The sequence below is a fragment of the Primulina huaijiensis genome, chromosome 10, assembly GCF_012295235.1.
Source record: "Primulina huaijiensis isolate GDHJ02 chromosome 10, ASM1229523v2, whole genome shotgun sequence".
NCBI classification, from domain to species: Eukaryota; Viridiplantae; Streptophyta; class Magnoliopsida; order Lamiales; family Gesneriaceae; genus Primulina; species Primulina huaijiensis.
In genome coordinates this window covers 14,281,510-14,353,598 of record NC_133315.1, presented here as the reverse complement: position 1 = coordinate 14,353,598, position 72,089 = coordinate 14,281,510, and the positions used below count along the sequence as shown (strand labels likewise).

General features: G+C 35.0%; 4 protein-coding genes, 1 long non-coding RNA gene and 1 pseudogene across 7 annotated transcripts; 2 read left to right on the top strand and 4 right to left on the bottom strand.

Annotated features, from left to right (window-relative positions):
• Window positions 1–19,953: 19,953 nt before the first annotated feature.
• LOC140985548 (uncharacterized) lies at window positions 19,954–25,555 on the top strand (annotated as a pseudogene).
• A 1,026-nt stretch (window positions 25,556–26,581) lies between these two features.
• Window positions 26,582–29,471, top strand: LOC140986676 (uncharacterized). 3 transcript variants are annotated; one of them, XR_012176959.1, is made up of 5 exons: window positions 26,582–27,382; window positions 27,461–28,345; window positions 28,442–28,540; window positions 28,611–28,946; window positions 29,025–29,471. XR_012176959.1 is itself a non-coding variant. In XM_073454990.1 (2 exons), exons 1-2 carry the CDS (start codon window positions 27,122–27,124, stop codon window positions 27,647–27,649), a joined length of 450 nt encoding a protein of 149 aa, XP_073311091.1. In that variant the 5' UTR covers window positions 26,582–27,121; the 3' UTR covers window positions 27,650–28,557. The 3 variants fall into 3 exon arrangements, 1 of the variants encoding a protein (XP_073311091.1); XR_012176958.1 differs by having other exon boundaries at window positions 27,461–28,540; XM_073454990.1 differs by lacking the exons at window positions 28,611–28,946; window positions 29,025–29,471 and having other exon boundaries at window positions 27,461–28,557.
• Window positions 29,472–31,127: 1,656 nt separating this feature from the next.
• Window positions 31,128–31,850, bottom strand: LOC140985910 (uncharacterized). The gene has a single exon (XM_073453854.1). It carries the CDS (start codon window positions 31,848–31,850, stop codon window positions 31,128–31,130), a length of 723 nt encoding a protein of 240 aa, XP_073309955.1.
• A 187-nt stretch (window positions 31,851–32,037) lies between these two features.
• LOC140985909 (uncharacterized) lies at window positions 32,038–32,424 on the bottom strand. Its single transcript, XM_073453853.1, has one exon. It carries the CDS (start codon window positions 32,422–32,424, stop codon window positions 32,038–32,040), a length of 387 nt encoding a protein of 128 aa, XP_073309954.1.
• Window positions 32,425–33,023: 599 nt separating this feature from the next.
• Window positions 33,024–33,894, bottom strand: LOC140985599 (uncharacterized). The gene is made up of 2 exons (XR_012176800.1): window positions 33,717–33,894; window positions 33,024–33,342 (listed from the first exon to the last, which is right to left on the bottom strand). It is a non-coding gene; the product is annotated as an uncharacterized lncRNA (long non-coding RNA).
• Window positions 33,895–48,242: 14,348 nt separating this feature from the next.
• LOC140985546 (malonyl-coenzyme:anthocyanin 5-O-glucoside-6'''-O-malonyltransferase-like) lies at window positions 48,243–49,788 on the bottom strand. Its single transcript, XM_073453385.1, has one exon. The coding sequence runs from the start codon at window positions 49,702–49,704 to the stop codon at window positions 48,316–48,318; it is 1,389 nt and encodes a 462-aa protein (XP_073309486.1). The 5' UTR covers window positions 49,705–49,788; the 3' UTR covers window positions 48,243–48,315.
• Between the last annotated feature and the right edge of the window lie 22,301 nt (window positions 49,789–72,089).

Below are 72,089 nucleotides of genomic sequence, written 5' to 3'. Positions count from 1 at the left end.
CACTTGACCCAACTCACTTCAATAGCTTCGAGCAAAACCATAAGTTGGCTTAAAACTCTCCGCTCGCCATTATCTCCTCCCCTGATTCCCTATTGAAACAAAATGAATCCAATATGATAAAAGTGGCCTACTGGCCAACTTTAATTGATCGCTTTCGTTTTTGAATCATAACCAACAAATATTTACATTAGTGGCCCTAAGGCCTACTTCAAATAAACTCATGGCTGGTTAGCCTATTTTTCTTCCAGAGTCAACTTCTGGGTCCTCTTGGGGTTCGCATAACGCCCTTGTTCTCTTGTGTTCTTCCTTTATTACTCGTTATTTCACTCGGTGAGGTCAACTCCCCGCTCGGGGTATTTCTCTCTTGCCATATTCCAAGTGGCCGGAAGGCCTACTTCATGGTTGTCGCTGCACATGCAAACAACCAATTAATATAATGGGGTTCGGTCTACTTCACCATGATTTCTCGTACAATAAGAACATTAGAAATATCGACCGAATGCATATATAATAAGTGGCCATAAGGCCGACTCCGTACTGAAACAAAGGGCCTTCAAAATAATGAAAGTGGCTTATTGTCCCACTTTCTCCAATCAATCTTATTGTTGAATAATAAAAAACAGATATTTATTTCAGTGGCCCTAATGCCTATATCACATGACATCTTGAAATAAAGAACTAAACCCATACAAAAGTGGCCCCAAAGGCCAACTCTCCGCTGGATATCAGCCTTTCTGTTCGCCTCACTCGCTAGCTTTTTCTACTTCTTCTTTCACTTTCAACTCGACTTCTTTTGACATACGACGAGATGGTTGTTGAAATGGTCTGAAACCTTTTTTTGGTGGAAGTCGATGTTCGACCAATTTCTGGTCCAACCCTGGCATGCCATCATAAGTCCATGCAAAACAATCTTTGTATTCTTTCAGCACACTGATCAGATCTTGCTTCAACTACTCTTCCAGTAGCTTACTCACATATACTACTTTTGGATTCTCAGGCTCCCCCAAGTTAATATCTTCCAACGGGTCTTGCACTTCATGTTGGCCATCTTCCATTTGAGATGGCGCCATCAACAATTCATCAACTTGGAGTTCATCTTCTTCGTACTCTTCTTCTTGGACAATCTCAGTTCCATAGTTGTCCCATGCTTCATCTTCCTCTAATTTGTTCAGTAATTGCTGCACATGCGCCTTCCATATAGAGGTGGCAGCTACCTCCTTTCCCTTTTGATTCAACTCAATCTTCAACCTCCTCAATCAGTGGTTGAATTATCGGCCTAGACGGCACGATAATTGTAGGTTTGAGGATTCTTTCCAACACCGAGCTTGGAGTTGGCGTTTGCATGTACACTGGGCTTTCTTTCCTACTATTGCTACGAATTCTGATGGGCCCAAAATCCCCATTGTAAGACCTGGCCTCAACTGCACTCGCACTTGCCTGGAGGGGCTGTCCATCTGCTTCCACAACCTCCACATCGTCCCCTTTCTAGAATAACAAAATTTGGTGCATTGAGGATGGGATACACTGGTTTGCATGGATCCAATCCCTGCCCAACAACGCTTGGAAGTTGGCGGACGAGTTTACCACAAAAAATGCACACAAAGATGACATACTCCACACTGTAACATCAGCGGGGAATATTCCAACGGTTTTGGTGGTTTCCCCTGTAAATGCAGCAACCGAAACTTCTGAGAGAATCAAGTCCTCCTCGGTTTCGCCCAGACTTTTTAACATTCTTAGTGGAAGAACATTCATAGCTGAACCATTGTCAATAAAATTCTAGACACTGGTTTCCCATTCACGTGGGCTTTGATGTACAACGGCCTTATGTGCTTGGTCATGGCCGGTGTAGGTTTCTCAAGTATCATTTGTTTAGGTTTACTTGGGTGATCTTCCTTTATAATCACTCTTGAACTCTCTTCAGGGAGTTTATCTGAACGATATTCCTCTTGCATTGATTCCTTAGACATCAACTCCCCATTCTCTTCTTCCATCATTTTGAATCTCTCTGGTAGTATCACCACGCCCGTGGCACAATCCACAGTGATGTGAAACTCCCCAATGCAAAAATTGATTGTTTTTCCTCTTTGATCATCCTCTTCACTTAACAGATCATCATCATCGTCTACAACCTTATCCTCAGTAGCCGATCTTCCAAACTTAGACTTACTCCCCACCTGATCCCTGGTGATTGGAACATCAATTGTGGGTTCTCTTCTCAATTTAGCTGACTCTTCTCTCCTTGCAACAGCTCTTTTTCTAAACAGTCGTCTCTTCTGAGTCCTAGTCGGTGGCCTAAGGAACTTTTTGTGTTGGGCCACTCTCCAAGACTCACTGATCTCGCACCTAGCCGGCCGAACGTACCTGGGCCTTGTTCCCTTGCTCTCAATCATTTTTCCTTTTGAGATTTCATATGCACGCCGCCCCCTATCTTGATCAGCTGACTTTTTCTTGACTTCCATCCTTCGCGACTCAACTTCATACGCATTTCTCCTGTACGAGTACTTTTGGTGCTGATTGCGAGATGACTCCCCTCTGAACCATTGATTCTCAGGCACTGACTTCTCGAAGAAACGTTGGCTCCTCGGCCTATAGGCCGCGGATTCACCAACATCTCTGGGGAAACGTTGTTGAACTGTTCTTACTTGATCAGTAGTATGCCTTCCATTAGCCTCGAACAATTGACCGTTAGGGATCCAGTATTTCTTAATTACTCGGTCTTTCACTGCAAAGGATCGGTTTCTTTTCTTGTTGAGAAGATCTCTCAAATCTGTCACATTCACATTAACCGAAGCTGCTGGGAGAAAAGGGTCATCATCCACTGCCATGGACTCTTGTTTGTTAGGGAATTTCACGACTCCCTTGTTAATTCTGTCTTGCAAAATGTTCTTGAACGCCCAACAAGATTTAGTAGCATGATTGTAGGAATTGTGGTACTTACAATACTCTCGACCCTTCAGCTCTTCTGTTGGTGGCATCCTGTGGTCAGGTGGAAAGGTGATGAATTTTTCCTTTACCAAGCAATCGAAAACTTCCTCGGTCTTTGACACATCAAATGTATACTGCATATCCTTGGGGAGTTGGGAGCTACTTTTTTTCTCGACTTCTGCCGGTTTCTTTTTTAACAGAGGAACTGTGCAAGAACCAGCTGATCGAATTGCTGCTAACACAACTTCTTCCACATCTTGATAATATGACCCCATAGCGGTTCTCTTCTTGTACGACTCCTCTCGCAACAATTCTTCGTATTCAGCAACTTTGGCGGCCAGCTCAAAGAAATCCCTGAATTCCATACCTTGGAATTTCTTCCTTAATTCAAAGTCCAGCCCTTTTTGTGCCATCTTCACGACCTCGGTCTCAGGCAGGAACACCTTGCACCTGTTCTTCATCTTTTTTAACCTGTCAATAAAAGACTCCACATATTCCCCTTTCTTTTGGGTGACCCTGGATAAATCGACAATACACACTTCTGGATCTATTCTATAGAATTGGATGTGAAAGTGTCTTTCCATCTCTTGCCAACTCATCACGGAATTTCTGGGGAGCGAGGCATACCACGCAAATGTAGTCCCTCTGAGAGAATTTGAGAATAGCCGCAACTTCAGATTGTTGAAGTTCTCCAAGTTGGCCAATTCCCCGCACTGGATGGTAAACCTGGCTATGTGTTCGATGCTGGACTGGCCATCCTCTCCAGAGAATAGGCTGAAATCATGAACTCTATAACTCCTTGGATATGGGTTATTCACGTCTATGTATTCTGGATAGGGCTTGTGGACTTCTGGGCGGCCGATCTGTCTCAAAGCCAGCCCATACAGCTCTTGAACAGTTTCCCTCACCATATCAGGATCGATCATTGCTGCATTTCTGTTGGGGAATGGATGGTGATAATAGTTTGCCCCCCGAGTCTGAGCTCCTGTAATGTAACCAGCATTCCATCCTGGGAAACTTCCATCAGCTCCCTGATGATCTATGTGTGACATATCTTCATAGGCTCCTGGTTGATACAGAGGATTTGTCACGCTGTAGACTTGGGCAGTTGGTTGTTTTGAGCTCTCCACTTCATGAACACGTGAATATGGCTGAGCTCTTCCTCCTAAGGTTTCTTCTCTCTTGTGAGGTGGTGTATACCTTCTTTCTGGCTGATTTGGGAGAGTGTACTCCGGGCGACGAGGATCGCCAGCCTTTGAGTTTCCAATTCCCTGGTCGAATTCATGGACTTGGTTGCTTCCCTGACCAGTCTCTTTGACAGTTGTATTTTGCTCTCCTCGAAGAGACTGACTCGGTTTACACAACATGGTCTTCAAACAGTCAGCCATTGCCTTAGACAAGGCTAGTGAGATTTCCTCAATCTTTATAGCAGTCAATTCTTCCATCACCTTGTTTGAGACTTGATCGTATGTAGTAGGAATCTGCAGATCTACTTCTTCAGCCTGTGGTTCAACAGTAGGTTGCTCTGGCTGTGGAGCTTGAGTTCCCTCTTGATTAGCCAGAGACTCCACGCTCTCCTGACTGACGTTTTCTTTTCTTCTTGGCGGCATAGTGAGGTCCCACCGGGCGTGCCAAAAATATGTTTGCACAATATTTGGTATTTGCGGGCGTGCCAGGTGCGAAGATGCACCGATTTGTGTGAAAATGATAAAATCTAACTTCTAAATATTCAAGCGACGTGAATTCTAAATTCGACCGTCAGTTCTAATCTCCTAAAATAACTATAACGCCAAAATGAAGAAAACTAATGGAATTTGAATAATAAACCCCTGACATGATTTTGAATTTACAAAACTGTAGGAATTCATCAAAACTTGAAAAATATAATAATTTGTTGCTGAAATCTGAAATGACAAATCCTAGAATGCTAGAAATATACTGGAATGCTTAAAAAAAACTAGTGCTTGAATATTGAAAATTCTGCAGAGAGTATTTTGCAGATTTGTCTGTGTGTAGAGAGTTGAGTTCTGTGTCTCTGTTTTAGCCGATCTCCTCTATTTCTGTACTGTAAAGTGCGGTTCTTCTCCACTCCCCCATAACCCATGTTCCCCGCTTTTCATGCCACGATCTCCACCTCTCTCCCATGATCTTCTATCTTTTCAGCGCTTCGTGATCAGTTTTTTTTTTTAAAATTAATTCGTTGTACTTGATGGACTTCTAATTGAATTGGGCTTCTAATTAAATAATTAAATTAGGCTTCTAATTTAATTATTTTGGCCCAAACAAGATAATTTTATTCCCTACGTATGTGCAGTCAACATCTTCTTCATTTTGTATGACAAAATAAAGAAAATTTAAAACATTTTGGATCAAACTCATGGAAATAGAAGTTACCAAAAGAATTATCTATTTGTTCTGTCATTATTGTACATTTATGTTTAAAAACACTTTTAAAAATACTATAAAATTTCATTTCGAAAAAAAAATTTAAATCATAGCAAATATGTCCGAACATCTCACATTGCTTCTATCTTTCTGTTGTCTGAGTATGGTTTTATTTTTAATTTTTTACAAATATTCGATTAATATACGTTTGCCAATTTATTGTTTAGTAAAAATATACCCATCGATTAAAAAAATAAAATAAAAAAAAGGAAAAAATATTAAGGATCTATATTGATAACTTTTAATTTTAAAAGTTGATCACGTATGATTTGAAAATCTTCTTAAAAAAAAATTTCAATGTTTCATTCCCTATGTATGTGCAACCATCTTCTTCTAGGTTTTCAAATCTTCTTTAAAAAAAACTTCAATGTTTCATTCTCTATGTATGTGCATCCATCTTCTTCCTAAAAAAAAAATTCACTGTTTCATACAACTACATGGAAGTGTTGGAAACATCTTTTTATAAAACAATCATGTAATCCAAGGGGGTATTCATTCTATATTTTTAAAGATTTTTAATGACTTTTTTTTTAAATGATGGACTTTTGTGTAGTTGATGGATTTTTATTGAATTTTATAGAATCTCATAGAATTGTAAAACAAATTTCATAGACTCTTATATACTTTTTTTTTCAAGATTTTTGTAGACTTTTGTAAACTTTTTCATAGAATTATGTGAATTTTATAAATTATAATTGTGATTTATTTTTTATTAATTTTTTTAAAATAATTATTGGACATAGATAACCTATTCAATTTTAAATTATTTTTTATTTATGAATGTAAATGAATTTTACTTACTTAAATGTTAAATCAATTTAATTTGTGAAAAACGACAAATGAACTATCCAATTTATTGAAATCAAAATTTCGATTCTTTATGTCAATTCAACATATTAATGAACAATATTTTTATAAGTTCATAATAAAATTTTATTAAAGGAACAATCAAAATAATGAGTAGTATTTTATAAAAAAAAATCTAATCATTATTGACAATTTCCGGTCCACATTCTATTGGTTATGATATCCCTCCATGTATTAGCATTTGCTCGTTGTTGTTCTTGAGTATTAAATAACTTATCAAAGTTGTTACATTCATAAACTTGTGTATATGAAGACAATTGAGCTTCATTATTTGGTTCAATTTGAAATTCATCAAATCGACACTTTTTTTGAAGAAAATTGTGTAATCCAGTACAAGCCAACACAAGCTCTGTTTGGGTCGTATATGGAAATGAAGGAGTCGTCTTGAACATTTTGAACCGTGATTTAAATATACCAAATGTCCACTCAATAGCATTCCTCAAAGAAGCATGACGAAGATTGAACAACTCTTTAGCATCTTCAAAGTGACGACATTTAACTGTGAATTCTTGAAGATGATAATGTACATCTCGAAAAGAAGCCAAGAATTGGCGTCGATTTGAATATCCACTATCCAATTAAAAATATATACCCATCAAATCATATTTGTAGAGTTAATTAACTAATTAATAATATACATAATCTTTGAAAACTACAAAAATATAAATAGTCATGTAATATACGAACAATATTTCAAATAAAAAATAAAAAAACAATTATTTTACTTGAAAATAAATAATAAGTATGACAAAATATTTGTAATTAGGGTAACTNATTATTTTTAATTTTTATGTTAATAAAATATTATAAATTTTTAATTATGCAGTTTAATATTTTTTTTAAAATTTTAATAAATATAATTTTAAATTTTATGAAGTTTTGTGACTGGAACTCCAAAAATAAAATGAACGATATTAATAATTTTGATTTTAAACTTCATTAGCTATAAAAAAAAATATGTTTTTAAAAAGTACAAATAAAAGGAAAAATAAATAGATGAGAAAAGAATGAAAATTTTAGTGTTTGTATTGAGTATGTGAGTTTGAGAGATTTTTCAATTAAATGTACCTCCAAATCTTTAGGTTGAATCAAAGACTTTTTTTGACATTTTATTGTTGTACCTTAGACTATAATTCTTGTATTTAATAGAATTTCATAGAGTCATTTATAGTTTATGGACATTTTGAATACCTATAGACTTTTGTAGAATTTTTAAAAGTCAAGTTTGAATACCACATGAATTTTTAAAATTTTACAAAAGTTTACATTGAATATCACTAAACTTTTATAGAGTATATAAAGTCTAGTTTGAATATATCTAGGCTTTAAAACTCTATAAAAGTCATTAAAAGTCTAAAATCAATACATACAACATTTTTCTTATTCAATGAATTCCTTGTGTTAACTAAAACTAATTATCATCAACAACAAAAATGGGTCAACGTGATTACCTTTTCAGCCGATGGTGACTGGCGAGAGAAGACAGCCGATGTGGTGGTGAGGGCAAATTAGAGGCTGCGCTTTTGAGCAAGGGATTATGATTTGTGAGTTCAAAGTTGAGACCTAATTAGAATTTTAAATTTTAGCTTTGGATTTGCTCAAACAGTCAATACTAAATCAAATATCTTAATAATTTTTTTAAGTAATTGGGCGCCCCGCCCCGCCAAAACCCACAGCCCAAATGGGCCAACCTGTTTAGACCCACCTCAAAACGGGCTGCCAAAATGGCAACTTGCCTTGTTTATTTTCGTGTCGGGGCGGGTTGGCCCGACGGGTCTGACCCGTTTTGACAGCTCTAATTTTAAGTTTTAATGATTGAACAATGCTGTTGATCCAACGGATAATTAAAGAGTTTAACCGAACTGAATTCAAGAAAGAAAATTGAATTTTCATAAGAAGAAATTTTCTAAAAAACCTAACTGATTATAAAGCCAAACTAATAAAGCATCATAAAAGATACTGATAGCCAAACTGATTCAAGGTTGATTGATGAATCCCAATTGACAATCTATCTAAGTTGATAAGTTAGTCCAAATCCATACATTCCCTAAAGAATTAGTATAACCAGTGATTAAGGATCAGAGACCAGCTGAAATAGCGATAAAACTTTCCGTACCAACAGTCACTGAATCTTAACAAATATCATGTTTCGACGCACTGTCAAAACATGTCAGAAAGGACGATGACACAACAACAACAACATCTATATTTGGAAACGAATATATTTTTTTTGAAAAGATTACCGTTTCAGATTAAACTATAAATAGATAAGTCAAACAAGCACTGAAGATTACACATTTACACCATCTATCTCTGAATTGTTGAAAACCAAATGATCTTCTCCGAAGAAGTTCTCTGCGAGCCAAACTAAAATAACCAACACACGCTAATAAATCATTATTTGATCATTTAAGGATCAAATTTGTGATTACAAATTCCTTGTGAAATCCGTGTTATAGAGAGTAAAAAATCTTACTATCAAATCAGTTTATATTGAAGTTTACTAAGAGTTTCAGTTAGATATTGTTAAATTCTACTGAAGTTCGTGATTTCAAACTGCTTGTAATTAACGTCTTCTAGTGTAAACATTTTGTGAAGAAAAAGAGGTGACGTAAGAGTATTGAAATCTCCAAACAATCTAAAAACAACTATATGCTTATTTACTTTTAAGTCCAGCTACCTTACTACGATTCAACAGACCCAAACTGATTTTCTTGTTAAGTCATTTGTTCATCGAGTTTCAATAAGCCTACTTCCGCATACTGAATACTGATTGACTTAATAAGAACTCAACTGATTAAAATAAAATTTCAGTGTGATGTGAGATCTGTATACTATAATTACAATTAATTATCAAACGTATTGATTTAATTTAAATTTACAGTGGAAAATTGATTTAAAATACTTAAAAATAAACCTCAGGATCTGGAGACCTCCGCGTAAATATGAATACCAAAAATTTAAAATACTTATAAAAGAAAAAATGACTCAAAGACGAAGTTACGGTAATCATAAACAATCCACAGAAGTGTCAACTAGGCATAATTCAACAAATCACAAGCAGCAGTTCAAATATAGCTGACGAGGCTCAAATCAATATAAACTAAATCCGAACACACTATGGCAACTCCAAATACCCATACAAATATACTGGACATCTTTTCAGTCAATAGATTCTGATATAAAACTAATCAGACTCCAAAATAACAAAAATGGACTAACTGGGAGACTTTAACTTTGACCACTGAGAAATCTTATCCCAATCACGAGTTCAACCGGTAGAACCTCTGCCCGGTGCTGCAAAACTACTCGGGTGACCAACCATGGTGCCCATCAGCAGTCATAGTAGCCCCCCAATATAAAAGACTAATGTTAAAATTCTGGTATGAAAAAATTCAACAATAATTATAAATGATGCACAAACATATATACAATAAAATATGCAATGCATGAAACAGAGCTCAATAACAACATGATAATAAACACCAAGAAATGGTACAATAAAAACATAAGTAATTCTCGAGCAATAAAATACATGAGAACTATATCGTCATACAGCTAAACCGCCCTACAAAGTACGTGATATATGTCGAGCTGCGTCTAACATACGCCCACGACTCGTCCTCCATACAGCTGATAAAGATACAACAAGAAGGCACAATAACGAATAACATATGGTGTCAATATTTCAAGTTCATATCACATGGAAAATGCATCAAGAAATATACAATCATAATTTCAGTATCAGGGATAATTCGACTCGAAAGTCGCCAGCTGATTCCGAAATAATCACCTCATGTGTCAGAAATACAATACAATAAGAGAAACAGTTAACAAGAATGATAGGATTCAACGTGAATGTCATAATATCATGCCTTAAACTAAATGCCGCAAAATATGTCATATACTTGAACATATAAAACAACGAGACATTTAAATCACATAAATCATATAATTCACATAAACAACTTAAATATGAGTAAAATATAATTTATAATTTACCGTCCTATATTACCAAACTGTAACATACCTAAATTGATTTTGAACCACAATAAGCCCAACTTTGATCTCCCCGGTCTAACAAATAATAAAATAAGTCGAATAATTCCGCAATTAAATTCTCATATTCAACTAAAACTTTCGATTATTCAAGAATTTGTTTATGTTTCCAATTTATCAAACTATGTGATATATTTAACTAATTATAACTCAACAATTCCAACAACTCCAATAATCAACATTTTAATGATAATTCTCAATTAATTGCATAAATCAATCCGACTAAATTTATAGACATCGTCGCATTATACATCGAATCTTTCCAATGATCGAACCTATCACATAAACCTGATATATATGTCAATATAACGTATTATAATCGGCGAAACAAATTTAAATCGGAGCGGTTGAAAATCTCACAATCGGAAGCTATCTAATCGAACAAATGCTGACATTTTCAGATTCGAATACACCAAGGTTGAAGCTTAAACTACTAACCGACGATCACGCGGTGGTGCAAATGTCTTCCGAAAAAGTCACTGGAATGCTCAGAACTCGGCTGGAAATGGCTGAAATAAAGGGGAAACAAAACGCTTCAATACACAACAACATGATATCAAGAGATCAAGACAATGAGGCCAAGATCTCACCTAGAAATTGAACACAAGCTCGCGCAGAACCGGAGCTAGAAGAGGCTTTCTTCTGATTTAGTGCAGAAAAACAAAGTTCCAGTGTCACGCCCCGAGACCGGGGTTAGTCGACACCGGAGTTATTCAACAATCACATAATTGCTAAACAACAAGCCTCTTAGTACAGTATAAGCCAAAACCAGTTTATATCATAAATACCATAAAAATAGAATCGTCTTTACAATAGTAACACTGAAAACGATAAAAATTCCGCGGAAGCGTTTATAACTTGAATTAAAAACTCACAATAACATATTCTTAATTAAAATCCTTCATGCGTCCACTATCAGTCCAAAAACTGATGTCTGATTCTTCTTTCTCTATTTCTTCTTCTGATTTATCTGGGAAATGGTTGTAAGGGGGGGTGAGTATTTTGGGAAATACTCAGCAAGAAGGCGCCGTTCGAGCACAATATAACAACATGCATAATTTCGAAAATCACATGACTTACATAACATCATTCATAACCGATGCATAACATTGACCAAGCACTGAGATTCATCTACTTTCTATGGTTTACTGATATCAGTCCTTAATTTTTACTTCTCTAAGAGGCAAGACCGTATAGCGGCTATATCCCCCAGTGCGTAAGGGTACGTCATGGTTGGGATTCCCACCCATATACAGTCGACTCCTCACAGTGCTTAAAACCGTATGACAACCAACACAAGAATGAAGTCCAAGAAGAACGTGTACTCGATCACATTTTCAAAAAAACGAAATAAATATGCATAAAGAAAGTTTAACTTTAAAACAAGTCCATTTACCTTGGACTAGAAGAAAACATGAACAATTCGAAAATTATAAAAGAATCATGCAACCGACACTTCGAAAACGCAGCAGCACCATCGTCTGAAAAATCAGCTATCTTGAAAAATTCATTGTGCCTTATTGATCCGTTTGATCGGGTGCAAAATTTCACAGTACGTTCATAAGTACGTCAACTAAATTATGAACGGTGGAGATCGGGTTTGAAAGTGATTTTCACCTGCTATGGACGAAAAACCGTAGGTATGCTGTTCTCGCATAAAATCTGAGCAGTTTTCTTACGAAGGCTATAAACGAAAAACTAATAGTTGGAGTTTGTTGAAATTTGGATATATTATGCGCAACATACCGAAGCATATTCTGAATGGTGAAGATCGGATTTCGAGTACTCGAGAGAGAGAAACAAATTTCTGAACTTAGAAAGAATTTTGATGACTCGTGCAGAATTTTGGAGAGAATTTCGAAAATTCTATGGAGAAACTCGAAAATTTGAGGTGTAAATTATGAATTAGAGCTTCTCCTATTTATAGGGGTGATGTGAAAATCTTACCATAATTCGATTGATATTCTTCCATAATTTCGAGATAATTATTCCATAATTATCAAGATACTTCTTCCTTAAATATTGCATTGTTGAGAAAATCTACCTTGTATGTAATATTTCTTTCCAAATAAGTTGATATCCAACCTTATTTCAAAATTAATACATGATTTGCACTGGATTTTGAATTTCATGTATTTATTGGCTTGGAATTTCTAATATCATGTATTATTTAATATTTTCGAATTTATTATAACTCGAAAATAAATTCTTATACATGTCTATATTAAATAATTATATGTCCAAAAATTTGAGTTCTCACATACCTCCCTCCTTATTGGAAGTTTCGTCCTCGAAACTTGAGTCGGCTTGACCTTCGAAAAGGTATGGATATTCCTTTCGTATTTTCTATTCAAACTCCCATGTAGTTTTCTCATTCTGTGTGTTTTGACCATTGCACATTGACGTAAGGAATGATACGTCATCTCAGTAGTTGGTCCTTCGTGTCCACAATATGAGTATAGATATCTTCATATTTCAGCTCTACCTCAAAGTTACCTTTGATCATGAGTGATTAAATTTCTAAAACATGGCCTGGGTTCGAGGTGTATTTCCTTAGTTTGGACTTGTGTAATACATTGTGGATTCTAGACATATCTGGTGGCAATGCTATTCTGTAAGCCAATGTGTCAATCTCTCCAGATTTTGGATGGTCCTACGTACCGTGGATTCACTTTTTCAGCTTTACTGAATCTAATGATTCTTTTCATTGGTGAGACCCTTATATAAGTTTTTTTCACCCAATATGAATTCCATTGGTCTATTTTTAAGATCGGACTAACTCTTTTGCTGGTCTTATGCAGCCTTGAGTCTGTCTCTGATGATGGCCACTTTTCCATTATCTCTTGGATTAGTTCTAGCCCAATTATGACTGTCTCATCTATTTTGTCCTAGTACAGTGGTGATCGATACTTTCGTCCGTAAAAGGCTTCAAATGGAGTCATTCCAATACTGTTGTGAACTGTTATTGTAGGCAAACTCTATCAGGGATAGATGTTCACTTCAATTACTACTGAAATCTATGGCACATGTGAAATCCATGGAAATATGTTCTCATTTCCATTCTAGGATTCTAACGGTTGCAGTAGTCCTTTTGGGTCATTGGTGATCGGCTTCTACTTGTTGGCATATTTGTCACTTGGATAAAAACTCGGCGACATCTCTTTTTTTTTCTGCTTCGCCAGAAACTTTCTTTCAAGTCCCTATACATCCTTGTACTGACGGGATGAATTGGGAATGTTGACTTATACGCCTCTTACATAACTTATTATCGAAGATTGTTGATGTCTAGCACACATAATCGTCCTCTCATCCATAAGATTCTGTTTGGGTCCACTTGAAAATCTGTCGATTTTATTTTCTTGGCTTGTTCTTTGAACTTCTCTAGTGTCATATCTCGACTCTGATTTAACTTGACTGCTTCTCGAAGGCATAGTTGCGGGGAGAGTGATGCTAGGGTTATCTTCCCCATGTTTTTCCGACTTAAAGCATCAACAACCTTATTTGCCTTGGCGAGGTAGTAGTTTATTGTCAAGTCATAGTCCTTGAGTAACTCTATCCACCGTCTTTGCCTCATTTTTAATTTTTTTTGAATGAGAAAAAATACTTGAGGCTTTGGTGGTCGGTGAAGATTTCACACTTCGCATCGTAGAGATAGTATCTCCAAATTTTCAAAGCAAAGATCACTGCTGCCAACTCGAGATCGTGAGTATGGTAGTTTTTCTCATCTGGCTTTAGTTGACTAGCCTGTCTTCCATGAGTACACCTCTGAGATCTTCCTTTGATGATTCACGGTAGATGGTAAAATCATTGTCCTCAATTGATAACACCAACATTGGTGTAGATGCTAGCTTCTCCTTTAATGTTTGAAAGCTCTTTCACATCTTTTTATTCAGATGAATTCATAGTTCTTTTGTGTGCGTTTCGTCAGTAATACGACTACTGAAGAGAAGCCCTTGATGAATTTCCACTAATAGCCTAGTAATCCAAAGAAGTTTCTAATTTCGGTTGTGTTCTTTTGTCTCGGATAATCTAGATTTTTCTCTAATTTCTTTGGGCCTACTGATACTCCTGATTTCGATCTTACATGACCTTATTCTGAATGCTGACATTGAGGTGTCTTCTGCTCTGTCCTTTAGCTGATGATAGCATGTCCTCAGGTCAAGCTTGGAGAAGACTGTAACTCCTTTAAGTTGATCAAAAATATCTTTTATCATTGGAAGAAGATATTTATTCTTTATTGTGACCTTATATAGTTCTCTATAATCAATATACAATCTCATACTTTCAAAATTCTTCCTTACAAATAAGACTTGAGATCTCTGATCAGATGCACTTGACATAATATGTTTTTTTGTCTAACAAATCTTAGAATTGTTCTTTTAGCTCATTGAGTTCATCTGAAGCCATTTGGTACAGTGTATTGGAGATTAGTGCATCACCTATACCAAATTTATCTCGAACTCTCCTTCTTAGTCCGAGAACATTAAGCCTTTCTGGAAAAACGTCCTAAAATTTTCGTATTACTGGAATATCTTCCAACTTCAGTTCATCTACTTCTTGCACTTTGTTTACCATTGCTAGGTAAATTTCTTCGTCCGATATTATGGCTTTCACATTATGGGAAACAGACAAATGTATTTTTGTTCCTTGGCATCGCCATGGTACTTGATTTCTTCTTGGTTCGGGGTTCAGAGTTTGATATTCTTACTTTGACAATTTACTATTGCTCTTAGATAATCAGTTCATCCCTAGGATGGCGTCGAAATCTACCGAAGTGAGTTGAATCAAGTCGACACTGAATATATGCGAATTGATACTAATTTATTCTAACTTGAAATTATCCCGATTACTATCAAAAAAAATTAAAACTCGTATAAAATATTAAAACTTAACTCAATATCGATCTATAGCTTATTGACTTAAATTCCGAAAATTATAACCTAGTCGTTACCTCAAATAATTATTATTTTACTAAATCTTACTTTCATCAAGACCATGAGCCTATCACGCTCTAACACAAAGGAGTTCATTGAATATCATTCTCTTTGAATCATTCTTAGTACCATAAAAAGTCAAAACTTATTGTACTATACTTTCCTCAATATCCAGCAATATCTCGTAACTTATTTTATTTACATAAGGTCGTAGCCTACTAGTTATCCCAAAATAATATAAATTTCTTACCCTGGATATATTATTTCTCGCAAGATATTTCAAGTTCCTACATATTTAAAGTTAGCGCTTAACATTCTTAATAACCCAAACTTAATGTCCACACAACTAACTATTGACACGAAATCAACTTCTATAGTGGAATACCCAAAATTTATGATATAATTCTTATATCAATTTTCTCATATTAGTTTTCATAAATAACTTATCATTCTCGAGTCAAAATTTTTTTTTCTTAATTCAGAAGCTTAAGTCAACTTATCTCTGATAGGTATATTCCCAAAAATAAATACAAATACTAATTATCCTCATAATAAAATTCCAAAAAAATCCTCTAAGTAGTACAAAAAAACGCGTTGAACGAGATTTTTTTCAAAAATTTTCCAAAAATTTTTGGGTATTGACCCATGGATAGAAAGAATACGTCGAGAGAATTCCAGAAAAGCTGATGGAATTAAATTCGGAGTTTTTTATGAAAAGTTATGAGTTCTACGAAACTTTCTTTAAATGGCACAAACGCGATTTCGGAGGTCTAAATGAAGAAATTTCTCGTTTTCGGACCACGTATCACAACAAAGTTGTAATATTACTCGTTGGTCGTTCCGAAGGGGACTGCGTCAGCCTTTTGCCATAATGGAACAAATTTTTTTCTTCCCAACTGGATTATGAACCTGTCGGCTCTGATACAACTTAAATGTCACGCTCCGAGATCGGGGTTAGTCGACGCCGACGTTATTCAACAATCCCATAATTGCTAAACAACAAGCCTCGTAGTACAGTATAAACCAAAACCAGTTTATATCATAAATACCATAAAAATATAATCGTCTTTACAATAGTAACTCTGAAAACGATAAAAATTCTGCGGAAGAGTTTATAACTTGAATTAAAAACTCACAATAACATATTCTTAATTAAAATTATTCATGCGTCCACTATCAGTACAAAAACTGATGTCTGATTCTTCTTTCTCTATTTTTTCTTCTGATTTATCTGGGAAATGGTTGTAAGAGGGGTGAGTATTTTGGGAAATACTCAGCAAGTGGGGGCCGTTCGAGCACAATATAACAACATGCATAATTTCGAAAATTACATGACATACATAACATCATTCATAACCCATGCATAACATTGACCAATCACTGAGATTTACATACTTTCTATGGTTTACTGATATCAGTCCCTAATTTTTACTCCTTTAAGGGAGCGAGGCCGTATAACGGTTATATCCCCTACCGCGTAAGGGTATGTCATGGTTGGGATTCCCACCCATATACAGTTGACTCCTCACAGTGCTTAAAACCGTATGACAACCGACACAAGAATGAAGTAGAAGAAGAACGTGTACTCGACCGCATTTTCAAAAAAAAACGCAATAAATATGCATAACGAAAGTTTAACTTTAAAATAAGCCCACTTACCTTAGACTAGAAGAAAACATGAAGAATTCGAAAATTATAGAAGAATCATGCAACCGACACTACGAAAACGCAGCAGCACCATCGTCCGAAAAATCAGCTGTCTTGAAAAATTCATTGCGCCTTATTGAACCGTGATCGGACTCAAAATTTCACAGTACGTCAACTAAATTATTAGGGGTGTCAATCGGGTCGGGTGGGTCAGGTTTCGGGACAACCGCGAAATTTTTTTTTCCGACCCGAACCCGAAGCAACTTGAAAACCCCAAACCCGAACACGAACCCATCTAACCCAACTCAACCCGTCTAACCCGAATTTTATTTATTTATTTTTTAAAAAATTAATGAAAAATATTCGAAAAAATAAAAAAAATATTTTAATTTAAACACATAATAACAAAATTTTCGATTTAAATTTGAAAGTTTAATTGTAGAAAATTAAAAGTATATTTACTAAATCAAATAAATAATTGTTCAAAAAATAAAAAATATACAAAATATATTTTAAATGATGAAAATTTATCATATAAATATACAATAAATTTTGTTCAAACATACAATATATAAAAATATAGGTAATATTTTCAAAAAAAAATTCGGGTCAACCCGCGACCCAACCCGAAACCCGTCTAACCTGGCACTAACCCGAACCCACCCAACCCGAACCCGAACCTCAAAAACCCCGACCCGAACCTGATTGTTTTGTGTTGGGTCGTGTCGGGTTGACGGGTCATGTTGCATTTTGACACCCTATAAATTATGAACGGTGGTGATCGGGTTTGAAAGTGTTTTTGACCTGCTATGGACGAAAACCGTAGGTATGCTGTTCCCGTCTAAAATCTGAGCAGTTTTTTTACGAATGCTATAAACAAACAACTAACCGTTGGATTTTGCTGAAATTTGGATATGTTATGCGCAACATACCGAAGCATATTCTGAACGGTGGAGATCGGATTCCGAGCACTCAAGAGAGAGAGAAACGAATTTCTGAACTTAAAAATAATTTTGATGACTCGTGCAGAATTTTAGAGAGGAATTTCGAAAATTCTAGGGAGAAACTCGAAAATTTGAGGTGTAAATTATGAATTAGAGCTTCTTCTATTTATAGGGGTGATGTGAAAATCCTACCATAATTCGATTGATTTCCTTCCATAATTTCGAGATAATTATTCCATAATTATCAAGATACTTCTTCCTTAAATATTGAGATGCTACCTTGTTGAGAAAATCTACCTTGTATGTAATATTTCTTTCCAAATAAGTTGATATTCAGCCTTATTTCAAAATTAATACATGATTTGCACTGGATTTTGAATTTCATGTATTTATTGGCTTGGAATTTCTAATACCATGTATTATTTAATATTTTCGAATTAATTATAACTCAAAAAATAAATTCTTATACATGTCTATATTAAATAATTATATGTCCAAAAATTTGAGTTCTCACATCCAGGTATAGGGATGAGCTTACCGGGCTGCTGCTCTTCTTCTCCGGCAACTGGTGGCTTGTCTCGGCTGCTGACGGATCTAGAGGAAGAAGGGACGGGAAGGGAGAAGGGCTTGGGTGGGTTTTGGGAATAATTTTCTTCTCTTTTTCCTTTTCCCATTTTAGTTAGTTTGAGTGTGTGTATACATGTATGTATATGTATTATGTATATTGGTTACTAAAAATAATAACTTATGCCCAATTTTGAATTTATTTTGTCATCGTTTGTTTTTTAAACTCCAAACATATTTTATATCGTTTTAATTTTTCGATATTCAAAATACATAATTTTGATATATTCTTTAAATTTATTTGACATAATTTTTTATTTAATTATTCAATCAATAGTCAGTTTAATTATGTCAAATTACTGGACAATTAATTACGGAGACTTACAGTTGCTAACCCAACAAAAATAATTTTTGAGATAAATTTATTCAGCCTTCTAAATTTATTTTCGATCATATAGAGTAGAAAATAATAGAATTGTAGGAAAATTAAGTCGTGTCTTGTTTCAACTAAATATATCTATTTACGAGGTAGAATGATTTGAGACGCAAAAAAAATATTATAATCGAATCAATGATCTAAACTAATAAACTACATATTTACTCTATTTTTGTGGTATGTATTTAGATGAAAATCTCGAACAGTCTATAAATCATCTATACTACATAACAATATTCAACCTTTAGAGTAACTACATTGGTCATATTATTAGTAAATGTTAAAAGTTGCCTGTCCAAAAAAATTTTACCGAGCATTTAGGACCCTCTTTTTTTCTTTCTTTCTTTTTTCTTTTAATAAAAAAAGAGAATTTAGAATAGCCTTAAATAATTCTAATCTAATTTACCCCGTTTCTCAAGCATTGGGATTTAAATTAGTTTTAGATATTCCTTCGAAAAAAAAATTGCTATTGATATTGTGTCAAAGCATAGATAATTGATTAAAATTTCAAAAAAAAAATTTTTGTTATTAAATTTAAAACTAAATAGTTAGTATTAGAACTAATCTATACTATTTATTAAGCATGAGATATTTCGAAATTTTGCCAATATTTTATTTTAAAATCACCATCATCATATTATAAACATATGAAACAATAAAAAAATATTAAAACTTAAAAATATAAATAAAATAAATATATAAAAAGTAAAAAACGAATTAGTGGATGACTCATCAAATTAAAAATTTAAACTATATAAGATTTATTTGATAAATAATTTATTTATAATTTTTTTAATGATAATGAAATCCACAAACGCTAACTTTTGATGTATATATTGGATAAATCTTCATAAGTAACTTGCAAATCAGGCTAAGCAATATAAACAGTATTGCACATATTATACGCGATTGGTGAAACGCTCAACTTCCGGTTATTATTATTATTATTTTATTTGAATGGGAAGATATATATATTTATTAGAAGAAATTTGTAAAATAATCTTGTTTAATTATTTTCTTATAATTATCTAATTAAATAAATTGAATAATATTATTTTTTTAAAAAAATAGTTTACCATATATTTTTTCTTTTTTTTAAAAATCCCATTTTAATCCCCTAATTTTAGAAGTATAAACTCCTCACCATTTCACGATAATGGCCACCACTGGCGCCTCTGCCATCTCCGCCGCGGCCGCCGCAGATAAGCCGACTAAAACGCGTACTGGAAAGCAACACAAGAAAGACGATCAGAAACGTCACCGTTCGGTCTTCGATGTTTCGCAGGATTTCTTCGATTCCTGCCTCCTACTCAACTGTCTTTCCTCTTCTCCACCGGATTCCGATTTCTCCCATATCTCCTTCAGATCCTTGGAAGACGTAGAATTGGAAATAGAATCGAAAGAGGAACTTATTGACAACGATTTTGCTGGTGTTCCTGACAGTAGTAATTTGAAATCTGTGCAGAGATGGTCTTGCAATACGTGTAAGGCGGAGTTCGAGTCTCTCCAAGATCAAAGATTTCATTTTAAATCCGACCTACATCGTTTCAATGTATGTCATTGATTTTATTATTTGTATTTTTCTTAATTATATTTTTTGCAGTATACCGAGGGTGAGAGACTTGTATAAACTGCGTGAATTAGAAATGAGAAGTATTATTTTCTTGGTACACATAGTTGGACTTTTATTTACGTAGTTTTTACACATAATACGTGTTCTGTTTCTTTCAAGAACAATGATAATGATCGAAGTACAGGTCTGTGTTGTTGAATTACTGTAAATCACCTCATGTAATTTTTAATGATAATATGAAGATGATTTGCATCATGTTTGAGAATTCAGTGATTTTCAGCTTATACAATACCTCAGCTTGATGTTAAGAAAATAACTTGCAGATGCATGAGGTCTCACCTAGGTATTTGGTATCAGTTTGCAAAGGAAGGAAAAAGAATCTTTACAATTGGATGGATTTAATTGTGTTTGGAACTTAGTTAAAGGAAATTGCAACAGGGGTGAACTGGATAAAATTCATATGATTCGTTGGAATTGCCCACATAATGTTTTATTTCTTTTGCCCTGTTCAAGTGACTGAATAGAAATGCACTTATCTAACCTCATTAGTGCTCACTATTCCGTTCTAGTTTCGCTCCTCGATTTACTTTTTTTTGGTATCTGATCTCAGTTAAAGCTAAGTATTTCTGGCAAAAATAGCATCAGGGAGGAAGATTTTGATGAAACAATCTCTGATTCTTTATGCAAAGACTATGACATATCAAGTATCTCAGGATCAGAAGATGAAAATGAGGGAGAAAATGGTGTTGTCGTTGATAGACAGAGTGGAAATAGTGGAGTTTTGAAGAGTAAAATATTCATGCAGTTACAAACGGGGGAGAAAGTTTCGGTTTTGAGATGTTTAGTTCTCGTTGAGTCTGAAAATATTTCATTTGAAAATGACCAAAAGCTTGACATGGATGGTGGTGGGGGAGTGTTGCATTTGTCGCATAAGCAAGTGATTGAAAAGCTGAAATACATAGTTAATGAACCTAGAGATAACACCTGTTTGCGGATTGTTTTACTTGCAAGGTGTGGACATTTTGCTGGCTGTGTGTTCGATGGTAACTCTCTTGTGGCTCATAAAACATTCCACAGGTTAGTGCCCTTGGATCGTATTACTTGTTTAGATGTGGTACCATTTTCTCTCTCATATCTTGTTAGGTGATATTCTTTCAACTTTGTTAACTAAGAGAATGAATGCTGTCATTTTTTTTTATGTTATTCCATAACACCTCATGCTATATTATCTTTTTGAAAGTTATTCACTTCATAACTGACTAACAAATTTTGTACATGATTCATAAAGAAAAATTATGTGTTTTTCATGATAAAGTTCATTTCCAATCGTTCGTAAACTTTTGTGAACTAAGAAAAGTTGATCAATTGAAAATAGTTTCTCCTGGTTTGTTGGTTAACACATTGATATTTTTGGATCTATTGTTTTGTTAATTTGTTGAAAATGATTTATAAAATATTATTTGACCTGAATATTTTGGGCTAATAGACATTATCCCACTTTTGCATGTTGTAAGTTGCTTCACATCCTGCAAAGTTAATATATTTCTTTACGGCCGTGAACCTTAGCCAATAATAAAATTTTCTAAATTTGTGCTTTTGTGCATGAACCTGCAGATATGTTGTCAGGGCCAAGGCCGGCAAGAAGCAGTCATCAAAAGATGCAAGTGTGCGTGGTATTCATTCTGCTGGAGCTTCACTTCGTCGATATAATGAATTTGCTCTTAAGAAGGTACGTGTTGTTAATCGTTGGCTAGCATTGAGAAGTTTTACTACTTGTAATGCTATTTTGTGACATCTCCATCGCCTCACATTTCGAAGTAAGAGAAAACTTTATATATTGCTCGATTTTTTTGTGATTAATTTCAATGTAATGTTCATGTTCTGCATCCTCATACATAGCTTGTTGGACGATGTTCTATAGCTGCCCAACTTTAGTTTTGCATCTATCAGGTGGAAACACCTAGAAACTGCATTGTGGTCCATTTGACTTCCTGATAATTTTTTTCACATCATGCTAAAAGGTCTTTTATCTACTCCATTTTGTATAAAATGTTGTTAGTGTACATATTTAACTCAACTCAACTCCTTGAGAAAAGGGTCTTATCGAGTCGTATCCAACCTCGTAACATACTCCTCCTGGAAATAAATGTGTATATTAAACTGCATTTTGGAGCCTTTCCAATGCTTATATCGTTGGGATAATTCCTTTGTTGCTATAACCAGGATGTTCAAGAGTTGCTTACTTCATGGAAGCCTTATTTTGCTGTTGCATCCTGTATTTTTGTTCATGCTCCTTCAAACAATCGTCAACTTCTTTTTGATGGAAAAAACCTTGTTTTGTATGCCTACATGGTGCCATTAGGAATATTCCATTGACTGTTAGGAGACCTTCCTTTAAGGAAGCTAGGCGATTATATAGCTTACTGACGCAAACTACGTATGAAATAAGTGAGGAAACAGCTCCCAGTACACCAGAGGACCCGTTGTCTGGTGTAAGCATTGGAAATGACAGCGTCAAAAGAAAATCTGAATGGTAGTGATATCTCTGAGGCCTTGTCTGTCTTGAAGGAAATAAATGGTTTGTCTGTATATCTGGAAAACAAAAATGAGGATACTAATATAGGTGGTTTGTCTATATCTCTGGAAACCAAAAACGAGAATACTAATATTGGCACATCTACGCCTTTACATGAAGCATCAAAGTCAGGAAATTCTCAAAAACTTTTAGAACTTTTAGAACATGGTCTAGATCCTTGCATCAGAGATGAGAGGGGTCAAACACCATATATGCTTGCCAGTGAGAAAGAGGCGAGGAATACTTTTAGACGGTTCATGGCATTAAACCTTGAGAAGTGGGATTGGCAGGCTGCGCAGTGCCAAGTGCGCTGACAAAAGAGATGGAAGAAGCTCAAGCTGCTAAGCAGGTAAAATGGCATTGATTCACAGATTTATTTCATCTTTTCCATTAAGTCTTATTATTTGAGTTGGTTTTATAATCCCATCAGTATTATTTGATGGTTGCTTGCAGATAACTGATGTTATATGAACTTTGTCTACAATTTGTGGATCACTTGAGTCAAGCTGAATATGTACATTTCTTTTTCCGTCTTGAACTTGAACTTTAATCAAAATGAGCCAAGCTTGAGCATGGTTTGAGCTTTGGAAAAACTATATTTTAGCGTTCAAGCTCGGATAGAACCAATATTCGAGCTCAAGGTTAAGTTTTTCTAGAACTGATTAATTTCATTGAAATTCTGTCAAGCTCAACTTTGGAAGATGAGCTAGTTTTTGTTGTTCGTGTCCAGCCATTTATGTAAGGGTGAAGCAACAAGACAATGGAAAAACAGAAATCTGCCAAGGATTAACAGGAGATTTCTCTCATTCTTAATTTGGATTGGGGAAGACAGAGCCCTGAATGTGGCGATGAAAGAGAAAAAAACAAAATAGATTTTCTATGAAGATAAAAAAAATAAATAAATAAATATTTTAGAAAATATAAGTACCTAAAAAAACATGCAAATTGTTCTTGTCTTTCCCAACGAAAGAAATTAAACTTGAAATATTCCTCATGTTTGAACCAAGTGTTACCCAACTCAACTCGATTGATTTTCTAGAGTTTCAACATGTGGAATCCGCTGCCTGCTGAAGTCTTTTCTTCTATTGACTGGTTCGCTTGACATGTCGCCCTTAACCTCTGTCCGTAGATGGCTTTCATCATTTGGAACTTGGACCCCACTCACTGTGAGAATGAAATTCCCATCAGGCTTGACGCTAATTGCTAAAACATGTTTGGCATCAATAATCAAAAAGTTATTTTTAAACGCCTGCTTATAATATCAATCATTATCAACCAGATGCCATCATATTGTACCCATTTTTGTATACATTGCTTGTAGAGGTTTTATTTTGACATTTGATCAGGCCGAGAAAGATGCTAAGAAAAAAGCCAAAGCGAAAGAGTTGAAAAAGCTACGAAAAGCAAGAGAGAAGAAAGCTCAGGTTTATTTCATTTCTGTTCTAGTATTTTGTTCCATTTTCAACAATTCACAAGCTATACAATAATTTTGGTAATAAAACGACCACTACAATCAATAGTTGTATATGTACAGTCCTCTTGAGATACATTTAGATAAAAGTCTTTTTGCGTTTGTCTCTTTGTTAGTGCCACTTTCATGTGGTGGTTTGGTTCATAGAACAGGTAGTGGACGTAGGATTTCGTAATTCAAAATTGTTAATTTTTTTTAATTCAAATAATCAGGGCTGTTACATCTAGTCAGTTTCAATCCATGTTTTGCTGTGTGGACGAATTTTCTGTTCATGCTAGACTGATGGTGATGTTAATCAGTGACTAGTGTCGATCAAGACACACTTCGGTGATGCATCCAGTTTACTGGGAACATAATAGTGCATACTCGTATTGCTTAGTTTCTTAATTTGATTGAGTTGATTGAAGGCAGATATAAATCTTATTCTTTTTTAAGGATACGAGTGGATTTTCTTGCTATAAAAATGCCAGAAATTAGTCTGTCGTCTATTCTTCTTAAATAAGTATTTCCCGTCATTGAAAGAGAATCAAAGGATTTTGCTTCAAGTTGTAACTTGACTGTTCTGTGACACTGATGAACAGGCTGATACTGCTCAATCCCAGAACGCTTCAGCTACATCGAAGAATTTCATCGGTCAATCTAGTGGTTCTACGACAGTGTCCAAAGAGGTTCCGCTCTTTCTGTATGGCCTTTCATCATGCTAGCATGGCAGTTTCGCTTTGGATCATCCTGCAAATCCCGTGCTCTGTTCTCATCTTAGTTTACATCTTCGCAGGAAGAACACAAAAGAAGTCAAGCTGTTGAAAGAGAAAAGAGAGCTGCTGCTGCCGAGAGAAGAATAGCAGCATTAACAGCAGCAGAAGCGCCAAAACTTCCCAGCACAGGGTCAACGGCTGCTCCAACTGGTGCCGAAATTTTATGCTCGTGCTGCAACGTTTCTCTGGCTGGTAAAGTGCCCTTCCATCGATATCACTATAAGTACTGCAGCACATCATGCATGCATGTACACACGGAAATTCTTGAGGATGAGTGACTTTAGTTTACTGCTTAAATTTTGAGTTATTTTATAAACTATCTATTGATTTTCAGTTATATTTCAAGTTGATTCCCTCATTATCTTCTTCTCTGCGTCTTTATTTTTTTTTATGATTTTGTAATTCCATATAAATAATAACCATAAAACTATCATTTCGCTACAATTCCAGATTTGAGTCTCCGTTTGCTGTTTTCTGGTGTGAAAGAAGCAATCACGTATTTTGTGGCATCGTACCAACTTTAATTTTTCCCAAAATGTTTAACTATTCAAGAATGATAATTGTATGACATTTGTGTCTGTGTGTGTGTTTTTTTTTTTTGCCAATCGTGTCAAAATTAGGCTTAGTCTTGTATATTTAAATTTTTTTGACAATTTTAATCTTTTCTTGGTAGTGCTAATTTGGCACAAAACGCTTCAGTATTATATCATTGCCACATAAGCGTCACGTCGAGGAAAGGAAGACAGTTGACTAAAACTGAAATTTAACATTATAGAAGATGAAAATTGGGAAGAGACTGGTGGATCAATTAATGTTTTGGTGTTAAACAAGTATTAAGGCAAAGGGAAATTTAGGGAAAATGGACTCTACTGTGATTTTTTTTTTTAAAAAAGGTCCATAAGTAAATTTACCTCTATGTCCCTATGTTTTAAGTTTAAATTTTTTAAACACACGATTAAATCAACAGAGAACTTAAATCTTTGAAAAATTGTCAACAGAGAACCCTCCCACCCTAAACCCTATGTTCTCGGAAATATCCTTCCCCCGAGGCGACTCAAACTCAATCGAAGGAATGACAAACGAAAATGTGGTAATTTTCACGTTTATTTCGATTTGTTGCTTCTGCGTTTTTGTCGATTTATGTTTGCTGCGTGTGCGTCGTGTTGAAGAAGCTTATGTCGACCTATTCGACGGAAGCTTGATCGACCAACGTTATGGTCGACCTAGTAGAAGCATGGTCGCTATGTTGGTCAACCAAAAAGATTGGTCGACCACGTTTTTTGGTCGACCATGTGTGGTCGACCAATCATTTTGGTCGAACAACTTTTTTGGTTTGGTCGACCAACTTTTGTTGTCGACCTCCACATGGTCGATCAATTCTTTTGGTCGACTGAACTCAAGCTTCGAAATTTTCCATTGATTTTCATAACTTAACTAACGTATTTATTTTTTTTATCACATGTCTATTTGCCGAGAAAACTAGGCAGGGATGCAATTTTTCGATGCAAATTGACAATTCAACCGAGATGTAAAGAGATTACTGAGAAGATTCATCGTTATTTGAACAACGATGAGAGAATCTTTTTTTTCGAGCAGTCGTCTTTTGATAATTTGGTTAGGTATTATAGAGATTTTAACATTTCCAGTCAAATTCTATGGTATTTAATGACTAATCAGATAGTTGATAGTAGTAATGATGATTTGTGGATGGTGGTGCACAAGCGGCCGGTTAGATTTTCTTTGTTAGAGTATTGTTTAATAACGGGTCTCGATTGCGCTATATAGCCCGAAGATTTACCAGATAGAGGTGTATTTGGCACCACACACTTTGTCGGTTAGTCTGAGATTGTTTTGAGTGATTTGGAGGGAAAGATTAGTGTCCAAGAGCAGAATGAGACTGGTATAGACGTGGAGAAGATAAAGATGGCTAGTCTATACTTCTGTTGTGCCGTATTCGGTGAGGCGACTAGGAAAAAGACGACGAAAATCGACTCTAAATACTTGAGGCTTGTAGATGATTTGGATAGGTTCAACAATTATCCCTGGGGTAGAGTAGCCTATCGAGATGCGGTCCGATGTTTGAAGATGGACCTTTTAGGGCGATATAATTACCTCACCGAGGCACATGGTCGGAAAGAAGTTGATGGCAGCTTCCTTGTCGGTGGTTTTGTTATGCCTCTGCAGGTATATTATTTTTAAATGTTAAAGTGGATTTGTTATCTTTATTTCTACTAGTAACATTGTTTGAAATTTATGTTGCAGATCCTCGTTTATGAATGTTATCCGAGCGTGGCACAAAAATTTGCAAGAAGGAGAGATGTGGACGGTTTGATGTTGCACATGATGTTTCAGTGGGTGACTAACACGTGGCCGTCAAACCGTGCCTCAACTGCAATTGATATCACTGCAGCATTTGGTGATTGTGCTATAGATGTAAGTAATATGAATTGATTTGATATAATAACCGTGGACATTAATTTTAATTAATCTGATCTGTTATTAATTATATGCATGATTGTCTTGGATTTTTTACTCCTACTCCTGAGGAGCTAGTTTCACCGTATTATACGACCGGGCTTTTTGTTGATTCTGCGCCCGATGCGGTCATCACTCGGGTACTCCAGCTCTTGAGGCAAGGTCAAACAATCATATGTAGCGCCCTCTGGAGTCTGTCTCAGTCCAGCACACGCCTTCTGCACATTCAACTCCGGATGTTTCTGGCACCGTTTATGGTGATATCAGTAGATCAGTCCAGCACACGCCTTCTGCACATGCATCTCCGGACGTTTCCGGCAACCGTTCTAGTGATCTCAATAGATCCAGCTCTAGCACCAGTTCTCCTATGCGTACGGGTCCTAGAGTCCACTTTGGACTCAATCCTTCCCGCCACCCATCACCCCTGGAGCATCGTTTCGAGAGGCGGTTGACTGCCTTGGAGGATTCCGTTGCGGCTATACTTGTTAAGATGACAGCAGGACTTGAAATCGAGTTTTAATCTTGGTCTCGATGAGTTGAGATCGAGTTTGACTGAACAGATTAGAGCCGATTTTGCTAAGATGAGGTCTAACATGCCAGTGCATCAGGACAAAGATTATAGCATAGCCTATAGCAGAGGGCGGAAGAGGAAATCATCCGAGGCATATTTTGGTGAGTTAATTTTATTAATTATATTTATGTTTATGTAATAGATTGATTTTGTAGAATTGTCATTATTATTTTAATTTGTTTAATGTACACTGTTAGGTGTGGATGATAATCTGGCTAGGAAAATTGGCATTAGTAGCCAAACACAACAAATATTTGAGCCTAACCTTCAAGTCATTACAGAGGAGTCCTCAGAAGGTGAGGTAATGCACTTTTTTGATTTTATATTTATGTATAATATATTAAACAATAAACTTTTTGTTTTTAGATATTTAAGTGACTCCGGATTAGACCGGATGTGCGTATGTCAGGTGGCGAGGCGACACGTCGAGAGGTTATTACATTACACCTTATCTATTCATATTTGCATTAAAGTTGTTATAGTTTATCAATTTACGCAGCGAACCGTCAGTTTAGGGCAGTTATAGATGCCGGTGTGAGGCCACTTGCGGAGACCGTGACACTGAAGGTAAACAACTCGCTGGCGCGAGTTAGGGCATCGATGTTCGACCGTTCGCCAAGTAGGATTCGAGGTTTTTATGCCGAATATGAGAAGTCGTTCTACGGGCCCACGGCGATCGCAAACTCGCATGTCACTATCTCTGTAAGCATTTACAAAGCGTGTAAATTTGTAGAGCATTTATTTTAAAACATTGAAAACCTTTTCTTCTGTTGAATTCAGCACATCGGCGAAGCTCTCCGTGGATTGCTTGAAATGCAGATCCGACATCCTGAAGTGATGTCGTCAGATGTGTCGTTGATGGACAGACATTTCTACACTTCGATGTCAGTATTGACCGAAGATAAAGATAAAGTTGTCAACACAAATCTGGTGGGGATAGTGAAAGGTAGTGATCCAGAATGGCCGTGTCTCTCGTGGGAAATGACACGAAGAATTATCATCCCTGTCGACAGAGATAGGCATTGGTTTTTGCTAAAACTCGTTACAGGGGTGAATAAGTGCATCATATTTGACTTGCAGCGAAGGCAAGATCCCAACTTCAAAGATCTGAATGAGGAAATAGAGCATGTACTTATAAACGCAGCTCGTCTGCTATCCATTGTTGGGAACAACCCACACCCGAGAGGCCATAGAATATAAAGCTACATGATGAATTCAGTGCCAAGATTAAACAGTACGTTGTCATATTTCTATTTAAAATATAATAACTTCATTATTCTTTTTTTTAATTGTACTTCTCTTTTTTTTTTCTTTTTTCACAGTGAAGATTCTCGAGCATTTGTGTTAGCTGTTGCTGGATATGCTTTGTCTAGGAAGATTGAGCAATTAGTATTAACTTTAGATGATAGAATAGTATCTGAGTTTAGATATTTTTTAGCTTGTAATATGTTCCTTAATGATTAGTCATTGTTGTGATGTATCAGACAATTTTATGTAATTATTGGACATCGTTTTTTATGTAATTCCCTAGTAGATTATTGGTCGACCGCTGTGCTTTTTGGTCGACCACTGTGCTTTTGATGTTTGGGGTCGACCACTGTGCTTTTGGGGTTTCTGGGTCGACCCATGTTGCTTTGGGGTTAGGGGTTTACGTTTTAAGGTTTAGAGTTTAGGGTTTAGGGTTTCTGAGTCGATTCACAATTATGTCATATGTTTTAACATGTGAATACAGAATCATAATCTCACAATTTTGTTATATTTTTAAAAAATATGAATCGTAATTTCACAATTATGTTAAATATTTTAATTGACACGTGTCACACAATTATGTTACATTTTAAAAAATATAAATCGTAACTTCACAATTGTGTTATATGTTTTAATTGACATGTGTCACAATCTCCCAATTATGTTATATTTTAAAAATATAAATCGTAATTTCACAATTATGTTATATGTTTTAATTGACATGTGTCACAATCTCTCAATTATGTTACATTTTAAAAAATATGAATCGTAATTTCACAATTATGTTATATATTTTCACATGTAAATCACATAATCATAATCTCGCAATTTTGTTATATTTTTAAAAATATAAATCGTAATTTCACAATTATGTTATATGTTTTAACATATGAATCAAAGATTCACAATCTCTCAATTATTTACATTTTAAAAAATATTAATCGTAATTTCACAATTATGTTATATGTTTTAATTGACATGTGTCACAATCTCACATTTATGTTACATTTTAAAAAATATGAATCGTAATTTCACAATTATGTTATATGTTTTAATTTACATATGAATCACAGAATCACAATCTCACAATTTTGTTATATTTTTAAAAATATGAATCGTAATTTCATACTTATGTTATATGTTTTAATTGACATGTGTCACAATCTCACAATTATGTTACATTTTAAAAAATATGAATCGTAATTTCACAATTATGTTATATGTTTTAACATGTGAATCAAAGATTCACAATCTCCCAATTATGTTACATTTTAAAAAATATGAATCGTAATTTCACAATTATGTTATATGTTTTAACATTTGAATCACATAATCATAATCACATAATCCTAATTTCACAATAATTAATCTGATACGTTATAATTTTACAATTAAGTTACATTTTATCGAAAATTAATAATATCAATTTAAAAATAAGAAAGCATATATTTAACTTGAGCAAACTAGCAATTTGGGCCGAAAACAAAATTTATGTACTCAACAAGTACTTGTAACTTTTGGGTCGACCCAAAAGGCTGGAACTTTGGTCGACCCACAAGCAAATTGTTGACCATCAGTTCCACCTTTGGGTCGACCCAGAAGTTACAAGTCGACCATAACTTCCAGCCTATGATTCTATCTTTTGCTGAATTCACCGATTGAAGAAATTCTGTTTTGTTTTCTTCTGCCAACTCTCTTCTCGAACAAAGGAGGCAACACCAATGGAAAATCAATGTTGCGTGGCCATTCATTTTCTTCCGGAACAGGATACACAGTCTCTGAATAAGCCATGCACCATGACATTGTAGAATAGTACTTTGAACACAGATCATATAAATCAATCTTGGCTAACCAACTGGCTGCGATGGCATGAGCACATGAGATTCTATCAATATCAAAAACTCGATATGTGCATCTTTTTGATTCCAGGTCCACTATGGTCGAATGTCCACGGCTCCTAACATCAAACTCCAGACGTCCTAATTCAAAAACTTGCATTCCCTGGGCATCAATGAACCTGCTACGAAGAATCCCCTCGATGGTAAGGGTCAGATTAGTGTTACTTGCAATTGATGCGTGACGATATCGGGCAAACCAAGATGAGGCCAGTTTCTGCAAAGAATCTAATAGTGCAATGATTGTCAGCTTCCTCTCTTCAAGTAGTCTAGCATTGATCAACTCAACCCCGTTTGTCTTCATAATATTGTAACGGGTCTTCGGACAATATGCTCGAGTCCATCTATCAAGTGAGTCTCTCTCGTCCAAATATTGCGCTGCCTCAGGATATCTATTCCTAAAATCATTGTATGTAATATCAAACTCGAAAGGCTTATAAATTTTTGCAATGTGCAGAAACATTTCGGTTGCACCCTTCTTTTTGCATCTTTTTTTTCATGTTTTGGGATAAATGCCACGTACAATGACCATGATGCGCATTTCTATAGACAGTAGAAACCGCATTAATGATTCCCTGATGCCTGTCTGAAATTATCACCAGTTCATCCTCGTCTGGTATTACTTCTAACAACTTCGTTAAAAACCAACTTCACGAAGAAGTACACTCGACATCTACGATTCTCCACGCCAAAGGATATTGGTGATAATTTCCATCTTGTGCCGATGCTACCAGTAAAACACCATTATACTTGCCATTCAACCATGTACCATCAATTGATACAACTTTCCGCATACTTCGATATCCTCTGACGAATGCACCAAAGGCAAGAAACATATACTTGAATCGATTTTCCTCGTCGACAAATATGTCTATTATGCTTCCTCGATTCATTTGCTTAACCATGTGCAAATAACAAGTCAATCTAGTAAAACTCTTCGTAGGATCACCTTTCAACATATTGTCTGCTAGTTCTTTCCCTTTCCAAGCCTTGTAGTATGATATATCAGCATTCATACTATTGCGTATCATCGCCATCACCGCTTTTGGTACAATTGGCAATAGATGAACTTGGAAATTATCCACCAACATATTACGAACAACAGCAGAACTCGCTCCACGGATTCTCTTTCGTCTCCCCGTCAAACCACATGTGTGTGTATTGCAATATGTTCGAGCGGAGAATGCACGTAAATCATTCTTAATCTTTGAGGTCCAGATTCTCCACTTACAATCAGACACTACACATTTTACGGCGTACACTTTTTGGCTACTTTTAACCGTCTCAAATTCAAAGCAAGCTTCCAAACTTATTCTAATTAGCTCTTTTTTCTTTGTTTTTCGGTTTGGAAACTCTTGACCAACAAACAAGTTTGAACCATCCGAGAATGAAAATGTGTCATTATCAATATCCACATCCGCAACCAAATTTGCGTCATTACTTGAAACACATTTGCCTCACATGCATGACATCCACATTATGTGCTTCGTCGAAAAAGTCACTGCTATTATTAAGATCCACAGAAACAATATTCAAGTGAAAATAATCATCAAAATGTCTCTGTTCGTTATAATTGCAATTGTTTTCATCAATACCATATCCGTGCACATTATCAAAAACATCAAAAGAAGCAACACATTTAATTTCAACTTGAAGCACTGGCCTACTTCTCGGACAACCAAGATACAAATATGCTTTCAAATCAAGGTCATTCTCTATATAAATCGGTTGAATGTTGCACGGCAAATCTAGAAGATAACTCAACCTCAAGGTGGCAATATCTTCTACTTTCACAGCTCTATATAGTTCACTTTTTAAATTTTCAAAATAACAAATATCATCCTCCACTGGAATAGCAACAAACTTTGCATTGAGCCCTGGATTTCATTTATATACCAGCTCCTCCATCACTTCCCATTTCCCATCGAAATGAACAACAATAACTGTTGGCATATCTACAAAATTCACCAAAAAATAAAAAATATGATAATTAGAATGGACAAAATTTTTTAATAATAAAAAAATAGCGTGACCACACAAGGTCGACCAAGAAAAATTTCTTGGTCGACCGACTTAACCGCAATTAAGTCGGTCGACCAAGAAGAATACATCTCGGTCGACCGACTTAATTTCGATCGACCAAGAAGAATTCTTCTTGATCGACCAAACTTGGTTGACCAATAAGAGTTTGGTCGACCAAGAAGAATTCTTCTTGATCGACCGACTTATTTTTGGTCGAAAAAAATTCTTGATCAACCGAGTTAATTTTGGTCGATCGCTGCATGAAAAAAACAATGAACGAGGTTCAAGGAAAATGGAGAAAACTTACTGTGATTTTTCTTCAAATACAGACGAATTGGTATTCAAATACAGAAGAATTGGGCAACATATGCGGGAGTAGATTTAAATCTAGATATGAGAAATGAGCAACAACAGGTGGTCAATTTCGATTTAATGTAATGCGGAAGCAGTAGATGTGGTAGATGAGATCTTTAAATTTGGGAAGCTGGTAACCCAAATTAGGTGGTCAATTTCGATTTAATGTAATGCGGAAGCAGTAGATGTGGTAGATGAGGTCTTTAAATTTGGGAAGCTGGTAACCCAAATCCATTTTTTAATTGGGGAAGATATGCGTCGAATAAGAAGAAAGAGAAGAGAACAATTAATTTATTAAGTTAGAAGTTTAATTAAAGTTTAATGTAATAATCAAGAGTCAACTCGTCCTTTTTTTTTTATAAAAAAAGTTAGAGTCCTTGTTTTTTTTAAATCCTTATGTCTTAATCCCATTTTTTTAATTGGTCCTAAGGCAAACCTGAACTATGCTAAACTGAAGTAACCAAGTCAACAAGCTAAATTGAATTAAAAAGACTAGACTAAGTTAAGATTAAACTGACACAGACTAAAATTTATCAGTTTACCAAGTCTATCAGTCGATGAAATCTTCATACATTCTCAAGGACATTAATTTGAGTTTAGGATAGCTAAACTGATGTTTGGATAAGTTTCTCCGTACAAAATTGACTGCAATAATGTACAATTGTTAGAGAATGTTGAGAGAACAAAAAACAAGCTAACAAACATTTTTTTAAACGAATTCTTTTTAAAACTCGAGGCCGTTGGATTCATGGTCTATAAATAGAGAAGGAGTTTAATTTAGTAAAGCTCTATGACTTTTACAAAAGATTCAAACGTTCAAACTTTTAAGTATTTGAACCAAACTATGTCAGTTTAGTACACTTTACAATAATTGTACCTAATAATTGAGAATCATTAAGTGCTAGTATATCGAAGTATTATAATTCATTATATTTGATAGCAGTCTGTATACTGCATTCATTCAGTTGAGGTGTAATAGGAGTTTCAGTTTGACAGTGCTTAAGTCTAAACTGAACTGATATTTTGCATATTACTTGTAATATCCAAGGCTTTCTAGTGCGATCCTTCCAAAAAGAAGAACATGTGAAATAGGAGCTTAAGTTCTCCGAACATCCAGAAACAAACTTTCGTACTTTTCACTTGCAGTTTACCATTCAGTTTACATAGCCCAACAATTATTTGATTTGCTTTAATATGTCAGTTTGGCTTCTTCAACGCAAATTTGTTAGTCAAATGACATTGACAATCGAGAATATATAATTCAGTTGCCAACCCGACTAAATTAAGTTTAAAGAAGCGATTTGTGTCTAATGTTTATTCAATCACATTCTAAACACTAAAACGATCCTATCCACAGTTGTCAATAGCTATAGCGTGTAGCAAGGCGTAGCGCTGCCCGGACGCTACAGGGGGCTACGCGCAATCCACTTGCAAATAGCGAGCGCTATTGTCGCTTTCGGCGCTATTTCGGTATTGCTATAGCGAGGAAATGGGGCGCTATAATGAAGAAAAGCAGGGCAGTTTTTCCACCTAATTTTCGGTCCATTTTATACTGCCAATTTTAGGTCCATTTTGCTCAAATATTTAGGTTCATTCTGCCCAACCCTACAATTAGTTTCTACATCGCTTCTCTTCTCCACTTCTCCAAGCATCAACAACACGCTCAATAAATCTTTCCTTGCACCGCCGACCGCCGCATCGCCGCACTTCGGTAATATTATGCTCTTTTTTTTCTTTCTGATTTTTGATTTTTTTGGACACCTTGTTGAGAAAACAATCTCTATAACATATTAATTCTATTAGAATTTTCCTTGATCACCTTAATCAAATTATTTGCCATGTGACCTAATCTGTGCTGAAAACAAACAAGTTAAGTCGATTTTTACTTTATTCTTTCCGTTTTCGTCTAGAATTTTATTAGTTTAAATATTCAGTAAATTTATTTTTTTGTTATTTTGCTTTTGATATTCTGTAAATTTAGTTGATTTATCTTAAAACAATAATTTTTTAAAAAAATTTTCATTCTAAATTAAATTGATCTCTTATAATTATTTTTCGTTAGAATATACGTGAAAATATTAGAAATATCATATTTTATGTGTCAATATTGATTGCTATATGTCATTTTACAACTCTCGCAATAATTCAAGGATATTTCCATGTGACATGTCTCGAATTATTGGAAGATCCGTGTGTGGTTGGCAATGACAATAAAGTCATGTATATTGTTTTCTAATTTAGTACTTACTGCTAGGGGTGGGCAACGGTCGGTTTGGTCTGGTTTTACTCTACAACGGTTTGGTTTTCGGTTTTGAATATCTCTAGTCTAAAAACAAATCATTTTATTACGGTTCGGTTCGGTTTTTTTGTAATACGGTTCGGTTTATACGGTCGGTTATATACGGTTATCAAAAATTTTGTTAAGAAATAAAATTATTATTACTAATTAACCATGTAAACACGGAAAATGCATGAATCCAACGGAATATTCAGTAATAAGAATGATAATAAGGTGTCAACCAGCTCGAATGGAACACCAATTATCTTACGAAAAAATTAAAGAAATATATACATAAAAGAAAAGAAAACGTCGAGTGGTAAGTGGTGAGAAAGAAGAAAAGTCGACGGTGAGTGGTGAGAAAGAAGAAAAAACGATCGGATTGAAAATAGAGGATTAATGATACTAAGTTCCTAAATCCTAATAGTCCATTATAGATAAAAAGTGTTATATTTAACAATAATATGGCTCATTATACCTAAAAACCCTTATAATTAACAATAATATGGTCGGTCCGGTTATTCGGTTTTTTGGGGGATTAAAACCGAAAACCGAACCGAAAAACTGAATTTTATAAATTTTAAAACCGTAACCGACCGTAAAACCGATAAAACCGAACCGTTTAAACCGAATTATTCGGTTCGGTCAGTTTTTTCGGTTTTTCGGGTTTTATGCCCACCCCTACTTACTGCCATTTGCTTAGGAAATCATTTTTTGGAATATAACATATTGATTCTATTTCTGAAATATTAGTTAATGTCATTTGCTTATTGGAATATTGGATTTCCTCAATGTATATAATCTCTATAACAAAATGATTTTATTTCTGGATATTAGCTCCTGCCATTTGTTTATTAGATTTCCTCAATGTATAATCAAAATTTTTTTTAATTTCAGAGTTTATAAGATGGAAAACCTATAAGAAGATATGAGAAAAAAAATATTGGATGGAACTATGAGAGGATGGTTAATCCAGACAAGATTTTTGATGGAATATTATGCAACTTTTGCCAAAAAGTTACAAAAGGTGAGATAACAAGGCTCAAACAACATCTTGCTGGAGGATTTAAAAATACAAAACCTTATCCAAAAGCCCCAACATGTGTTAAGCAAGAAATGAAAGATCACTTTGAAAAAAAGTTAGCTCAAAAAACTCTCATGGATTCCATACCTCACTTTGATGATGTTTTTGACATAAAAGAGTAAGGAGATGATATTGATCCACACGGGGATCCATCATCTCGTGAAAAGCGATCGACATCTATTTCTTCCTCGGTCAACTCGTCAATTTTAATGCCCAAAAAACCACGGTCATTGGGTCCTATAAATGCTTTCTTTAAGCTAGACGCAAAGAATCAAGGTGATAAAGCACCCCAATTCTATCATTTATGCTATGAAAGTTAGTGGCCCATTATTGGAGGTACTTCGATTGGTGGATAGTGAGAAGAAGCCTGCCATGGGTTATATATACGAGGCAATGGATAGGGCTAAGGAGAAAATAGCAAAAGCCTTTAGTAATAACGATGGTAGGTACAAAGAGGTTTTTGAGATAATTGACAATACGTGACAGTTGCAAATCGATCAAGATTTGCATGCAGTGGGTTATTTCTTGAACCCTCAGTTCTTTTACTCAAATTCTGAGATAGAACAAGATGAGGAAGTAGTTACGGGGTTGTAAAATGCAATCATTAGGTTGACATTTGATGCTGAGACAGAGGAAAAAATACATACAGAGTTATTAACTAGCTGCATGGTGGAACTCATATGGAGATTCGACACCAAAGTTGCAAAAACTTGCCCAAAAGATACTCAGTCTCACTTGTAGCTACTCTAGTTGCGAGCGCAATTGGAGTGTGTTTGAACATGTAAGCTTTTATAATATTACAATTTTTATTTTCTATTACTGTGAAGTTTTAAGAATTTGTTCTCGTGCAACATGCCTTGATAAACATATATAAATAAATGGAGCTTCATTCCAAGAAAAGGAATAGATTGGAGCAAGAACGCCTGAATGATTTGGTTTTCATCGAATACAACAGAGCTCTGAGGCATAGATATGATAGTCGTGATACCATCGATCCTATCATATTGACTGAAGTGGATGATGGCAATGAATGGCTGCTAGGGAGACTAGAGGATGAAGAGCCTGACTTTGTTCATGATGGTGATGATTTGACTTGGCAAGATGTTGCAGATGTTGTTGGAGTAGATGAAGCTCCTTATACATTGAGGAAATCCAAAGGGGTCGCCTTGGCCTCAAAGGCGCCCACATCTACACCTACAGGAAGCTCGAAGGCGGCCACATCTAAGTCTAGAGGGAAAAGGTCAATAGAAACATCTACTACACTTAATTTTATAGAAGATGATGAATTTGACTTTGATGAAGAAAGTGAAGAAGAGAATGACGCCGAACATTGTGAAATTTCAAATGAAGAAGATGATCTCGATCTTGATGAAGATGAATTTTAAATTATGTTTTTCTAGTTTTAGAATTGATGTTCATATGCTTTGAACTTATATATTCGTTATTTAAGAATGAACGATTGATATTATATATTTATATGCTTGTGGCGCTTTACTTTCAAATAGCCATCGATGCGAGCTATAGTCACGGGCAACCTCTACGCTACGGGGCGCTACACGCGATTGACAACAATGATCCTATCAGAGATCATTATACAAGATAAATTAGATTAAATTTTAAAACTCAAGATGAATGATTAATAATGCAGATAAAAAATATTTAGGTGAATTAAATTGAAATCCTAAATCACTCCACATCAAGTCACTTTCAACTTTAGAATTTGAGTGAATTTAGATGATGTGTTGCACAAAAAGATCAATAATTATTCTAAAAAAATGAAACATTTGTTAAAACTAGAAATTTACGATAAAAGTAAAAATCTCAAACTCTCAAAATATATCAAACTACACATTTTATAAAATTTTGTCTACTCAATTGTGTTCTTCACAAATTGAGAGACCTATTTGTCGAATTTTTTTTGAAAATAATCTAAAATGAAATACATCATTACATACATCATAGGAGGAATATGTTTAGTTCTGTCGTTTTTTATGTATCATTCTTTCATTTAAGCAACACATGCAGCATTATCTTCATACAGTATCACAGGCTTCTTGTCGAATGATAATCCGTATGAGATTTGAATATATTCTGTTTTAGCCACACACATTCACGGCTTGCTTCATGTAGTGCAATAATCTCGACGTAATTTGATGAAGTTGTTACAAGTGTTTGTTTCTATGAACGCCAAGAAATTGCCTCCACGAGTAAATACATATCCGGTTTGAGAACGTGCCTTGTGTGGATTAGATAAATATCCAGCATCAACATAACCAATTATGCTTTGATTGATATCTTTTGAATACAAAAGTCTCAAGTCTGTCGTACCTCGTAGATAACAGAATATATGTTTAATTCCGTTCCAGTGTCTTTTTGTTGGATATAAGCTAAATCTTGCCAATAAATTTACCACAAAAGATATATCAGGTCTTGTACAATTTGCAATATACATAAGGACACCAATAGCACTTAGATATGGTACTTTTGGACCAAGAATAACTTCATCATCTGCACATAGATGGAATAGATATTTTTCTATGTTTAATGATTTAACAACCACTGGAGTACTTCAAGGATTTGATTTATCTATATTAAAACGTTTAAGGACCTTTTCTATATAATTTGACTGTGAACAAATATTCCACATTCTTTTTGTTCAATTTACAAACCCAGACAATACTTTGTTTTTCCAAGGTCCTTCATTTCAAATTCTTCCTTCAAGTACGACACAACTTCTTGAATTTCTTTATTTGTTCCAATGATGTTTAAATCATTAACATATACATCAATAATTACGCATCCGGATGTTTTTTTCTTCATAAAAACGCAAGGGCATATTGAATTGTTTACATATCCATTTTTCATTAAATTTTAACTTAGCCGATTATACCACATTCGACCGGATTGCTTTAACCCATATAATGATCTTTGCAATTTCACAGAATAACATTATCTGGGTTTTGAACTTTGTGCTTCAGACATCTTAAATCTTTCAGGGATTTTCATTAATATATATAAATATTACTATCAAGTGATCCGTATAAATAAACTGTGACACAACATCCATAAGACGAATTTCTAAATTTTCAGATACCGCCAAACTAATCAAATACCGAAACGTAATTGCATCCATAACAGGAGAATACGTTTCTTCATGATCAATTTCAGGCCTTTGGGAAAAATCTTGTACAACAAGTCGAGCTTTATATCTTACTATTTCATTTTTCTCATTTCGCTTTCGGATAAAAACCCATTTGTACCCAACAGGTTTTACACATTCAGGTGTAAGGACTATAGATCCAAAAACGTTACGTTCATTTAGCGAATCCAATTCAACCTGGATGACTTCTTTCCATTTTATCCAGTCTTGTCGATTTTTACATTCACGAAAAGATTTTGGTTCATGATCTTCATTGTCATTTATGATGTCAAATGTCACATTATAAGAAAATATCTCATCAATTTCTTTTATATATTTTCGGTTCTAAATTTTTTCAGTATTAATATAATTGATAAAGATTTCACGATTCTCATCAGTTTGTGGTTCTGACGAAACCATTTCATCATCATGTATTTCTGTTGGAATATCATTCTCTATTTTGCGATTATCTTGTTTCTCTATGCTTTTTCTTTTTCGAGGATTTTTATCCTTGTAATCGATTGGCCTTCCACCCTTCAAGCGGTTAATGATATCATGAGTGTCTTCGATTTGTTTATTTGGAATTTCAATTCGAGCAGGAGCAATTCGAGCAACTTGTCTTCAATTTGTTTCTTTGGAATTTTCAATATTTACAACTCTTATTTTCAACATTCAATAATTTCAACTCTTTATTTTCAACACTAACTCTTTATTTTCAACAACAATCAACTTTTGAATATGATTAATTTATTTTTTAATTTTTGGAAAAGTTTTAGGCAGCTGTGATTTATCTAAATGGAAAAGGTGTCTCTCCATTTTACAAATTTGCAAAATTACCTAAAAATCTATTATAAATAAAACTTTACCGATTGGTAATTTATTTGTAAAAAAACACCCTACCATTTTAACGCCTAAAAATCATGTACGTTGAAATATTTGTATACCCAAATCCTCCCAAACTTTGTCACACCAACTACAGTTTTCGAATTTTTTCAGGTATGTTAAACACAGATCGTGTTAAATTGTTATAAAAATGTGCACAAGTTTAACTTCTAATGCATTTCATGAGTGTTGATTCGACCGTCAGTTATAACCTTCTCAGATTTAAATGCAACTTAACCAAAATTTAACAAATGTAACTAAATGGGGTGTGTTTATTATAGAGATTTGTATATTTTTTTTAAATAACAGACTTTTGTGAAGTTAATAGATTTCTACTTTTGTGAAGTTAATAAATTTTAAATTTATTTGAACTAATAATTGAACGTAAATAACTTTTATTTATTTCAAATATTTTTCTATCTCAATATAATAGTTTTTACATATTGATTTTACAAAAGACAATAAATAAGTCAGTACAAAATTTATTGCAATTAACNAAAAATTTAATTTTACTTATTAAAAATAATTATTTTTTTCAATTTATAAGTCAATAAAATATTATAATTTTTTTATTATGTAGTGTAATAATTTTTTTAAAATTTTAATAAATATAATTTTAAATTTTATAAGGTTTTATGACTGGAACTCAAAAAATAAAATGAATGATGTTAATAATTTTTATTTTAAACTATTGTTAATAATAAAAAAAAATATTTTTAAAAAGTTCAAATAAAAGGAAAAATAAATAGATGAGAAAATAGTTAAAATTTTAGTGTTTATATTGTGTATGTGAGTTTTGGAGATCTCCCAATTAAATGTCAAATTGAATCAAAGACTTTTTTGACATTTTATTATTGTACATTAGCCTTTAATTCTTGTACTTGATAGAATTCCATGGAGTTATTAAAAGTCTATTGATATTTTGAATACCTATATAATTTTGTAGAGTTTTTAAAAGTCAAGTTTGAATATCACATGACTTTTTAAAATTCTGCAAAAGTTTACATTAAATATCACTAAACTTTTATAGAGCATATAAAAGTCTAGATTGAATACTTCTATACTTTTAAACTCTATAAAAATTATTAAAAGTCCAGAACCAATACATCCGAACAAATAAAGTAAAATTTTTAAATGACATGGATAAAAGATTATATTACTAAGAATTGAAAACAGCATTTTTACAAGATAATAAAGTTGAAACATGAAATTTGAAAGCTGAAGGAACTAAAAAAAACTGCTGGAAAATAGAAATAGAAATATTGAACTAGAACTAAAAACTAGAAATTTGTAGATTGAAATTGAAATTGCAAAGTTATGTTCTAATCGGGTGTTGATGTTGAGTTCTTGCATTGTTTTTGCTCTTTTAAAGTACAAGTTCCCAGAGTGGTTCCTTCAATAATAGTTTGTCTCTACTGTTGGTCTCATTTACGGTAATTTGAGACAATAAAACTCGAAAATAAAGAATAAACTGGACACCGAGATTTACATGGAAAACCCCTAAAAATTATTAGGGTAAAACCACGGGCAAGATGAAAATAATTCCACTATAATATTTTACGGTGTACAATTCATTCACTGTGTTTCCAAAGAGAACACACTCTCTCTTAATACAGGAGAACAAACACATCACAAATATTATAGAACTAAGTACTCAAATGCTATAAGATGAGAGAAAACTCGAAGAATGGATGATTTCAGAATGAAAGGGGGAGCTCTACTTATACAGTCCCTCGTCCATGTGAAGACATGCTTTATATGCGCATTCCGTCTTCTGAATTATTAATCAAACAACCCATGTTTTTATTCAGCCAACCATTAGTCAATTTTGTCCACCGCTGCATTTAATGACATTGCCGACATTTCTCCCACTTGGAGATTTGATTGAAAATCAAGCACATCTCCACACATCCTTCCAATCTTGTCATTCCCTGCTGCTTACGTTTCTGCTAGGCCACTTGAGAATCTACACCACTCAAACTTTTCAATGTTTACTGGCCTGGTCAGAAAATCAGCTATGTTATCTTTTGCATGAATCTTTTGCATATTCACACTTCCTTCTTCTACTACTTCCCGCACAAAGTGAAATTGTACTCTAATGCGTTTTGTCCTGAAATGAAAGGATGGATTTCTTGCGATGTGTAAGGCACTCTGATTGTCACAATTCTTTTGTTTTTCTCTTGTTTGTGTCCGATCTCTTCCAATTACCTTTTACTCCATATTGCCGCATTGCAAGCTTGCGTAGCTATCATGTATTCTGCCTCCGTTGTAGATAATGCCACAACTGTTTGTAGTTTTGAAACCCAGCTTACTGCTCCCCCTGCAAGTGTAAACACATAACCAGTAGTATATTTTCTCTTAGCAGGAACACCTGCATAATCTGAATCGACATAGCCCATGATTATAAAATCTGATCCTCCATAACATAATACAGCATTTGAGGTACCCTTAATGTATCTAAGTATCCTCTTAACTGTACTCAAATGCTTTCGTCCAGGATTCGCCATATATCGAGTAACTGCTCCAACTGCTTGAGCAATGTCCGGACTTGTACAGATCATGGCGAATATCAAACTTCCCACTGCTGATGCATATGGTACTCGAGACATCTCCATCCTCTCTGCTTCACTGCTAGGACACATCTCTTAGGATAACTTGAAGTTAACAGGAAGATGGGTCGAAATTGTCTTACTATCTTGCATGTTGAAGTGTTGCAAGACTTTCTTCAAATAATTTTTCTGTGAAAGCCAAATCTTTCTGTTACTTCTGTCTCGATGAACTTGCATCCTTAGAATCTTGTTTGCTGGTCCCAAGTTCTTCATATAAAATTCCATAGCCAACTGTGCCTTCAATCCTTAGACCTGATCTTTGTTGGGGCCTGCTACCAACATGTCGTCCACATACAATAGCAAAATAATATAATCATCACCAGACCTATTGAAATACGTACAAGGTTCTGCACTCAGTCTGTTGTATCCAAGGCTCGTGATATAGGAATCAAATCTCTTGTACCAACACATCGGCGCCTGTTTGAGATCGTACATAGATTTGTTCAACCTGCAAACCAAGTTCTCTTTGTCTTTTTCCGCAAAATCTTCTGGCTGGAGCATATAGATTTCTTTTTCAAGATCTCCATGAAGAAATGTCATTTTCACATCTAGCTGTTCTAGATGTAGGTCAAACACCGCACACAATGCCAACACTACTCTAACTGTTGTAAGCCGAACCACAGGAGAAAATATCTCATTGAATTCAATGCCTTCTTTCTGAGCATACCCTTTTACCACCAATCTAGCACGATACCGCTCCACTTGGTTATTGTCATCATGCTTGATCTTATAGAACCATCTGTTTCCATTGGCTTTCCTTCCTCGTGGTAGTGTAACAAGATCCTAAGTTTTATTCTTGTCTAATGCCTCCAATTCTTCCTGCATTCCTATCATCTACAAGGATACATCCGAGCTTTGAGTAGCCTCGTGGAAAATCGATGGCTCTCCATCCTCTGATAATAGACAAAATGCAATATTGCTTTCAGTGACATAATCTGAAAGCCAACCTGGTGGTCTTCTGTCTCGAGTTGACTGCCTCACATTGGAAAGCTCAGACTCAACATGTTCTTGTTCTTCGTAATCTGGTACAGCTTCACAAGAAATTTGACCTTCGTCTGTCTTATTCTCCACCTGAAATATAGTAGTTTCTGAATTCAGTGTGCATTTGTCTCCTTTTAATTTATCTTCCTCGAAGATAACATCTCTGCTGAGGACAAGCTTGTGGACAATAGGATCCCACAAGAGAAACCCCTTTACTCCATCAACATAACCCAAGAAGATACATTTTCTCGATTTCGAATCCAACTTCGATCTTTCTTGCTCATTGTACAAAACGTACACAAGACTTCCAAATGTATGCAAATGAGAATAATCTGTCGGCTTCCCATTCCACATCTCCATCGGAGTCTTCAGATCAATCGCCACTGAAAGAGAATGATTGATAATATAACAAGCGGTTTTGACTGCTTCAGCCAAAAATGATTTTTCTAGACCTGCAATCCTCAACATAGCTCTTGTTCTGTCCAACAAGGTTCTGTTCATCTTCTCTGCCACTCCATTCTGTTGAGGTGTGTAAGCCGTCGTGAACAGTCTTTTGATGCCTTCATGTTGACAATGTGCATCAAATTCGTCATTGATATATTCTCCTCCATTGTCAATCCTCAGACACTTCATTTTCTTTTCAGAATCAAGTTCAACTCGCGCTTTGAATCTTTGAAGACTTGAAAAACATCTGATTTTTTCTTTATTGGATACACCCAACATCTCTTAGAAAAATCATCAATGAATGAGACAAAATATGTCGCTCCTCCTAGGGATACAACTGGTGCTTGCCAAACATCAGAATGAATCAGCTCCAATATGCTTTTGCTTTTGGCAGTCGAAGTGTCAAACTTTAATATGTTTTGTTTACTGTTAACATAATGCTCACAAAAGGGTAGTGATATTTTTGTAAATCCCGGCAGCAGCTTCTGTTCTGTGAGAATTTTCAACCCTCGTTCTGATATATGTCCGAGTTTTCTATGTCATAACACTGTTAATTATTCTCCTGAACCAATTGATGTAACAGCTAGTTCTGCCACTTTGTGTGTTTCTCCCAAAAGTACATACAGATTTGCAGCAACTTTTGCCGTCTTCATAACCACAAGCGCACCCTTCACAATTTTCATGATCCAATTCTCGATACGTGTTTTGCACCCGATGTCATCCAATTGCCCCAAGGACAAAATATTTTTTGCCAGTCCCTTCACATGTCTTAGCTCCTGTATGGTGCTAATGGTGCCATCAAATATTTTAATTTTGATAGTACCGACCCCAGCGATTTCCAAGGCATGATCATTTCTCATGAATACAGATCCTCCTGAGACTGGTTCATAATGATCAAACCATTCTCTTCGAGACGTCATGTGCCACGTCGCTCCTGAATCCATAATCCATGTGTCACAAAATTTGTGCCTGCCTTCTGCAACAGTTGCTGCTTCGCTGAATAATATTTCACCACTGCCTAAAGTATTAGCTACATTTTCTTGAGAACTTTTTTCGATACTCGTACACTTTTTCTTAAAGTGCCCTTCACCGCCACATTTAAAACAGTAAATATTTTTCTTCTTACTTCTCGAATTTGATCTACCTCGTCTTGGGCTCCTACTGGAGTCACGGTCCATAAATCTTCCTCTTATCATCGGGAAAATCTCTGCCTGCTTCGATGTTACCAACCTATCTTCTTTATTCTTGCGCCGAATTTCTTCTCCGAGAACCGCAGTTAAGACATCGTCGAATTTTATAAAGCCCATAAGAATATTGTTGGTAATGTTGATGATAAGTTGATCATATGAATCTGGTAGAGTTTGAAGTAGAAGCTCCGCACATTCATTTTCCCATGTTTTATGCCCCATGGAAGTGAGTTGGGCAAATAGAGTATTTAGTGTGTTGATATGGTCGGTCATCGATGAGCATTCCGCCATCCGAAGAGTATAAAGCCTTCTCTTTAGGAAAATCATGTTGTGTAGCGACTTGACCTTTGTCAGAGTATCCCAGATAGTTTTTGCTGTTTTTATCTCAGAGATACTTGGCAGTACTTCGTCTGCTATAGTCAAGTGTAAATTGGCAACAACATTGTCATTTATCTCATTCCACTTTTCATCATCCGAAATTTCCACCGGTCTATCTTCAATAGCCGCCAAGCAATTCTCCTTTCTTAAAACTGCTTGTATCTTTACTTTCTACAACATAAAATTGCTTCCGTTGAACTTTGATATCTCTTACCTGTCTACAATTATGTCTACAACAATTTAGTAGACTGAACAAATAATCTCGCCTTTAATAAAAAATCGCAAAAAATCTTTTCTGATGTGGAAGATCAGTCTAGGCTGCAACCACAGAGCATACTCAGAATTTTAAGAAATTTTAAACCAAGGCTCTGATACACTTGTTGGTCCCACTTACGGTAATTTGAAATAATAAAACCCGAAAATAAAGAATAAACTGGACACCGAGATTGACGTGGAAAACCCCTAAAAATTATTAGGGTAAAAACCACGGGCAAGATCAAAAGAATTCCACTATAATATTTTACGGTATACAACTCACTCACTGTGTTTCCAAAGAGGACACACACTCTTTTAATACAAAAAAACAAACACCTCACAAATATTATAGAACTAAGCACTTAAATACTATAAGATGATAATAAACTCGAAGATCGAATGATTTCATAATAAAAGGATCTCTATTTATGTAACCTTTTGTCCATTAGAAACGCGTCTTCCGTGTCTTCTGAATCATTAATCAAACAACCCACGTTTTTATTCAGCCAATTATTAGTCAATTTTGTCCAGTGCTGCATTTAATGACATTGCCGACATCCACCGCCAGCTTTGTTAATAGCTCCACTAACAATTCCACTGACAATTCCACTGACAGCAACCTCACTTGGTTCCTCGAGCTGATTTTTTACTGTCCAAGTCCACTACCTTACTACTTGCAACGTGGATCTTGGAAGCTGTTGATCCATTCTGTGCGGTTTCTTCATTAAAATGTTTCATGATGGATTAATGGGCCAAATTAATTCATTGGCTAAACAACTATATATTTGCTTTCTATCAATCTTAATTTGTTCTCACATAATTTTAAAAATCCGTTTGTGTTTTCGGGCAACAATACCAACACAAAGATCCTTGAGAGTTTCTTTTTTTTTTTTTTTTTTGGGAAAACCATTTGCTTTATTTTGTCCTCGTGCAAGTGTGGATGAGAACTGACATAAAGTCAAGACACCTTCTACATTTCTCCACTATATTGTCATGTTCTACTCTTCAAACATACTCAACCCCAAAGGAATCACATAAAAACAAAGAAATCCCACCCCCACTATGCCAAGAACTATACATTGATATGCTAAAAAAAACCCATATATATGTTATTGGAAAGAAAAAAGAAACAAATTTAATTTTGTATCAATGAAATATGTTTTATTTATTTATTTATTTTTATAATGAGAGACAAATAATAGACAGAAAGAAATGCAGCCAAAGAAGAGTTGTTTGGTAAAAAAAAAAAAACTGTAATAAAATATATAGAATCCAGTTCGAACAAAGTGGATGATGATTTCATAAAGGGAAGAGTTCAAATCTTCAATTCATCAAAGAAGACTGTTGCAAAAGCATCCATTTTCAACTTGGGCAATGACAGACCAATCTCCAAACCTCCTTCGAATTCCCCGGATTTGCTGAGCGACACGGAATGCCCTCCGTCGATGGACGCCGCCTCATGCTTCTTCGGCCTCCCCCACCCGAAATCCACGTCGTACAGATTGAATTTCGGCGACCCCGCCACCGAGAACATCCGCTTTCCGAACAGAAGCATGTATTCCGTGAACCAAGTGCCTGCGTCACTTATGATTTCATCTCTGTTGTTCACCTTCTTGCTGATGAGGTCTCCGATCAACTTCACGGCTGTGAAGAACCCATCAGTTTCTTTCAGCTGCCGGTACGTCGAAGCTGTCTTGGCTAGCGCAAGGCAGTTGCCGAAGTAGCTGGAGGACAGCGGCGGATTCAGCCGCTCCCGGGCGTCAACCGCGAAGGCGAAGTGTTCGGGCTCATCCAGGTCTACTTCTTCGCCGGCTTCTGCTGCTGATTTCACTAAACAAGTCCACACATACGCAGCCGTCACGGTAAACGACGATAGGTGGAGAAAATCTGGATTTTTTGACAGTACACGATTCTTTAATCTCTGGATGTCGTTCTTTTGTAGAACATAGGTTGCCCGCACTAAGTTGGTGGGGAAGGTTAACGGGACAGCTTCAATCTTGATCTCTTTCAACTTGTTCCAGAAAATATTCTTCAGCCCAAGTGGATCTTTTATCACTGATCTGTCATAAAATGGAGAAGGGACACTTTGAGTTGGAGGCAATAATTCACCGTCTCCACCAAGTCTGCAAACTGAAGCCCAGGCTTTCATGAATCCCACTATTGAACTCGCATCACCTATGGAGTGATGATTGCAGACCCCAATGCAGATACCGGAGCCCGGAAACAGTGTTATCTGAAGAGAGAGAAGAGGTACTGTTTTGAAGCCTGATTCAGAATCGATGACGGGTTCAGGTAAGTCGGGAACAAAAGGGTAGAATTCATCAGCGATCCTGTATTCGTTTCCAATCAGGTAATTGAAATCAGAAGCTTCATTCGACTCGGCTATGGTGACAGGAACTGCGTCCCCAGAAACATAGCGGAAATACGGCATGCCTGAATTTAGAGGATACACGAGATTTCCTGCGAGGGGGAGATAATTCTTTAGAGTTTTTGAGAGTGATTTTTTCAGATTCGGAACTATCGTTTCTAGGAAATGAGATTTGGAGCATGGTAACTGGTAGAAGAGGAGACGCCGGATTGGGTGGAATTGAAGCCATAGCATGTCGAAGAATGTCACGGGAAGGCGTTGCTCCGCCGCCGAATCAGCTGTGGTGAGTGGCGCAACGCGACAGAGCTCGTGGATGGCGGCGATGGTTGAAGCCATTTATGTATTCTTGGACTAACAATGGCAATCTTCTCGTGCATATGAGTTATTTTCCACTTTCTGTCCAAAACCAGGACATTTAATAGGTTGAATCAAGATCCTCTGCTGTGAGGACCCACAGCAAGAGAGTTATGTTTATTTAAAAAGAATTATTTTTGTAATAAAAAAAAAGAAGAATTATTTTTTTTTAAATTGGTATTTATACTTTAATTATTTCAAAATAAAAATTATATTTTTTTATTAAAATATATAATTAATAATCCAATTTAAAGTTATAATTTTATTTTTGGTTACAACTATATATTGTGGGGTAAAATAACTATTAATTTTTTTATATTATTTTTTCAACTCTTTTTTTTTTAAAATTTAATTTTTTGTTACAAATATGTGATTACGAACTAACAAAAAAAACGAGTACATTCAATTTTTTTTTAATATTATAGTTCTTTTAAAAAAAACTATTTTCTCCTTTTTTTTATCTTTTTAATTTTTTATTTACAAATTAAAATTTTATTAATCACATATTTGTAACAAAAATAATAATCTTGTTGGCTTTTTTATATTCTAATTCTTTTGAAAACTATTTTCTTTTTTTTTTTTGTATTGTTAATTTTTCTCATTCCTTATTAAAGTTTTAAATACAAAAAATATTTTTTCCTTAATTAAATATTCAAGAAATAATCCAATTTTCAAAAAATATGTAAAAAAAAAATAAAAAAAGACTAAGTGTTCGAACAAGAAAAAATTATACAAGATAATTTTCTTTTTATATCGTGTCAATTTTTTGGTATTATTTTTAATTGTTCAATAGGTTCAACATTTTTAAATTTTTTGTAAATTTTTTTAATTGGATTATTTCTTATATCCCTAAAAAAGTTGTAACAAAAAAATTAAACTGATTGCTGAACCGCATTGATCATTTCTTCTGATATGAAATGTAATTGCATCCATAATAGGAGAATATATTTCTTCTTAATCAATTTCAGGCCTTTGAAAAAACCTTGTGCAACAAGTCAAGCTTTATATCTTAATATTTAATTTTTCTTATTTCGCTTTCGAATAAAAACTCATTTGTACCCAACAGGTTTTACATCTTCAGGTGCAAGGACTATAGGCCCAAAAACTTTACGTTTATTTAGCGAATCCAATTCAACCTGGATGACATCTTTCTATTTTATCCAGTCCTGTCAATTTTTATATTCACCAAAAGATTTTTGTTCATGATCTTCATTGTCATTTATGATGTCAAATACCACATTGTAAGAAAATATCTTATCAATTTATTTTATATTTTTTCGATTCCATATTTTTCCACTATTAATATAATTGATAGAGATTTCACGATTCTCATCAGTATGTGGTTCTGACGGAACATTTTCATCATCATGTATTTCTACCGGAATATCATTCTCTATTTTGTGATCATCGTGTTTCTCTATGCTTTTTCTTTTTCGAGGATTTTTATCCTTAGAACCGATTGGCCTTCCACGCTTTAATCATTTTATGACCTTATGAGTGTCTTCAATTTGTTTATTTGGAATTTCAATTCGAGCAGGGGCATTTACAGATAGTATATATGATTTAGTTATTCCTTTTGTGTCTGCAAATGCATCTGGTATTTGATTTCCTATTATTTGCAAGTGCACAATTTGCTGTACATCATTTTCACATTGTTTAGTTCTTAGATCCAGATGTAACAATGATAATGTATACCGTATAATTTCTTTTTCGATATGTTTCTTTTCTCCCCCTAACATTGGGAAGATTTCCTCATTAAAATGACAATCAGCAAAACGTGATATAAACACGTTGCCTGTCTGAGGTTCAAGATATCGAATTATTGATGGGTATCATAACCAGCATAAATTCCGATCTTTCTTTGAGGTCCCATTTTTGTTCGTTGAGGCGGTGCAATAGGCACATGTTGGAACATTTCATGTTCGCAATCTTTGTTTGATTTTGATGTTAACAAAACTTGTTATTATGTTACTAATAAATTTACCTAAGTGCACTAATAGCTGAATCTAAAATAATCAGTTACGAGCCTAAACTGAAGCCATCGGATACGTAAACTGAAAGCACCAACTGATCGCATGAACTGAACCAGTTCAACTGATGTATCACAGTACAGTTCAACTGATTGTCCAGCTAATAGGTAATTCAGCAAAAGATCTTCAGAAGCCCGGCCAGCTGATGAAGAGTTCAACTGATGAAGAGCCCAGCGGATCAGTTCAACTGAAGTAGTGAAAACAGTTCAGCTGATGAGCCAACTGATTTCATCTCACCAGAACAAGACCAGTTCAGAACATCAGTTAGTTACAATCAGTTGCGGAACACGACAAGCTTACCTCATGGAATCCAGCTACGCCAAGCTAAAAAAGCAACTGTAATATCAATAGTACAATAATGAACGTGCAACAAAGCTTAAAGACAAATATTCCAGTATGGCTGTCGGAAAATTCGAGACACAAATTTCAAGGAACGCATTCAAGCTGCAACGAGCACATGTGATGAGTCTTGGTGTACTGTCTTAATGCCTCTATAAATACCAGACCAAGATCATCAACATAGAAGGAGAGAGAAGAATGGAAAAAGAAGAAGGGCACGCAAAAAGTTTTATCAGCTTATGAGAAGAAAGAAGCACAGCCGAGGGAACACTTCATAGATATATTAACTTAGATCAGAAGCATTCTTCCCTCAGTGTGAGAACACTTTCGTATTGTATTGAGTGTTCAGTTCTCACACACGCACACACCACCACTCAAAATACAGTCTTGCACAAAGAAAATAAACTTGTGTATGTAGTCTTTGACACATAGACGTTAAACAAGTGTTGGATAGAAGGTGATGTCTTTAGTCTAGACTATAAGTTCAGTTAGGCAGTATGGTAAGTCCTAAGTGGAGTGGGTTTGTACAAGCAGTTGTATAAATAAAAGTCTTCCAGTGAATCCTAGCCGAGGTGATAGAAGGGGTGACGTAGGAGCAGTTGAAGTTTTCGAACATCCATAAACATATCTTGTGTATTAACTGACTAAATGTGTTTCCAAACTGATTTGGTTAGTTAGAGTATCCATCAGTTCATTATTATCCATAACTGAACTGATAGAAACTTGAACTGATTTCCATATTTCAGTCGATCAGTTTTACACAAGCTAGAAACCTTTAAAACATATCAGTTTCCTTAACGAAGGATTATTTCGAGTGTCTTGCGCTTCGTTTAAAACAAAACTCGATCTAATTTATCGGTATATACATTCTTATAACACGAGCTATTGCAGCTCTTGAAGAATATTGTGTTTGAAGCACGCGATGGTGCCCAACACACGATCTTTCAATTGGTATCAGAGCTAGTTGTTCTAAGAAGAACATTTGAAAACTGATATTTTAATATATTTTTTTAAATGGTATTTAAAATAGTTTTCAAAACCCTTTTAAAAATTTTATATCTCACGCATTTCTTGGAGAAGAGAGGATTGACTCTGCAACTAATATTGTAGTCACTTCTCTAAACTCCGTAACTTTTATGTTTTAGTAGCTTGCAGGATTTTGAGTCCAACTGACAGCAGAATAGCTAAACTGCTCAGCGAAAAAATATCTCGGTTGTCAACCGACTAGTTCAAATGATCAGCAGACGAAACCCAACTGTCAGCTGAAGGTGATGAGTTAAAGTGGAGCTTAATCATCAGTCGTACCGCCGCTTAACTGACATATCATATAAGAAGAAATGATCAATGCGGTTCAACAATCAGTTGAGTCCAGTTAGCTAGCAATAAGATAAAGCCCAAGGCAATTACCTTGCTCATCTGGCAAAGAAAACTCAAGATCGATGCAGCATCCAAAGCACTCAAGGCAACCAATTGTTGGTATATCTAGTTTTATTATGTAAATTGACTGATGTTTGATGTTATCTAATATCTGCTATTGTAAGTAGCATTTTCCTTACAATATTTGGTACGCTTTTAAAATCAATATTTGGTACATTTCATGTTCACTGTAACGTCCCGAAAATCAAAAAGTCTACGTGAACCACATGCATGCAAATTATTAAATTTCTTTTGGTATTTTATTAAATTATTTTAAAGCATAAAATGTATGTTTATTTTATTAAATTGTGTTTAATTATTTTTATACATTTTATGCATTATTATTACATGATAGGATTTAATTCATGAAATTTTAAAAGTTCATGCACTATAATTTTTAAGTTTCATTTCGCGCTCGAACGAGGATCGGAGACCGGAGAATTTTCAGGAAAATTATTTTATTACACGATTTATTTTTATAATTTAATTTAAAGCATTTTTAAGTGTACTTTTCTAAAATGGGAATTTTTGGGTATTTTTATCCGTATGATTTTAATTTTTAACGGTACACAAAATTTATCGAATCATGGGACTTTTTAATGGTTCGGCTAATGTTTTCAAAAAATTTTTCATCACGAAATATTTTTCGGGAGTGCGTTTGGATTTAATGAGCCTACTTTTAAGCTTGGGCTTAAAACCCTTTTAAAACTTTTAAAATGCAAATTATGGCCCATAAACTAATATTAGCTATATAATTAAGCTACTAAGCATTTTTTAACCTAAACCTAATATTCAACAGCCGACACCCCTACCCCAGCTGCTTCCTCTCTCGAGTTCAGGGCTGTTCTTCATTTAAAAAAACCGTCGGTGGTCTCTTGTCCTCCTAGCAAAGGGAGCTTTCATTCTCTCGTTTTTGATCATCAAACACCACAAGGCACGCTTTGTACTCTCGTTTTTGCATCTCATACGCCATATACATGCTGTTATGTGAATAATTTGCAGCAAACTCCCGATCCCACCAAGAACATGAAAGTTTTTCGGTTTTTGCTCATGTGCTGTATTTTCTTTCATTGTCACTCACGTTCTTCCTTCGATCTGTGCGAGGGGCTGCGGTCATGGTGAGTTTAGGGACTGAACGTGGTGGGAAGAGGCTGCCTTGAGGGGTAGATCAGTGGCTTGGTCGAGATCAGTGGGTTTTGTGAAGGGCCGATCGGGTATTGTGCTGCGTGAGGGGTAGGGGGCTCGGTTCTTTGTTTCCTTTTCACCAGTCGTGCAAGGGCCTCCTCCAGCCCTGGACCAGACCCTGGTGGGTCTGAGTCAGGGTCTAGGATGGCTTTAGCCGTGAGGAAAACCAGGTAACATGCGATCCACCTTAGGAGAAGCGATTTGGCTCGGTAGGGAGTTTGTTGCGTTTTCTTGATTCCTAGCGGTTAGGATAATGCATGGGGCTGGTGGATTGGTCCAGGGGTGTTCCTTGGTGTTTGGTCTAGGTCTACAGTAGGTGGGTTCTTGGCTGGAACGATGGATTAGCGTGAGGTGTGAGTTGGTGAGAGAAAGGTGTGCTTGAGGTGTTGAAATAAGAGAGGACCGAGAAGTGTAGCATGTTCTGGAATTTTGCAATGGGTTTGAGAAGCCTAATGATAAGTGTTTTAGGGCCTATTAAGTGTTTTTAGGATATGATAAAAGTTGTAGAAGATTTGGGTAAATTTTGGATCAATTCGAATTAAAACCGGAATCCCGAACCGAGTTTTAAAACGAATTAGATAAGCGATTAATTGGGCTCGAGTTTACGTCTAAGAACGCTTTAAAAAATGTTTTGGGACATTTTAAGGAGTTTGGTAAGCTTCGGGTCAATTTTAGAAGTCCAAGGTTGAAACGATAATTTTTGGGTTTCTAGGGTCAAAATGGTCATTTTGCACCAGTGATGAGATTTTGGTCATGGTAGCGCCCTGAGCACAAATTCATGATATTTTAAATATTTATGCATCACGTTCATGATTTTTACGCTATTATGATAATTATGGTGCATGCTTGGTTTAAAGATTAAATTACGTATATGCATGCTTTTATTTAAGTGATGAACATGTTGACACGTTTTGAAGGAAGTGATTTAGTTGTGACTAATACGATGACACGATGACGTGTAAGGCCCGGACTCAGTGGGCGGGTAATGCCGTCGCTGATGATACTCGCGGCCGGGTACCGCGGTTACACGTAGATGGATCCATCGATTGACATGATGATACGAAAGTCACAGCTAATGAACGTAATTCAAATTAATATTTTAACACGTATATGCTGATACGATGATACATGCTATTACCATGTTCTGACAGGTCACGGTTAATCATACGATATGATAACATGATGAGACAGGTTTTGACACCTTACGATTTTGCACGACACGCTTATGTTCCTGTTTTTTAGCTCATGAAATGTATGTTTATTATGCTATTTTTCACTGCAATGTGATACATATATGTACTTGTTATTATTGGTACAAGTGTGTTGAGTTTTTAGACTAACTAGGCGTGTGTGATGCAGGTGAGCATTTTGATCAGGGGACCGGAGGTGTTGAAGACTGAGTAGATAGGCGGGGTGTGCGGTGACGCGACCCGAGGACCATTCTTTTTCCGCATATTGATTCATGTGTTTTGAGAGGAGTTACACATTTTTATATGTTGATGATATTATGATTTTTACACGTTTAAGTTTACGTTGATTTTGAATAACGTTAGTCATTTTTAAACTGAGCTATTTTTACAGTCAAGTGTTTAAGATCATTTTTAAATGTTATTTTTTCCTGCATGAAAAATATTTAAATGTTTATTTTCGAAAAATGAGCTTGTAAAAAAAATATATATTTCCGCACTTTTAAAACGGTAGACGTTTTAGTTGGTATCAGAGCAAGGGTTCTGTGTATGGTTGTGCCACCGCTAGTTTCTGCAACTCAGTCTTCAAGCCTCAAGTCTGTAAGCTTTTATGATTTAAATGTTTTAATGTTTTTAATGCTATCATCTACATGTTTACATGATATATGCTTTACGGTACATGTTTATCTGTCTTTAAGATTAGATGCTTTAAAATTTTTATGCATGTTACGAAATGAATTGAGAAATTATATGATTTTCATGCATGCTGGCTTTGTGGTGGAATTGGACAGGAAGAAAATTTTTCTATTGAGCATTAGAAGAGGTCGAAAATGATTTGACTATATTAATTTCGGTTAGTAGTACTGATGTTCTACTCGTGGGTCATAAGTTAAACTTGAAAATTATGAATGCCTTTGGACTTATAGATTTTCTAAGAAATTACTGATGGTTCGTGGTTGTTAGCCGAGTTAAATATGAGTACTTCTTGTAAGGATTCATGATTCGAAGACTACAACGATTTTTGGGAGTATAAAAAAGCGTATAATTTATTTTGGATGCATGCTCTACCTAGTTGGATTTAAGGATTGAATAGCATTAATTGCGAATTTTAAGGATTTAATTGTAATAATCAATAAATTGAGGACCTAAGTGCAAAATAAATTCCTAAGAGACTATTTTCGAATTTACCGAATTTTGGATTAAATTCTGAGTTTCGAGAATTTTAAGGTTTAATGAGGCTAATTCGAAATTTTATGGGGACAAAAATGCAAATTTCGAAGAGTTGTAGGGCCAAAATTGTAATCTTCGAGAACATTAAGGACCAAATTGCAAATTCCAAAATTTTTGAGGATTAAATTCGAAATTTTGGGGAACACTTGGGTTAAATCAGTAATTTTTCGAGGTTATGGGAATTGATTTTGGGTCCAATATGATTAAAATTATTGAACTATATGTTTCGAGGAACCTATGAAATGGAATTAGGAGCGCCAAGAACTTATGGGTAATTGTGAAATTTTAGAAATTAAAGACAAATTGAATAATATTTGAGGAAATTAAGAATTAATGTTGAATGTTATAAGGAAGGATAATCGAGGGCATTGTAGGATGAATCAATGATGGGCTTGAAAATCTAACTGTTAATGGAATAGGGCTGTGGCAAATTAAGAATTTAGAGTGTCAACAATTTGAGATAAAGTTGAGCAATTAGATAAGTGATAAGATTCGACAGTAAGTTAACTTATTTCGGGGAACTTAAGGTTTGATGCAACATAAGTTTTAGTTATGATCTTAATAGTTAAAGTTATACCTTTGTTAGGGTTAAATTTTTCTAGAAAGTTGGGTATGACTGTTGGTTAGATTCTTTGATAGACGCATGTAAGAATTGCGGTAGACACCTTATCTTGAGGAATTTTTGAAAGACGTTAAGACTTGGGATTAAGTAGATATGTGTTTTGGAATTGTGTTATCTAAAGACTATTTGGGTTATGTAAGTGAATTACAAGTTTATGGGATAGACGGTTATACGAAAATGTTGGGTGTAATAAAAACGAAAGAGAATTAGTGGTGTTTAACATAGGTTACTAATGGACGAATATGAAGATTCTTACCGAGTAAGTAATCTAAAATCTTGATATGAGAATTCTAGAATTCTATGGGTTATAAGTAAAAATTGTTTTATTAGAGTAGTCCAACATTAACATGGGATAACTTAGTAAGTTTTATACGCTAGTATTAATTTAGCATTAAGGATACGTAAGAATGTGACATTCATTTCAATGAGAAAAGTCCAAGAGTTTTAGGCCTCAACTAAATGGTAATTGAGAAGAAAATAGTTTAAGCATGTGATTGATGATAGAAGGGTTTTATTAATTAGGTAGAAGATCGATAGTGTATATTTGGGTTTGATGGATTAGCGTACTCGAATTTAATATTTGCAACAATTTTATATTTGGGGCATACTTGTAAATACTTAAGTTGCGTAAGTTTGGTGCCATAAGATAAGGGTTCGATCCAAGGATCTTAGGCTAATTTTGTTATGGGGTTGAGATAAAGTTTAACGTTTAAGTGTATCACCGAGGATAGAAGTCGGTTAGTAAATTTTGGGGCTAAGGTTCCTAAGTCGAACTGCATGAATTTCAATACTTGGATTTGAAGCTTTAACATATCTTGAGTTCGATAAATTTAAGAAAGGATGCTGTTAAGATTTCAATATTGGAATATAATATGTTAATTAACATCTTGGGTATATTATAAGGAAAGTAAGATGCGATAAGTTTGGACTGTCATTTCTAATATTGGGAATTGCGGAAAAAAAAGTCAAAATTCAAGGACATAGTAGAATAAAACTAAGTCACTATAAATTGTCTTAAGTTGCGATTCACAAACGAGGATTTTGACAGACAAAATAATTAGGATCGAGGAGACATAAAGACACTTTAAGATTTATTATTTTATCAGAGTAGCGCTGCAGAAGCATGGATCATTGGGATACTAGAACTAAGTCTAAACTTTGTGATTATCAAGGATAAGCGAATTTCGGGGACGATGCAAATTATTAAATTTCTTTTGGTATTTTATTAAATTCTTTTAAAGCATAAAATGTATGTTTATTTTATTAAATTGTGTTTAATTATTTTTATACATTTTATGCATTATTATTGCATGATAGGATTTAATTCATGAAATTTTAAAAGTTCATGCACTATAATTTTTAAGTTTCATTTCGCGCTCGAACGAGGATCGGAGACCGGAGAATTTTCAGGAAAATTATTTTATTACACAATTTATTTTTATAAATTAATTTAAAGCATTTTTAAGTGTATTTTTCGAAAAGTGGAATTTTTGGGTATTTTTACTCGTATGATTTTAATTTTTAACGGTACACAAACTTTATCGAATCGTGGAACTTTTTAATGGTTCGGCTAATGTTTTCAAAAATTTTTTCATCACGAAATATTTTTCGGGTGTGCGTTTGGATTTAATGGGCCTACTTTTAAGATTGGGCTTAAAACCCTTTTAAAACTTTTAAAATGCAAATTATGGCCCATAAACTAATATTACCTATATAATTAAGCTACTAAGCATTTTTTTTAACCTAAACCTAATATTCAACAGCCGACACCCCTACCCCAGCTGCTTCTTCTCTCGAGTTCAGGGCTGTTCTTCATTTAAAAAAACCGTCGGTGGTCTCTTGTCCTCCTTGAAAAGGGAGCTTTCATTCTCTCTTTTTTGATCGTCAAACACCACAAGCCACGCTTTTTACTCTCGTTTTTGCATCTCATACGCCATATGCATGCTGTTATGTGAATAATTTGTAGCAAACTCCCGATCCCACCAAGAACATGAAAGTTTTTCGGTTTTTGCTCTTGTGCTGTATTTTCTTTCATTGTCACTCACGTTCTTCCTTCGATCTGTGCGAGGGGCTGCGGTCATGGTGAGTTTAGGGACTGAACGTGGTGGGAAGAGGCTGCCTTGAGGGGTAGATCAGTGGCTTGGTCGAGATCAGTGGGTTTTGTGAAGGGCCGATCGGGTATTGTGCTGCGTGAGGGGTAGGGGGCTCGGTTCTTTGTTTCCTTTTCACCAGTCGTGCAAGGGCATCCTCCAGCCCTGGACCAGACCCTGGTGGGTCTGAGTCAGGGTATAGGATGGCTTTAGCCGTGAGGAAAACCAGGGAACAGGCGATCCACCTTAGGATAAGCGATTTGGCTCGGTAGGGAGTGTGTTGCGTTTTCTTGATTCCTACCGGTTAGGATAATGCATGGGGCTGGTGGCTTGGTCCAGGGGTGTTCCTTGGTGTTTGGTCTAGGTCTACAGTAGGTGGGTTCATGGCTGGAACGATGGATTAGCGTGAGGTGTGAGTTGGTGAGAGAAAGGTGTGCTTGAGGTGTTGAAATAAGAGAAGACCGAGAAGTGTAGCATGTTCTAGAATTTGCAATGGGTTTGAGGAGCCTAATGACAGTGTTTTAGGGCCTATTAAGTGTTTTTAGGATATGATAAAAGTTGTATAAGATTTGGGTAAATTTTGGATCAATTCGGATTAAAACCGGAACCCCGAACCGAGTTTTAAAACGAATTAGATAAGCGGCGAATTGGGCTCGAGTTTACGTCTAAGAACGCTTTTAAAAATATTTTAGGACATTTTAAGGAGTTTGGTAAGCTTCGGGTCAATTTTAGAAGTCCAAGGTTGAAACAATAATTTTTGGGTTTATAGGGGCAAAATGGTCATTTTACACCCGAAGTGAGATTTTGGTCGTGGCAGCGCTCTGAGCACAAATTCATGATATTTTAAATGTTTATGCATCACGTTCATGATTTTTACGCTATTATGATAATTATGGTGCATGCTTGGTTTAAAGAATAAATTATGTATATGCAAGCTTTTATTTAAGTAATGGACATGTTGACACGTTTTGAAGGAAGTGATATAGTTGTGACTAATACGATGACATGATAACGTGTAAGGCCCGGACTCAGTGGGCGGGTAATGCCGTCGCTGATGATCCTCGCCGGCGGGTACCGCGGTTACACGTAGATGGATCCGTCGATTGACATGATGATACGAAAGTCACAGCTAATGAACGAAATTCAAATTAAGATTTTAACAAGTATATGCTGATACGATGATACATGTTATTACCATATTTTGACCGGTCATGGTTACGTATACGATATGATAACATGATGAGACAGGTTTTGACACGTTACGATTTTGCACGACACGCTTATGTTCATGTTTTTAAGCTCATGAAATGTATGTTGATTATGCTATTTTTCACTGCTGTGTGATACGTATATGTACTTGTTATTACTGGTACAAGTGTGTTGAGTCTTTAGACTCACTAGGCGTGTGTGATGCAGGTGAGCATTTTGATCAGGGGACCGGAGGTGCCGAAGACTGAGTAGGCTAGCGGGGTGTACGGTGACGCGGCCCAAGGACCATTTTTTTTACGCATATTGATTCATGTGTTTTGAGAGGAGTTACACATTTTTATATGTTGATGATATTACGATTTTTACACATTTAAGTTTACGCTGATTTTGGATAACGTTAGTCATTTTTAAACTGCGCTATTTTTACAGTCATTTTTTACAAGCTCATTTTTAAATGTTATTTTTTCTGTATGAAAAATATTTAAATGTTTATTTTCGAAAAATGAGCTTGTAAAAAAAAAATTATTTCCGCACTTTTAAAACGTTAGACGTTTCATTCACAATCTTTGCTTGATTTTGACGTTAACAATATTTGTTATTATGTTACTAATAAATTTACATAACTGCACAGATAGCTGAAACTGAAATAATCAGTTACAAGCCTAAACTGAAGCCATCGGATACGTAAACTGAAAGTACCAACTGATCGCATGAACTGAACCAGTTCAACTGATGTATCATAGTACAGTTCAACTGAATGCCCAGCTAATAGGTAATTCAGCAGGAGATCTTCAGTAGCCCAACCAGCTGATGAAGAGCCCAGCTAATCAGTTCAGCTGAAGTAGTGAAAACAGTTCAGCTGACAAGCCAACTGATTTCATCTCACCAAAATAAGACTAGTTCAACTGACCAGTTCAGAACTTCAGTTAGGTACAATCAATTGCGGAACACGACAAGCTTACTTAATAGAATCCAGCTACGCACAAAGGTACAAAAGCAACTGTACTATCGATAGTACAATAATGAACGTTGTAGTAAAGCTTAAAGACAAATGTCCTAGAATGGCTGTCGGAAAAGTCGAGACATAAATTTCAAGGAACACATTGAAGCTGCAACGAGCACATGCGATGAGCCTTGATGTACAGTACTAATGCCTTTATAAATACCAGAGCAAGATCATCAACATAGAAGGAGAGACTTTAATACTAGTATCAACATATGCCTAACTGAAACTCTTAGTTAAACTTCAATCTAAATACTTTGAGCAGTAACACTTCTTACTCTAATTACACATATTCAACAGAGAAATTATAATAAAAAATTGATCCTCAAAATGATCAGATAATGATATATCAGCGTATGCTTGGTATTTCATTTGAATACATTGAATACTAGTTTGACTGGAACTAGTTGATTTCTTCTCTTCTCTTCTCATTTTTTGTCAACACCAGATGGTGGCTTTAGGTAGACAAGAATAGAGGCTAACTGAGATCCGATGTCGTCAATCTTGGGATTAAAGTTTGCTTGAACTTCCTCTATCTTGGTGCAAATTTGAAAGTTATTGACTTGGATTTGCCCACCGAGATGAATAGCAGTGGCTACCTAGGCCTTTTTCATTAGCTCCAGTCGATTAAATATGTCAATCATACCCCTGGATAGATCTAACACTTCTTTGAGCATTTTATCTTTGAAAGATGCTAAGGCTTCCTCGATATTCAGATTGCTTCTTTTAAGAACTGCTATAGAAGAGGAGATAGCAGTGAGACTTGAGCTGATTTGACCCCAAGTTGTTTCATTAGTTAATTCAAAATCAGGGGATGATGTCTCTATTTTTGGTATTTCGTTGGATGTAGTAACTATTAGTCCAAGAGCACGACTGCTAGATGGCCATGCTTATTTGATCATTAAGATCATGATTCGGCATGGTCCTCTTCAGTATGACTGATTTGTTCATCAGGTTCTGGATTAACTTGTTCAATCATTGCTATCTCAACTACTTTATGTAAAATTCCTCAAACAAAAGTTGCTTCATCGGATTCAATCATAATCACATCCACAGATATGATGATTTCTGAATTAGAAATCATTGCATCAGTTTTGTAAGGTCCAAAAATACGATAACGTAATTCAACTGCATGCAAATCTAGAAAAAATAAAAAATATCTAATTAAATTATTTTAGTTGAATTAATTAAATGTGGTAGGAATGTTTAAATGTTTAAAATATGATTTTCTATTAGAATGTATAAAACCATGTTTTAAGGGTTATTCGAGATGCGATCGAGAAACGGAGACCTGGGACCGTAAAAGAGAAATATTTTCATTAAATGATTATTTTTAATTATTTAATATATGGTATATTTTATATTAAATTTTCGAAAATGATATCTCTTGAGGTGTTTTTACATGCCGAGTTGTATTTTAAATCGGTAATCGATTTTTGACAAAAATAATGATTTTTTTGGAACTCCGTTAATATTTTTGAAAACTTTCTTAAACGAAATATTTTACCTACTTTCTAATGGGCATATTATACTAAGGTTATTGGGTCTAAACTTTTACCATAGTATTTTATATTAAAACAAGGATTCCTAAGCCCTAAACCTACATCAAAACACACACACACACAACACATAGGGATCCTAGTTTTCTCTCCAACGGTAGCAGCACACGCAGACAATGTTTAGGGCTCAATTAACGTGGCTTTGAAGGGCAAAAATGCAGCAAGGCTCCCCCGTCTCTCTGCCAACGTTCTTCGCGTCAAAAATTGAATTTCATGCGTGAAACATGCAAAAGCACGCCTTAATCTTTCGTTGCTCATTTTTTTATACCGTATTATGTGTGAATATGCATGTTCGTACAAAAAATATGATGCCCTCTTATTTATTTTCATTTTTGTGTCTTATACATGTTAAAACTTGAGTTTTCATGCTTTTTTAAATCATGTTATTGTTGCAAAAAGGGGCTGCTAGGTTAGGGTCATGAAAAGAGATGTATTTTAGTAGGTTTAAGGGCCCCTAGATGTTGGTTAAAGGCTGAGCAGGAGATGGCAAGGGGCTGCACGATATTTTGGGTTCCTACAAGAGCTAGGGCTCGGTTTTGGAATGTTAAAAGGGAGAGGCTGTGTGGAGTGCTTTCCAAGCAAGGGGGTGGGCTCGTGATGGTCCTAGCATTGAGCCATGGTTGTCCACGCAAGGCTGGAGAGGCTAGGAGGGGAAGGCGCACGGCTATGGCACAACCTAGTGGAGGCCGCACGCAATTGGAAGAACCATGCATGTCCTCGTGCATGGCTCACTAGGGCTGGTCCAAGTGGGTCCTAAGGGGTTTGTTCTATGTCCTAGGAGGGTTAGTCAGGGTCTGGTCCACTCGGTTAGGCTCTAGTAATGTATTGAAAGACTCGTGGCTTGGTTGAGGTTAAGGTTTTCGAAAAAAAACAGAAAATTTCAGTAGCTTTTAGGCTTTTCTATGGGTTCTAAATGGATTGATTTGAGATGAAAAGGGTGGTTAGATGTTAATAAGCTATGGTTAAAGTTTGGTTAAGTTTCGAGTTGATTCCGGTTAAAACTGGGACTTCAGTTCAATTTTCAAAACGAATTACGAATTTAGTCGAGAAGCTTAAGTTTACGTCTAGTTAAACTGCCCAAAGATTAAGTCCAAGGCAAATTAGCTGTTCTTCTGGCAAAGAAACTCAAGTTCGATGCAGCATTCCAAGAAGTTCAAGGCAATCAGTTGTTGGTATATCTAGTTCTATTATATAAACTGACTGATATTTGATGTTATTTATTATTACTTGATATTGTTGTACATTTTCCTTTACAATATTTGGTGTGCTTTAATATATAAAAAGAATCGCTTATTTGATTAAATAAACATCAGTTTATTCAGTTGGTTTTTATGTAATTGAACTGTTATTTCCATACTTGCTGCCTAAATTGCTTGAATGTTTAAAATTGCTAAAACTCTTTATCAAAATCGCATGAATGATTATATTTTTGAGAGGGAGTATTTGATTAAGTTATTGAGGGGGGCTTTTCTTTAATCAACCCTTGAAATGAAAAATTTTCTTAAACCGTCTTACTTCAGTTGTTGAGGGGGAGCGTTTCTTTTAAAATCAATTTTAACTTGTTATCCCTCAAAGTGAATTTTTTTTTAAAATCGTTTTGATTTTCACAAAGGGGGAGAATCAATGAGTTTTTAAATTTTTTTCTACCACCTTAAAGTTATTCAATTTTTGTGAGCATCAAAAAGGGGGAGATTATTGGAACATCTCATGTTTGCAATCTTTAACTTAATTTTGATGTTAATAAAACTTGTTATTTTATATCTAATGATTTACCTTAGTGCGCAGATAGCTAAAACAAAAATAATCAGTTTACAAGCTTTAATTGAAGCTATCAAATTCGCAAACTGAAAACGTCAAACTGAAGGCGCTAACTGAATCAGTTCAACTGATGTATCAAGAACAATTCTACTAAATGTTAAGCTGACAGGTGATTCAGCAGAAGATCTTCAGAAGTCCGGCCAGCTGATGAGGAGTTCAACTGATGAAGATCGCAGCTGACAAGTTCAACTGAAACAATGAAATCAGTTTAGCTGACGAGCCAACTGATTTAACCACATCAGAACAAGACCAGTTCAACTGACCAGTTCCGAATATAAGTTAAGAAACAATCAGTTTGCAGCACACGACCAAACTTATTTAATGGAATCCAGCTGTACGCATTAAGGAAAAGCTTTTGTCCAGTCAAAGGACAATAATAGACGTTGCATCAAGCGCTCAAAGCCAACATGTTCCAGAATGGTTGTCGGGCAGTACAACACATACTTCGAGGAATGGATTTAAATGCAACAAATACAATAATTGAGTCTCACTGTACGAACAACTTTCCTCGTCTATAAATAAAAGATCAATTGAAGACTCGGAGAGATATACTGTTGGAACATTTCATGTTAGCAACCTTGATTTTGATGTTAAAAAAACTTGTTATTAACATATTTACTCAACTATGAAGTTATTAACACAAGAAGAAAACTGAAACTGAATTATGCACAAACTGAATTTCTGGCGAGCTTCGGTGTTTTGATGATATCTCTCAACTGGATGATTCAAATGACAATCCGTCAATTGAATCATCAGAAAACTCAATTTCAAACAAGTCGTATTCCACGTCAGTTGGGCAAATTCGGATGTTATCAATGGCTAACTGATCGCTGAATTACCGAACTGATTGCACGAAAAGAGCTATCAGTTGGGTATGAGCAGTTGCCGTATTTTGGTCATATCTCTCAGCTCGGTTATTGAAATGATACAATTAAATATGCGTTAGAAATATAAGACGATGATCTAAAAATCATTTTCAGAAGTAAAAGTCTGCATCGAAGCTTAAGATGCTGATAAATGACGATGAATCTACTGGTTCTACACAAACTGAAATCAGCTACTGATTTCAGCACACCAACTGAACTGAACCGAACCAGCAGCTGACCAACTGAACTGAACCAGCTGCTGACCAACTGAAACTGAACCAGTTGAGCTGACCAACTGAACTGAACCAAACCATCAGCTGACCAACTGAACTGAACCAACAGCTGACCAACTGAACTGAACTAGCTGAACTGAACTGAACCAGACCAGTTGAACTGACCAGTTGACCAAAGTTGACAAGAGTTGACCAGTCAGGAAAATGTTCAGCAAGACGAATTTGACCTTTGCAATTTCAAAAACAGTACAGAAACTTTCCAAATGGTCATATTCTTGCTTCTAACGTATATATCATTGTTGGGCCTATAAATACAACATCTTGAAGATCGAACAAGAGTTTTTGAAGAGGATTCAAAGCATGGGCAGTGAGCATGAAGAAATCAGCTAGTTGAGAGTACAAGCCCTTGTGTGAGCATACATTTGAGATGTACACTGTAAAAAATAAACTTCTCACACACAATCACTCACACATAAACAAGAGAGTTGAACTTCAAATATTAGTTGAGTGAGTCTTTACACAAAGACGTAAAATATCGTGTTTGTAGTCTTTGCATATGAGACATTAAACAATATGCTGATTGTGAGGTGCTGCCTACATTCTTGAGTGCTAGGAGTTTTAGTTGGGTGCTGCCATTCTAGATCGGGTTTGTACAAGTAGTTGTATAAATCAAAGTTTTCTAGTGGATCCTTCCCAATGGGAAGAAGGGGTGACGTAGGAGCATTTGAAGTCTTCGAACATCCAGAAACAAATTCGTGTCTATTTATTTATTGCATTTACTTATCATTTCCATTGTTTTTAAAGATTCATTGTTGAAGCATTTTATGTGTTCTTCAAATACCAAAATATTGCATACCAAGTGTTTGAAAAATGCTTCAACCAAAATATTTTTACGCATTCAACTTGCATATTTTTAAATGCTAAAAATATTTAATCGATTTCTACGAAGGATTATTTCGAGTATCTTCCGCTTGGTTTGAAATCCGAACTCGATTTAATTCATCGGTGTTCAATATTTATAGAACCGAGCTATTGTAGCTCAACGATTTACCCCCTAATCGATCCTAACATATACATACAAGAGTGGAAAAAGGATAAGGACACACACATTGCACATCAGATTTCAAGAAGCATTCAGCCCAGCCAAGGGAACACTTTATAGATTTATCAGCTTAGATTAGAAGCATTCTTCCCTCAATGTGAGAAAACTTTCTTAGTGTATTGAGTGTTCAGTTCTCACGCACGCACACACCACCACTCAAAATACAGTCTTGTACAAAGACAATAAACTTGTGTATATAGTCTTTCACACATTAAACAAGTGTTGGCTGGAAGGTGTTGCCTTCAGTCTAGGCTAGGAGTTCAGGTAGGCAGTAGGATAATTCCTAAGTTGAATGGATTTGTACAAAATGTTGTATAAATCAAAGCCTTCTAGTGAATCCTACCCGGAGTGGTAGAAGGGGTGATGTAGGAGCAGTTGAAGTACTGAATATCCATAAAAATATATTATGTATTAACTAACTAACCGTGTTTTCTAACTAATTTCAAGAAGCATTCAGCCTAGCCAAGGGAACACTTTATAGATTTATCAGCTTAGATTAGAAGCATTCTTCCCTCAATGTGAGAACACTTTCTTAGTGTATTGAGTGTTCAGTTCTCAAACACGCACACACCACCACTAAAAATACAGTCTTCTACAAAGACAATAAACTTATGTATGTAGTCTTTGACACATAAACATTAAACAAGAGTTGGCTGGAAGGTGATGCCTTCAGTCTAGACTAGGAGTTCAGTTAGGCAGTAGGATAAGTCCTAAGTTGAGTTGGTTTGTACAAAGTGTTGTATAAATCAAAGCCTTCTAGTGAATCCTACTCGGAGTAGTAGAAGAGGTGATGTAGGAGCAGTTTAAGTCTCTGAACACCCATAAACATATATTGTATATTAACTGACTAACTGTGTTTTCAAACTGATTTGATCAGCAAGAGTATCCGTCAGTTCAGTTCTATCCATAACTAAACTGATGGAAGTTTTAAATGATTCTCATATTTCAGTCGATCAGTTTTACACAAGCTACGATCTTTTAAAACATATCAGTTTCCTTAACGAAAGATTATTTCGAGTGTCTTCTGCTTAGTTTTAAACCATACTCGATCTAATTCATCGGTATATACATTCTTAGAACACGAGCTATTGCAACTCTTGGAATATTTTTATGTATTTAACTGCTTAACTTTCTTCTTAAATTGATTTGATCAGTTCAGTTCTCACCATCACTGAACTGATACAAGCTTGAACTGATCCCTCTTAATTCAGTTTACACAAGCTAAAAGCTCTTAAAATGTAACAGCTTTCTTAACGGAGGATTATTTCGAGTATTTTCCGCTTGAAGCACCTCGAAGGTGCCCCGACCCGATCCTTCACATAATATATAGTATTTTCCAGAAATACTGATAAATGATCTATATTACATTAATATTCTTCATAAATATTGACAAGTCTTTATATCTTATATCAATGTTATTTAGGATATTGACAAATCTTATATATGATATCAATATTTTCAGAATTTTGAAAAATCCAAAATGCCAATAATAAATATATATCTAATTGTTATCAAATTAATATTATGAAATTTTGACAGATCATAGATTGAAAAATCATTATTTATGATAATATTAATGAATCTTATATCTTATATTAATATTTTCAGGAAGATTGGTAAATCAAATATCTATATCAATATTCTGCAAAAATATTGACAAATCTAAAATTTTAATCAATATTCTTCATGACATATTGATAGATCTTGTATATTTTTTTTTACCATTATTCCACACGAATATTGATAGATCTTACTCAATATTCTTCAGGAATGTCGATAGATCTAAAATTAGTATTTTCATAAATATTGAGATATCTTCGATCTTATATCAATATTCTTCATGACTACTTATAAATCTTATTGTTATAGTAGGTGTCCAGCGAGCCAACTTGTAGTTAAGATTTATTAAATCTTATGTAAAAATAATTTTTATTTTAATAATATTTTAAGATTTTATCCAATCATGACATTTACTTTATATGTATATGTAGTGCCCAAAAACCAGTATACGTAAGTCGCATGCATCATTTAATAAGTTAATTAATTTAAATGATTTAAATTGATTAAATGATGCATTCAACATGTTTAAGTTTTTTTAAAAATATTTATATGTTTATTTTATGGGGTTTAATTGTATTCCTCGAGTTGAGTTTTTCAGACGAATATTCGATGTTTGGCCTGGGATAGGAGACCGGAGGAGATTAAGTTGCTAAAATTAAATGTTATAAATTTTTTATTTAGGCCAAGAAATTCGTTAATTTAAATGATTTATGAATTTTAGTATTTTAAAGTAAAATTTAAATTATTAGATGAATTAAAAGATTTTAAGCATCTTATTAGCAAATTTAAAAAATTAGGAGATTTAATTCTTGAACATGATATATAAATGTTTTAATTAAGTTGTTTAGTTAGTATTTAAATAATTTGTAAAGTTTTATTTTTAAAAAAAGAATAAAACTTGCGCATACACACCACGCGCACACACAAAAGAATGGTTAGGGTTCTTGTCTTGGAGCCACCACCCCTTCTCCATGCCTATCCGCATATTTTTGGTGATTCTTCGCAAGTTTTTGACGAGGAAAACTTTAGCAATCGTCTTCTGTTCATCCTCCACGTTCCTTCGCGCCGATATTCATTTATTCGAATGATTATATGCAAAGGCATGTTCTAAACCCTTCTTGACGCATCAATCTTGTCATATATTGTTATTTGATGATAAATATGCATGCAAAACACTTCTCTATATGAAGGATTTGAATCAAAACATTTATTTTTATGCTGGATTTTTTCTGCGCATGATTCTTCAAGTTTTCATGAGTTTTTGATGTGTAGACTTTTTGTGGATCCTCCGGCTGTTGCTCTTGCATATGAGCATTAATTAGGATGTGTTTAGATATTAATTATCAGCCCTTGAAAGGTTTTAAGTGGTCTGGTGGTGCATAGAATCGGTGGAGCTCAAGCTGCAGCATTCGTGAGCATGGGGCTGTTTCATTTTGGTCGGTTGGTTTAGGGTTCGGGATGGGTTAGATCTCGTGGCTATGGTCTGGACCATGTATTAGGGTGTTAATTGAGCCTGGTCTTGGTCGTTTATAGGTTGTTTGGGTCGGACAGTCGCTGAAAACAAGAACATGGCAGCTGCACATGGAGTTCACACAAGGTGCTGTCATGGCCGGCTTGATCTATGACTTATGCGTGAGACCTGGTTGGAAAGGTATGAATCAATGGCTTGGTTAGGGTCTATGGTCAAGGTCTAGGGCTTGGTTCGAGCCATGGTATATTTGGATCCGTATAGAACCCGAACGTGTCAAAATAAGATCGGGATGGTTCGAGCCTGTTCCAGAGGTAGTCCTAAGGGTTTGAATAGTGATTTAGGATGCTGGTTAAGGGTGAGTCGAGCCCTGAGTTGTGGGGTAAGGCATAAGTCGTTTTATTTTATTCGGGAGTCGTATGGGTAAAATGCATGTTTATGGGTTGTTTTGAGTTGTAAGTTATAAGTTGTTGCACTAGATCCGGGGGTCGATTCAACAAGGTCCACGATGTGTAAGTAAATATAACGTGTAAAAATATTATTTTTCAGGTATGTAAATTGTCTTGTGGCCAAATTATGCATGTACAGGTCTGTCAGATAACGTGTCTGGGTACCTTTTCAACTTATCTTATGATTGGTAGTGGATATCCAGTCTGAGAGCTATGGTGATCCTTGCGGGCCGAGCATTGTAGTATTAGTTTAATCAACCGAATTATGTTATGGTACCACATTTCAATGAGCAGAACTCTACGTAAAATGATTATGTTTATGTTATGTCAAGCATAACACGTTTTATGGAAATATTTATGCAGGAAAGTCACGTCATATTTATTTATGCCTATGTTATTTTATGTATCTATTATGTTTAATTTACATGATTTTTTTTATTATGTAGTATTTGTTACTCGCGGTTTATGCATGCTAAATCTTTAGACTCACTAAACTTGATTGATGTAGATGACATTGATGAGGAGGTTGAAGGCGATGACCAGTGAGCAAGCTCGAACCGTAGGCAGTGCACGCCTGATTGCCTTGTAGTTTATGAGTTTTTTTATGCATGTTAAAACTTATTTATTGCTCTGATTTATTATTTTTTTATGGTTGATAAACAAATTATTATTAGATTCGTTTTGAAATATTTTATGGAAGTTTGACATGAATCATTTTTATGCTTTAAAATAATCAATATTTGAATTTTTATAATTTTTAAGTTTCAAATTTTCTTAGATTTATTAATTGAAATTTTCGAAAATATTAGTTAAGTATTTATTAAATTTAAAATTTAAGAATTATGAATTTAAATAAAAAGAAAAATTTTAATTTCATCATATTTTAATTAGTAAAATAAGTACGGGTCGTCATAGTATACACATGCAAGTTGCATAGATAAAATCATTGAATATATATAGGTTGTCATGAGGTCTGCCTCTTAACGTAAGATCATAAAACT

Coding starts and splice junctions, on each gene's coding strand:
- LOC140986676 (XM_073454990.1), top strand. CDS start 27,122: ATGGCTAGTCTATACTTCTGTTGTGCCGTATTCGGTGAGGCGACTAGG. Junction 27,383..27,460: donor GTTTTGTTATGCCTCTGCAG/GTATATTATTTT, acceptor TTTATGTTGCAG/ATCCTCGTTTATGAATGTTA.
- LOC140985910 (XM_073453854.1), bottom strand. CDS start 31,850: ATGTTTCTGCACATTGCAAAAATTTATAAGCCTTTCGAGTTTGATATT.
- LOC140985546 (XM_073453385.1), bottom strand. CDS start 49,704: ATGGCTTCAACCATCGCCGCCATCCACGAGCTCTGTCGCGTTGCGCCA.
- LOC140985909 (XM_073453853.1), bottom strand. CDS start 32,424: ATGGCGATGATACGCAATAGTATGAATGCTGATATATCATACTACAAG.